This window comes from Lactuca serriola, chromosome 4, assembly GCF_051521515.1.
Source record: "Lactuca serriola cultivar US96UC23 chromosome 4, Lser_US96UC23_V15, whole genome shotgun sequence".
In the NCBI taxonomy this organism is placed as follows: domain Eukaryota; kingdom Viridiplantae; phylum Streptophyta; class Magnoliopsida; order Asterales; family Asteraceae; genus Lactuca; species Lactuca serriola.
In genome coordinates, this window is record NC_136411.1 from 366,554,476 (window position 1) to 366,626,564 (window position 72,089).

Genomic DNA, 72,089 nt, shown 5'->3' on the forward strand with positions numbered 1-72,089 from the left:
AGCTGTTAGACAAGGGTTTCATTAGACCAAGCAGTTCACCCTAGGGAGCCCCGATTATGTTTGTAAGGAAGAAGGACGGGTCGCATCGAATGTGTATAGATTATCGGGAACTGAACAAGGTAACGGTGAAGAACCGCTACCCATTCCATAGGATTGATGACCTCTTTGACCAGCTTCAGGGAGCATCTTGGTTCTCCAAGATTGATTTGCATTCAGGGTATCATCAGATGAGGGTCAGAGAGGAGGATATGCAGAAGACTGCGTTTCAGATGCGTTATGGTCATTATGAGTTTATGGTGATGCCTTTCAGGCTCACCAATGCTCCTGCCACATTCATGGCTCTCATGAACCGTGTGTGTAGAATGATGTTGGATCGGTCTGTGATAGTATTTATTGATGACATCTTGGTTTATTCCAAGACGCGAGAGCAGCATGAGGAGCATCTGCGGGAGGTTCTGGATAGTTTGAGGAGGGAGAACTTGTATGCTAAGTTCTATATGTGTGAGTTCTGGCTGCGCGAGGTGCAGTTTCTTGGGCACCTTGTCAACCAGAACGGGATTTCGGTAGATCCGGCCAAGGTAGAGGCCGTGATGAATTGGGAGGTTCCGAGGTCTCCATCTGAGATTCGGAGCTTCTTAGGTTTGGCAGGCTACTATCGGAGATTCATTCAGGACTTCTCCAAGATAGCAGTTCCGCTCACCTGTCTGACTAAGAAGTCGGTGGTGTATCGCTGGGGGCCTGAGCAGCAGGCCGCATTTGAGACGCTGAGACAGAGATTGTGCGAGGCGCCAATCTTAGTCCTGCCAGAGGGCATGGAGGATTTTGTTGTGTACTGTGATGTATCCATCGCATGTTTGGGAGCTGTATTGATGCAGAGAGGGCATGTCGTCACCTACGCATCGAGGCAGCTGAAGCCTCACGAGGCGAACTACCCGGCGCATGATTTGGAGCTGGGGGCTGTTGTGTTTGCCATCATGATTTGGCGTCATTACCTCTATGGGGTTCGTTGTACGATTTACACGGACCACAAGAGTTTGAGTTGTCTCATGGACCAGCCAAATCTAAATATGAGGCAGTGTCGGTGGCTTGATGTGGTGAAGGATTATGATTGTGAGATCCTCTACCATCTAGGGAAGGCCAATGTGGTAGTCGATGTGCTTAGCCGCAAGGCAGCGCCGATCAGGGATATTTGTCTAAGGATGATAGTGATGACTCCGCTTCTCGAGCGGATCTGAGAGGCTCAGCAGGAGGCCATGAAGGAGGAACATCGGAAGAGTGAGCGGATTGTGCGGCAGGTTTCCTCTTTCGATTATGATAGTTGGGGTTTATTGACTCTTCACCGTAGGGTGTAGGTCCCTTATCATGGAGGAGTGCGCTAGGTCCTGATGGAGGAGGCGCACAAATCCCGATTCTCCATTCATCCCGGGGCAACGAAGATGTATAGGGATTTTCGTCTGGAATATTGGTGGCCCTACATGAAGTGGGATGTGGCATGGTACGTGGAGCGGTGGTTGACCTGCAGGAAGGTCAATGCGGAGCATCAGAGACCACACAACAAGATGCAGCTGTTGGATATCCCGCTGTGGAAATGGGAGGATATTACGATGGATTTTATCATGAAACTTCCCAGGACCGCGCGGGGGATGGATTCGATATGGGTCATCGTGAATCGGTTGACCAAGAGCACCCACTTTATTCCAATTCAGGAAAGCATCTCGGCCGAGAAATTGGATAATATCTATATCAGGGAGGTGGTGGCGCGGCACGGAGTGCCAGTTTCGGTGATTTTAGACAGAGACGTGCGGTTTACTTCCAGGTTTTGGAAGAGGTTCGATGATGAGCTGGGTACTCGTCTGCATTTTAGCACCACTTTTCACCTGCAGACGGATCGCCAGAGCACGCGGACCATCCAGACTCTGGAGGATATGTTGTGGTCATGCGTTTTAGATTTCGTAGATAGTTGGGATACCTACCTCCCGTTGGCGGAGTTCTCATATAATAATAGCTATCATGCGAGTATCGACCGTCCTCCCTTCGAGATGTTTTATGGGAGGAGGTGCAGGACCCCAATATGTTGGGGCGAGGTTGGCCAGAGAGTCATAGGGAGCACCGAAGTAGTGCTCAAGACGACAAAGAAGATTCAACAGGTCCGGAGCAGGCTTTAGGCTGCTCAGAGTCGGCAGAAAAGTTACGCCGATAAGTGTCGATCATACCCGGAATTCCAAGTCAGGGATATGGTTCTCCTGAAGGTGTCGCCATGGAAGGGCGTCATCCGATTCAGGAAGCGAGGCAAGTTGGGCCCAAGGTATATCAGACCGTTCAGGGTTGTAGCTCGGGTGGGCAAGGTGGCGTACCGGCTGGATCTGCCAGCCGAACTCAGTCAGATCCACAACACTTTCCATGTCTCTCAGTTGCGGAAGTGCCTAGTAGACGATACGGCGGTGGTACCCTTGGAGGACATTCAGGTTGATGGCAGCCTGAATTACACCAAGCGGCATGTGGCGATCCATGACTGGAAGTCGAAGGATCTGAGGAACAAAAGAGTAGAACTCTTGAAGGTGCAATGGCAGCACCGGAAGGGGTTGGAGTGGACTTGGGAGCCGGTGAGTGAGAAGATGGAGCACTACCCTGAGTTGTTTCAGGATCGAGCGGCAGACTTCGAGGAAGAAGTCTAAAATAAGTGGGGGAGATTTGTAGCAACTGGTTCTTGGTATTTATTTTGTTATTAAATCTTCATTTATTTTTGGCGTTTTTGCCCTTGGACTCGGCGAGTCGAAGAACTGACTCGTCGAGTAGAGGCGGGATGAGGCGCGGGGTTTAAGTTGCGCACTCGGCGAGTCGAGTCCCGGACTCGGCGAGCAGCCGCTGTTTGGACAAAAACCCTAATCCAGGGGTTTGCACCCTATTTAAACAACTTATTGCAGCCTCTTTTCCCCTTTTATGCTCCCAAACACTCCTCATAGCAAACCCTAGCCGTTTTGAGAAGATCTAAGGGTTTTTGAGTGATTCTTGTGAGTTTTGGTCTCAAGGAAGAAGGAAGAGCATAGAAGGATCAAGAGGGGACTGAAGGATTCGAGTTTGGTTCATCATTTGCAGTCTTGGAAGGTATAAAGTCTGAACCTTGCTCATTCTTTTGTTAGATCCTTATTTGGGGTAATTTAGGGCTTTTATAAGCCATTTTTGGTGGCCAACAATGTTTGCAAACATGTTTGGGGGTTTGGGCTTCTGTATCATGTCATTTTATGAGCCACAATTCAGATCTAGGTTGCTTTTGCATCAAGGAAGACCCCCATGCAACAAAAGAACCATTTTAGAGCCTTTTAAGCTCTAATGTCCCATGCATGCACTCAAAGTTTGTAACTTTACGTGCTATATAGAGTTTGGGGGCCTGGATCTATCATTTGGTTAAGTGTTGTACATCAGAAATCGACGTTCTTAGTAAGGAATGTGATAGGTTCGGCGAGTCCATTCCTAGACTCGGCGAGTCCAAGGGTTTTGGTCCCATATCAGTGAGGGTCATAAGGACCAGTTGAGTGTGGAAGGGTTTTAGGAGTCCCGGGGAGTGACCCAACATTCTGGACTAAGCAAAGTGTTATGGTAATTCATGGTACTCGGCGAGTGCATGAACGAACTCGGCGAGTCCAACACAGTCTTCATGGAACTCAGCGAGTTGTTCATCAACTCGGCGAGTCGAGGACAGAACGTGTTCATAGGATGAAGAGTAACTCGACAAGTTGTTCATATAACTCGGCGAGTCAAGTCAGGACATGACTATCAGTTGATGATGAACTTGACGAGTTGTCCATACAACTCGGCGAGTCAGATGTGGATTCAGTCGGTGTTCATTTAGAAGGAAAACTCGTCGAGTAGAGACAGGTATGAGGTCTGATGGAAGGATGGGGACTCGGCCAGTTAACGAGTCAACTCGGTGAGTCAGGTCAACTGGAAGTTGACTTTGACTTGGTCAAGGGGTAAAATGGCCATTTTACTCTAAGGGTAGATGTCAGTTTCTGACTAAGCATTTTGTGGGAATTTTAGCTGTAGGATTTCCGGAGCAACAGTTTCAGCAGTCAGAGGATTCCCGCACAGTTCAGCAGATATGAGGTGAGTTACCTTCCAGTAGGGGTAGGTCTAAGGCCACAATGTCGGCCCACCATTGAGGAGTATTTAGAAGATTATTGTCTTTGTGATAATTTATCTTGGTCTGGTATGCGTTTGGTTATGAGTCATATCTGTATGATATGTCACATGAAAGAGATAGTTTCACTGATAGTTGTCCTTAGGACCAAGGGGTAGGCCAGTACCCGGATATGTGTGAATGTGTTCTTTTATCTTGCTATCATATGCTAGTGGTAGGGGTGGAATAGTCCACAGTTACCGGTTGAAAGACACCGATGACGGTTACCGGCTGAAAGATACCGATGACGATTACCGGTTGAAAGATACCGATGATGATTACCGGTTCAAAGATACCGATGGTATTGTATGGTATGTGGTATGATGGGGGAACTCACTAAGCTTTGTGCTTACGGTTTAAGTTTTTGGTTTCAGGTACCTCTTCATCCAAGGGGAAGGAGCAGGCGACGTAGCATGGCATCACACACACACACTCACATATGATTTTCCGCACAGTGTTTTCTGGGATTGTACTCTGATATGTCATTTGTTCATGGTTGTGGGTTTGAAACATGATACTTGGTTTTATGAATTAATTAATCAAAAATGAAATTTTTGGGCTTGAATTTTGGGATGTTACAGCATTATTTCTATATTTCACTTTTTCTCCATCTTTTAAAGTGCAAAAATCTCTTAATTCTGCTTTCCTTCCTGTCAGGTGATGAGAATAGCCGCTATCAAAGTACCATTCTGAATTGTACTGCTTGTCACGCATAACCTGCAAAATTTAAAAAGGTTTAGGAAGCAAAACCAACTTAGGTCCTTGTGAGAATTTTGTTTGAATAGTAAAAATATTTGTTTTATCTATTAATCCATAAGGATTTTATTATCAAAGTATTGTTCATCCCTTTTTCCATTTTAAAAACTTTAGTTTTCTTGTCACAAAGATTTATTAAAAAAAACAAATTGACTTTGAATACGCCCTTTGTATTTTGAAGCCATCTTTTTCGAAAACTCTTTTTCTTCCTTTTTCAATTGTGCTTTGTATTCTGTGAGAGTAATTTCTGGTTCCGAAACAACTTTGTTTTCAACATCAAAGTCTTTTGATTTAGCAATTGGTTTTGAAATTTGAGATTTTGGTGAATAAGGAGATTTTGGTTTTGGAATTTGAAATGAATCTTTATTCTGATTAGAGAGCCTTGATGAATTGATAGAACTTTGATTTGAATTCATTCCAATTTTCTTCTAAAATTGTTTTCTATTAATCAAATTCTTTTTGTATCTGGCATTCATTTGTCTTTTCTTTGCAATCAATTCCTTATCAGATTTTCGATTGCTTGCTTCAGGTTTTTCTTTTAAAATTGGTATTCCATGCTTTTGTACCACTTGGTCCGGCATCATAATGTCAAAAGTTCACACAATTCAATGGTTCTGAAATGTATTTTCCTTTGATTTCCAGGAGGTCATTTCTTAGAGACCTTTCATTTTATTAGCATTGTCAATTGGCTTTAACTAGAAAAATCCATCACAGCCTTTTGCATTGTCATTAAAAGTGTCATTTTTGTCTAGTCCTTTATTTACAAAAACTTGATTTGGTGTTTTCTAAATTCTAGGAAAAAATGTGTAACATCCCGAAATATCAAGAGTAGAGTTGAAGGGCTAAAAGAGTAAATTGGGAAAGAGTGACTCGGCGAGTCCATGGATGGACTCGGCGAGTAGAGTCGCGATTTGGCGCGTGTTAAGTAGCCGACTCGGCAAGTCAATGAGATGGACTCGACGAGTAGGCGCTGAGTGGAGAAAACCCTAATTCTCGGGGTTAAGCCCTATATAAAGAACATTATGTTTCCTTCCCAGCCTCTTTATCACCCCTTGAGTCCCAGAAACCCTAATTTCGTGGAGAAACCCCATTGTTGAGCAAATTGGAGCTTGGAGACGTGGTTGTTGAAGAGATCTTAGAGAAGAAGAGGCTTGGAGCAAGGGGCTTTTCTTGGAATTGAGTTTCATTGCAGTTGGGGCGTTCTTTTGAGGTAATATCTCGTTTTTGAGCTGCTATTTCCTAGATGCATCATTTTGGGGGTATTAGAGATCATATCTTAGGATGTATTGGAGTTTAGAGGTTAGATCTAAGGTTGCTACCTCAGATCTGGAATGGAGAAGAGTTGGAATGCATGAAAGTCCCTATGTTGAGTGTTGGATGAAGCTATCATGTCCCAAACCTTTGCCCTAATGTGCAAAATGCATAGATCTCTTTGGATTCAAGTAAAGTTTGCCACTTTACGTGATGGATGAGTTGTAGGAGGCTAGATCTATGTTTTGGATCAATTGCATGGCCTGGAATGCTTCTGTATGGATTTAGACCGGTGGTACTCGGCGAGTCCCATGGGTGTACTCGACGAGTTGCTTGAAGATGAGCTGGAACTCGACGAGTTGGAAGAACAACTCGGTGAGTTGGATGAAAATGGCCTGGAACTCGGCGAGTTGTACGAACAATTCGGCGAGTAGGTTGAAGATAGCCTTAGAATCGACGAGTCTGTTTTTGGACTCGGCGAGTCTTTTCGAAGAGTCCCAATATTTTCTGGTTGAGACGAGAATCGGCGAGTCAAGGGATGACTCGGTGAGTTATGGGTGAGTGGACTCAGAGTTTGTCACACCCCGAAAATCAAAGGCGGAAACATTTCCGGGGTTGACTACAAGTTGTGTATCAAATCCAATGTACATAGTAATCACAGTAAACAACCATCACATTACATATATATGAAAGTTTACATTTGGTTCAAAAGTAAATTGTACAAAAGTTATACATATATCATGTGAACAAAACGAGACGAGTCTTCCTCGCATTCCGTCTTCACCAAAAGAGATCACCGGGTACCTGTCTAACTCGGACTTGAGAATACAAGCAGTTTGAAAATCAGCATAAAGCTGGTGAGTTCATAAGCGGTTTTGTTTTATGAAAATGTATCGGTTTCCTTTAGTTTTCCGAAAAGGTTTGTTATCCAAGAAAATCCCATATTTTCTTATGTAAAGTTAGTTTGGTTATCTTTCGTTACAGTTCAGTTACACGTTACATGTTAACCCCAGGAAAATCCCATATTTTCCTAAATGCAAGATTGATTGAATAAAACAGAGTATAGTTTAATACACAAAACTATATATTGAAAATCATAGGATTACTATCCCGAATACGATATGAAATATCATTATATACACGAACGGTAGATTGAAAGTAGTTTGAAAATCTTGGTACTAACATCCCGAACTAGTTACAAGATAGTTTGATATACTGGAAAATATAGATTGAAAACCATGGGACTACTATCTCGAATCAGATATGAGATTATCTGATAAAACCATGGGATCACTATCCCGAATTTGATATAAGATAGTTAGATAAAATCATGGGATTACCATCCCGTACAAGATATAGATTCAAAACCATGGGATTACCATCCCGTACAAGATATAGATTTAAAACCATGGGATTACCATCCCGTACAAGATATAGATTTAAAACCATGGGATTTCCATCCCGAACGAGATATAGATACAAGACCATGGGATTATCATCCCAAACAAGATATAGATTCTAAACAAAATCCCAGCTGTGAATAAGTTTATATTAATACGTATTGTGAGTCGGGTAACCATGCTGATATGACAACAAGACCTCCTTGACGTTAGTCAGACGTCGGACGATATCCAAAATTTGTCACCCCAGGCGTGCCCGCCTAACTGTAGCTAGCAGTTAAGGTGTGGGATTGTCAGTCCCGAATAGATCTATTCACAAATTCCTCGCTCTCCTCCAGGACACTCTGGTTACACTTCCGGGGAGGATTTATTGATCATCCATAAACGGTAGTGACTACTCACAAGCTAGTACTGAACTATTCACAGGATTCTTATACGATATCAAACATACAACGATTATGAAACATGATACAGTGAAAATAGATACATACTATGAAATTATCTGGCAATACATTCAAATGATACGGAGATAAACTGAATCAGACATAGTTTATCTAATAACTTTATACATATATCAGTACATGATATAAAGAGAAATATAGAACCCCAAATTATTCCCATAATAATTTGATTAGTTTGGCTATTTTCTTAACTAAAATCCATTTAGTTGTAATTAGTAAATCATTCCTTATGCTCAGCATAATACGTAAGGAGTAAAATTGTTTATAAGTTTGCCAGATATTATTTTAAACACATCAATATTATGATTTGAAAACAGTTATAGTTTGCTTGTATTCCCCCCTGAAAACATTGAAAAACACAGAAAAGGGCGTAGGGGTATGAACTCACCGGACGAGAAATGTGACAATTTCGATGCTAAGAGTTGATCCGGCGCTTGTAAATACATGAGGTTCCTAAGTATAATGTAAAGATACACATTTGTATCTAATTAGGACTTAGATTGATTATTTGATAGGGACAATTGCTTCTAGTCGCGAAAACACCCCGATACAAGTGTTTGGAGGGACCCGGGTGGTGTTTAGGGACACATATAGTTAGGATAATGAATTGGGACTTCAAAGGGACACTCCATAGGGAGTTTACGGCCACATGACCCTCTACCCATAAGTTTACGGCCGTAAACTCATGGTGGGGTGAGTTATGGCACAAAATGGCTTGTAACACTTAAGGGCATTTTTCTAGGTTTGGATTTAAGGGCTTGGAATGGATTTAAAACATCAAAATGATTAATTTATGGGAGTTTACGGCCTAGCATAGGCTCCTGGCCGTAAACTCCTTAATACTCATGAAAATGGTGTTAAATGATGCTAAAACAAATCACATGTGATTGGTAAAATTGTTTCAAGGCTTTACATGCATTTTCTTGATGTTTTGAAGAGGTTTTTGGAGTTTACGGCCTATGAGACCCCCCCTCATGGCCGAAAACTCTCTTAGAGAGTATTTCCAAGTGTTTTAATGCAAAAACTTGTTTGTAAGAACTTCTAAAATTCATTCCAAGGCTTTAGGGGTGTTATAGGGGTTAAACAACACTTTAAAGTGAATTTTTACCATATTTTAAGGACTTTACGGCCCAAGCTCTTGCCTTGGCCGTAAACTCACAATAACCCTCAAAAATTATGTTTCAAGTGTCCAAAGGCTAAACCAAATGTTCTAGAATTCATATCTAAGCCTTATTAGTGATTTGGAAGGGTTTAAGGTCAAGAAAACCCCATAAATATGAGTTTACGGCCCAAGCTTGTGCCTTGGCCGTAAACTCCTTCAAATCCATCAAAATCCATGTTTTAAATGTTATAAGTTCAATTCATGAAGCCATTAAGCCATATCTAAAGTCCAAAATTGTCTAGGAAGGGGTTTAAGGGCTCAAAACCCTTCAAACTTAGTGTTTACGGCCTAGGCAGCTTCCTGGGCCGTAAACTCATATATTGTGTCCAATTTCATGTTTAAATCTCAAATTTGGAAGCCAAATATGCTATTCAATGAAGTTAGGAAGGTACCTTAGGGATTTAAGGCCTTAAAATTGAGTTTTGGACCCTTAAACTTGGATTTTTAGGAGAGAGGTTAGAGAGAGAGTAGAGAGAGGGAAAAAAGCTTCAAATGAAAGGTTTAACTTGTTTATATAGTTCCCAAAACTTGGACACGGTGGAATTCTACCCGATACCGGCCTTAAACGAGGCTTTAAGTCGTACCCGATTAAGTTTTCGTCACCCGACGGGGACGTTTCTAAACTTTTCGAAATAAGTGTTTTTGGGCTAGATTCATGAGTTCCTAAATGGTTTGCACACTCATTGGATTAAAATAAACATATAAATTTAACTAACTAAACCCAAAAACGACATCGGAACGTTTTGACATACGGCGAGTGATAGGGGTAGAATGGGTTTTCGGCGATGAACAACCTTGGGTTGTTACATTATCCCCCCGTTAGAGGGAATTTCGTCCCGAAATTCTAAGAATAAGACATAGATCATGAATTTGGAATGAAACACGAATGGTTTTGTTGCCTCGGATCTTCACTTTCTCAAGTGGAATCAGGTCTCTACTGGGCGTTCTAACGAATTCTCATTATCGGGACGTGTCTTTGTTTTGCACATTGATTCTCTCTCAATCTACGATATCAATCGGTTCTCTCACGGAAGTTCCAACCCTGGACGACTTCGGTTTCCTCAAAAAAAATCACTAGGGTTTCGATTGGGTAAATGCTTCTAAGGATTCGAGACATGATGTACTGGATAGATGTTACCAAGCTCTAAAGGCATCCGAAATCTGAAGGTTGCAAAATCGATTTCTACGAAGATCTCAAAGGGTCTGATGTGAGACTAAACTAGACGCTCAAAAGAAACTCCCGGAAATCCTTCGGGATAGACATTTAGAAGAAAGAGCTGCTAACTTCCCATTTCTCAATAATCACAGAAACGAGGGATGCGTGGTAATTCACATTGGGAAAACTTTTGAGTTCTAAGGCATGGAATGATACGAAGGTTTGATGCTGAAGATCATGAGAACCGGGTCGAGAAAAAGATCTAGACGAGCGACCCTTTCGAAACCAAGGATAACAACATGAATGAAACTCGGTCATTTCATGTTAAACATAGCATCAATGTATTTTTGTAGAAAGTTTCCCCCTTTTTAAATCGAATGGAACAGAATAGTCCTCCGGACTGAGGATTCAATCTATAGGTACGAAGTTAGTGTTATCTATCTCATTGGTTAGTCATCCCGACGGTACACATTTCGTTTACATACGAAGGATTGAGTTTAGAAAATGTTCGAATAGATAGATAACAGGTTTCCTTTTTGTACTAAAATCGAAAAGAGTTGTAGGTATAAGAATTATCAAAGAGAAGTATACCTGCGGCGACAGAGGGATCAGTGGTTGTAGCTGTCTTGGGGCAATTCCTTTTGAAGTGCCCAGCTTCCATACAATTGTAACAGGCCGGACTAATTCCCACTCCGGATGATTGGTTTGTTGATTTGGCTAGCTTTCTGCAGGTTCGAGCAAGGTGGCCCTTATTGCCACAGTTGTCGCAGATCCTTTCGCGACATGGACCAGGAATGCGGTGGTGGTAGTTGCACTTACTACACCAAGGAAGGGTACCAGTGTATCCACTGGCGGGAGTTTGGGCTGTGGAACCGACAGTCGAAACAGCAACAGGGGCAGTAGCAGCATGGATTGCTACCGTTTGTTGTTTCTTAGAAGACCCTTGCGTACTCTGGGCCTTCCGCTTGTTCCAGGATTTCTTTTTGCTTCCGCCTCCACTGGTGACTGGCTCGGGGTGGTAGCTTCCTCATCAGAGTTGTCTTCGTGATCAATCAAGATTTTTGCAAGACATTTGGCACTGTCATATGTGTCTGGCTTTGCAGCCAAGACATTCCCTTTGGTTGGCTGGGTTAACCCCCAGATGAACCTCTCTATCTTTTTACTCTTCGGGTAACCATTCCCGGACAAAGTAACGCCAGATCATCGAATCTTGAGCTATAAGCAGCTATGTCGGAACCCTTCATCTTAAGGTTCCAAAGTTCGTGTTCTAGCTTCTGGAGTTCGCCTCGAGGGCAATATTCTGCGAGAAGAAGCTCCTTCATAGCTTCCCAACCCATAGAGTTCAGTTGAGGTAGGAGAGCTGATATGGTGGCAGAAATGGTTACCTGAAGTGTTTCCAAATCGATTTGAATAGGAGGTGGTGGCGGAGGAGGATTGCTGTTGTTCTTTGAGTTGGGTCTCTTTCTGGGAGGCATCTTGATCTATAAAGATCAGGAAAGAGAGGATCATAAGTCCTCTGAATTGAATCAAGAGATATGGAACATGAGATATCTCATCAAGACAATTATAACATCATACTAAGCGATAAAGCAGAAAGGAGTTATCAAGATAGAACATTTTATCACTAGAGGATTGATCAAGGAATAACGCGTATACGAGGATTTCTACAAAGGATCGGATCGAGAAATACTCCCATAGTATTTCATGGTTCGCTGCAGCGACGATTTGTTGTTTGGGATATTAGGTAAGTTTTAGGTATGCCGCATACCACAGTCACTCCCAAGCACATGTTGGCCGTGTCTCGAATGAATATAGTTGGCCAGACTATATTGACCCTAGACACAACTACATAACTGCCCAGGTTTAACCGTAGCGTACAACACCCATTTACTTATGTTTTGTTCTACTTGTAGTTACGGATATCGACGGCTCGGCATACTTAAATACTTTTGAAAATACTTATATTCTGTAGGATACTTTTAGTTCAGAGAACTTAGGCCCCTTAATGTTTATAGTTTTATACCATGTAAGGTTTGGTATACTCTGTTCACTATAAACAAGGGCTCTGATACCAATCTGTCACACCCCAAAAATCAAAGGCGGAAACATTTCCGGGGTTGACTCCAAGTTGTGTATCAAATCCGATGTACATAGTAATCATAGTAAACAACCATTACATTACATATATATGAAAGTTTACATTTGGTTCAAAAGTAAATTGTACAAAAGTTATACATATATCATGTGAACAAAACGAGACGAGTCTTCCTCGCACTCCGTCTTCACAAAAAGAGATCACCGGGTACCTATCTAACTCGGACCTGAGAATACAAGCAGTTTGAAAATCAGCATAAAGCTGGTGAGTTCATAAGCGGTTTTGTTTTATGAAAATGTATCTGTTTCCTTTAGTTTTCCGAAAAGGTTTGTTATCCAATAAAATCCCATATTTTCTTATGTAAAGTTAGTTTGGTTATCTTTTGTTACAGTTCAGTTACACGTTACATGTTAACCCCAGGAAAATCCCATATTTTCCTAAATGCAAGATTGATTGAATAAAACAGAGTATAGTTTAATACACAAAACTATATATTGAAAATCATAGGATTGCTATCCCGAATACGATATGAAATATCATTATATACACGAACGGTAGATAGAAAGTAGTTTGAAAATCTTGGTACTAACATCCCGAACTAGTTACAAGATAGTTTGATATACTAGAAAATATAGATTGAAAACCATGGGACTACTATCCCGAATCAGATATGAGATTATTTGATAAAACTATGGGATTACTATCCCGAACTTGATATAAGATAGTTAGATAAAATCATGGGATTACCATCCCGTACAAGATATAGATTCAAAACCATGGGATTACCATCCTGTACAAGATATAGATTTCAAACCATGAGATTACCATCCCGTCCAAGATATAGATTTAAAACCATGGGATTTCCATCCCGAACGAGATATAGATACAAGACCGTGGGATTATCATCCCGAACAAGATATAGATTCTAAACAAAATCCCAGCTGTGAATAAGTTTATATTAATACATATAGTGAGTCGGGTAACCATGCTGATACGACAACAAGACCTCCTTGACGTTAGTCAGACGTCGGACGATATCCAGAATTTGTCACCCCAGGCATGCCCGCCTAACTGTAGCTAGCAGTTAAGGTGTGGGATTGTCAGTCCCGAATAGATCTATTCACAAATTCCTCGCTCTCCCTCCAGGAGACTCTGGTTACACTTCCGGGGAGGATTTATTGATCATCCATAAACGGTAGTGACTACTCACAAGCTAGTACTGAACTATTCACAGGATTCTTATACGATATCAAACATACAACGATTATGAAACATGATACAGTGAAAATAGATACATACTATGAAATTATCTGGCAATACATTCAAATGATACGGAGATAAACTGAATCAGACATAGTTTATCTAATAACTTTATACATATATCAGTACATGATATAAAGAGAAATATAGAACCCCAAATTATTCCCATAATAATTTGATTAGTTTGGTTATTTTCTTAACTAAAATCCATTTAGTTGTAATTAGTAAATCATTCCTTATGCTCAGCATAATACATAAGGAGTAAAATTGTTTATAAGTTTGCCAGATATTATTTTAAACATATCAATATTATGATTTGAAAACAGTTATAGTTTGCTTGTATTCCCCCCCTGAAAACATTGAAAAACACGGAAAAGGGCGTAGGGGTATGAACTCACCGGACGAGAAATGTGACGATTTCGATGCTAAGAGTTGATCCGGCGCTTGTAAATACATGAGGTTCCTAAGTATAATGTAAAGATACACATTTGTATCTAATTCGGACTTAGATTGATTATTTGATAGGGACAATTGCTTCTAGTCGCGAAAACACCCCGATACAAGTGTTTGGAGGGACCCGGGTGGTGTTTAGGGACACATATAGTTAGGATAATGAATTGGGACTTCAAAGGGACACTCCATAGGGAGTTTACGGCCACATGACCCTCTACCCATGAGTTTACGGCCGTAAACTCATGGTGGGGTGAGTTATGGCACAAAATGGCTTGTAACACTTAAGGGCATTTTTCTAGGTTTGGATTTAAGGGCTTGGAATGGATTTAAAACATCAAAATGATTAATTTATGGGATTTTACGGCCTAGCATAGGCTCCTGGCCGTAAACTCCTTAATACTCATGAAAATGGTGTTAAATGATGCTAAAACAAATCACATGTGATTGGTAAAATTGTTTCAAGGCTTTACATGCATTTTCTTGATGTTTTGAAGAGGTTTTTGGAGTTTACGGCCTATGAGACCCCCCCTCATGGCCGAAAACTCTCTTAGAGAGTATTTCCATGTGTTTTATTGCAAAAACTTGTTTGTAAGAACTTCTAAAATTCATTCCAAGGCTTTAGGGGTGTTATAGGGGTTAAACAACACTTTAAAGTGAATTTTTACCATATTTTAAGGACTTTACGGCCCAAGCTCTTGCCTTGGCCGTAAACTCACAATAACCCTCAAAAATTATGTTTCAAGTGTCCAAAGGCTAAACCAAATGTTCTAGAATTCATATCTAAGCCTTATTAGTGATTTGGAAGGGTTTAAGGTCAAGAAAACCCCATAAATATGAGTTTACGGCCCAAGCTTGTGCCTTGGCCGTAAACTCCTTCAAATCCATCAAAATCCATGTTTTAAATGCTATAAGTTCAATTCATGAAGCCATTAAGCCATATCTAAAGTCCAAAATTGTCTAGGAAGGGATTTAAGGGCTCAAAACCCATAAAACATAGTGTTTACGGCCTAGGAAGCTTCCTGGGCGGTAAACTCACATATTGTGTCCAATTTCATGTTTAAATCTCAAATTTGGAAGCCAAATATGCTATTCAATGAAGTTAGGAAGGTACCTTAGGGATTTGAGGCCTTAAAATTGAGTTTTGGAACCTTAAGCTTGGATTTTTAGGAGAGAGGTTAGAGAGAGAGTAGAGAGAGAGGGAAAAAAGCTTCAAATGAAAGGTTTAACTTTTTTATATAGTTCCCAAAACTTGGACATGGTGGAATTCTACCCGATACCGACTTTAAACGAGGCTTTAGGTTGCACCCGATTAAGTTTCCGTCACCCGGCGGGGACGTTTCTAAACTTTTCGAAATAAGTGTTTTTGGGCTAGATTCATGAGTTCCTAAATGGTTTGGACACTCATTGGATTAAAATAAACATATAAATTTAACTAACTAAACCGAAAAACGACATCGGAACGTTTTGACATACGGCGAGTGATACAGGTAGAATGGGTTTTCGGCGATGAACAACTTCGGGTTGTTACAGAGTTGTTGGACTCGGCGAGTCTCGGGGTGACTCGGCGAGTTAGGTCGCGGATTGAGGGAAGTTCTGAGCATGGGGACTCGGTGAGTAGAGTCAGTCAGGGGTTGACTTTGACCTTGCTCAAAGGTTGACCAGTTGTCTTTCAGGGGTATTTTGGTAATTAAGGGTATTTATAGAGTTATGTGTTTTGGTGTTCAGTGGAGGAGTTCGTGTCGAAGATTGGAGCAGCGGGATCTTATCCTTTCAGCCGACAGTTTCGAGGTGAGTTATCCTCACTATATCAACAGGGTCTAAGGCACCAAGGCCGGCCCTTATCGGATTGAGATCCGGGTAGTTGTTGTTATGTTGTTGCTGTGATATGTTTGCATCCTAAGAGCTAGGATGGTATATGTTAGAGGCCTGATTGAGATCGGTATCCTGAGAGATAGGGAGGTGCTATGCTAGTGACCTGTTAGGTCGGTATCCTGGTTAGGATGATGATATGTTATGTGATCTGTTTGATCTGTTTGTTGACTGTGAATTTCTATATGATTGTATGTATTTGTGCACATGGTTGTTTAGACTGGACTTGGGTTGAGGCGGGTCCTGCTGTGTGTTGTAGGCCAAGATACCCAGGGCGGACCGGTTGTTCCGAAGGCCCAGCGAGCGGTCCGGATAGGCTGTTGGCCCCAAAAGGGCGGACCAGACGTGCCGAGTCTCGGAGAGTGGACCAGGCCAACTGAAGGCCCGGTGCGGGCAGACCAGTCATATTGTAGACTCAGAGAGTGGACCAGGTGGATTGAAGGCTCGGGAGCAGACGGACCAATCACACTGCGGACTCGATGTATGTGGATAGACTCCGAGGGTGGACCAGGTGGACTGTAGGCCGGTGCGGCGGACCAGTCACATAGTAGACCCGAAGTGCATGGCTGTTCTGTAATCGGATATGTTGTGGCATGTTATGCGTGTATGGTATTTGTGGTTGGTATTTTGGGGATATCTCACTAAGCTTTCGGGCTTACAGTTGTGGTTTTATGTTTTTCAGGTTCTTCAGGAGATCGTGGCAAGGAGAAGGCATGATCGTACCGCTCCTCATGATTTTGTAGTAATGTGATTCTGGGAATACGTTAAGTGTTTTGTATTGAAAACCTTTTTGTAAAGATTTAATGAAATCGAGCTGTTTTTGAAAAATTTAAAATTGGTTGTATTTTTCAGTCGTTACAAGTTGGTATCAGAGCCTTGGTTTGAGTGAATTGGAGAAACATTCGTGTGACTCCAGTCTCAAATCGAGGAGAGTTTTCAAAAGAGTATTTAAAATGGTTTTCAAAATGAGTAAAGGAGGACGCGGAGGTATGATCAGCCGGAGCCAGTAAGTAACCCCAAAATACCATGCACGTTATTCGTTTTTGAGCTTTGATAGAACAGCATGCTAGTGATAGGCTAGGGATCTTCAGGATTTCATGATAATGTTGCCTGATTTGTGATGCCTGTAGCCTAGGGTTCCTTATAGGAGATTTTCAGAGTTCAACTAGTGATGAGGGTTGAGCGTTGTTATGCATGTTTCTCTAGGGTGTTGTGGTAGTACTTCATACAAATATGGGTAGGTGTGGAAGGTAGTATGGGCCCGTCCTACTGAAAGCACAGGACCCATACGCGTATCAGGGAAACCATGATCTCTAGGGTCGGGTTGAGAGAGTTGGATCCCAGGTTAGTGAGAAGAGTCTGAGATTTTGTGTGGTGTTTTTCAGTATGGAGATTTTGAGGCATGATGAGAGTGGATCCGGATCTGGATCGGGAGCTGGAGAGAGAGTTCCGGGCGGATCGGTGCCGCCCGAGGTCATCGGTCAGATGAGCACGTACGAGTTGGATGCGAGGATTCGTGAGATCCTGCGTGATGAGATTGCTGAGTTGTTCCGGGCTGAGTTGCCGGAGCTGTTTGGGTCGATCAAGACCGCCATGGTTGAGTATTTTGATGAGCGCTATGCAGCTCTCACAGAGACGGCTGCCGCGGAAGCTACAGCGGTTGTAGCGGCGGCAGGGGGAGGAGCTGGTCGGGGTTTTCATTATCGGGACTTCGCTAATACAAGGCCTCCCACCTTAGATGGAGTTCAGGACCCGATTGTTGCTATGAGATGGTTATCAGACGTGGAGGGGTGTTTCTTCACGTGTTCATGCCCTGCTGATCAGAGGGTGAGGTGTGCTCTGAACCTGTTGAGGCTCGGGGCGAATGATTGGTGGAGATTGACAACAGGGTCATATTCGGATACGCAGAGTGCTGCGGTTTCATGGGATTAGTTCAGAGAGATGTTCATCACTCGTTATGTTCCGCAAGTGGAGAGAGAGAGAGAGGGATTAGTTCAGAGAGATGTTCATCACTCGTTATGTTCATCACTCGTTATGTTCCGCAAGCAGGATTTGGAGTCGGTGACTGAGATCACCAGGATGTTCACTGAGAGGGCAATGTTTTGCCCTGAGTTTGCTTCGGAGCAGGCTCAGATGTCCCGATATCTGAGTATGCTCAAGAGGGACATCAGACAGTTTGTGTCTGCGCAGAGGTGCGGGACCTTGTTGGAGTTGCAAGAGGCCGCTAGGCGGCATGAGTTAGAGATTGAGTAGCAGTTGCGTGATCTGAGGCAGACTCCGGTGCAGTCGCAGCCGGCGCCGAAACGGTCCAAGACCGTTGATGTTAGAATGGGGGATCTAAGCAGCCACACTTGTGGAAAGTGTGGGAGGAGTCACACCGAAGTTTGTAGGTCCGGTGGTGCATGCCGCAAGTGCGGAAAGGAGGGGCACTATGCGAGGAATTGTCGGCAGTCAGTGCCGGTTCAAGAGTTGAGGATTTGTTATCATTGTCATCAGGTTGGACATTTGAGGGCCAACTGTCCACAGCTTGCTGCAGGACCAGTGCAGGCTTCAGCACCGGCCACTTTGAGGATTACAGGTGGAGGTCAGGGTGGAGCGGAGCCCCCAAGGGCTCAGGGTCGTGCTTTTCAGCTTGTAGCAGAGGAGGTCAGACCAGTGCCGGATGCAGCTGCGGGTATGTTTCTTTCTTGATGTCTTGTTATCTTGTGATTATTGTGGTGTATTGTTTTGTGCTGGTATCTTTGTGTGGTTTTCGATGCGGTATTCATCATTTTGCGGGTTGTGGTTTTGGTTATGGGTTATTGTTTTGGGAATTCCGTTGGTTATCATTCATGAGGGTTATTAGTGGAAACCGGACATTGGGTTGCAGGCCGGGTAGTATCTGCTTTCTGAGGAGTGGTTAAATGCAGATTGAGTTTCTTTCGAGCAGGTTGATCGGTGTTGATGTGAGATCTCATTGAGGTTGTTTATGCTTGTGGGAAGCAGTCTACGTGTAAGTGTTTTCTTTGTGCAGGAGTTGTTCTGGGAGGTCGGTGATGGCGACCGGTGGTTGATAGTTAGTGCCCAAGTGGGGGAGAATTAGAGAATTCTCCGGGAGATTGATGAGTATTTGAGAGTGCTTAGCTGTTAGGATTCAACAAGTGTTCTGTCAGCCCAGAGTATAGGCTGATAGGAGTAAGTGTCGGGCATGCGGGGCGGGATACAGACCTAGGGCATTTGATTGTGGAAGGCCTGGGAGCAGGCCGGGATCGAGCATGTGCGATTGAGACAGAGTTTGGAACCCTTAAAGGGCTAGAACATTACGCATAGGAGGATTTCCAGGAGTGGTAGCTCGGAATGATGAATGTTGGTTGAGCGGTCCGGATAGACTGAAGGCTGGTGGGCGTACCAGTCAGGCCGAAGGCTCGGAGAACGGTCCAGCCAAACTGAAGGCACTGAGAGTGGTCCAGATTGGCTGAAGGTTTTGAGAGTGGTCCAGATTGGCTGAAGGCCTGGTGAGGCGGTCCAATCATGCTAAAGACTCTGCAGGTATTGTTGGATCGGTTCGAGGATATGGATTGTGTATGTTGCAGTGTGATTGCATTAGAAGGTCTGGCCTCGGGTAGTGATTTTGATTAGTTGAGATAGTGCATGGGCTTGGGAGTTCCTGCGATGAGAGTCAGAGTATGTGTGTTGGATGGATAGCGAATACGCTATAAAAGGGTGGTGTAGCATTGGGCGAACACCGTGACACTTGTCGGAGTGACAATGTGGCCAAGTGGATTCCTTGGTAAAGGAAGAGAGAAAGGTGTGTAACTCCGAGAGGGAGTGCAAGTTCACGGAAGTGAAAGTTGCAGAGCAGAGTTATGATTAGAGTAATTCGAGTATGGTTTTTGAGCAACGTGTTTGCGGTAGTGGAATAGAAGCTCATCCGGTGTGGGATGTCTGCTGAGGTTGCGGAGGAATTCCGCAGATGTAGAGCCAAGAGACTCGGAAGGGATGCAGGGAGAGAGTCTTGGGCTCTCAGTGTGATTCTGATCAGGGTATTGGATATGTATTAGTGGTTCATCCTGGGGGGATGTTGGAGGATATCATTAGTGTATCGGGTTTTCCCAACCTGAGGGTGCTGGAGCAAGTTCAGCATGTGTATGTGATTGCAAAAGGAGAACTCGTGGGAGTTGCTCTGAGATTGAGAATAGGTCTTTCCGTCTTCACGGAATGGATAGAGTGGGATTCGGATCGGGGATCTGATGGTTCATGGCTTTCTAGCCCTTATGGGTCGAGTGATTGTTGAGATTTGGGGAAGTGATCCTTCATAGGTAATTCTCGGTTGTTGAGTGTGATCATCAGAGGGTACAGACGGAGCCCGGCTCGAGACGGTGGTCAGGACACCGTAAGGAAAGAGAAAGTGTGTTTGAGTTTCGATGGGTATGCCTTGAGGGACTTGGCCCGGTTAAGGCCGGGTGGCACGTTGTGGGAGTATCTTTGGGATTGAATTGCTGTAGGCTTCGAGGACGAAGCCTAATTTAAGCGGGGGAGAATTGTAACATCCCGAAATATCAAGAGTAGAGTTGAAGGGCTAAAAGAGTAAATTGGGAAAGAGTGACTCGGCGAGTCCATGGATGGACTCGGCGAGTAGAGTCGCGATTTGGTCGCGTGTTAAGTAGCCGACTCGGCGAGTCAATGAGATGGACTCGACGAGTAGGCACTGAGTGGCGAAAACCCTAATTCTCGGGGTTAAGCCCTATATAAAGAACATTATGTTTCCTTCCCAGCCTCTTTATCACCCCTTGAGTCCCAGAAACCCTAATTTCGTGGAGAAACCCCATTGTTGAGCAAATTGGAGCTTGGAGAGGTGGTTGTTGAAGAGATCTTAGAGAAGAAGAGGCTTGGAGCAAGGGGCTTTGCTTGGAATTGAGTTTCATTGCAGTTGGGGCGTTCTTTTGAGGTAATATCTCGTTTTTGAGCTGCTATTTCCTAGATGCATCATTTTGGGGGTATTAGAGATCATATCTTTGGATGTATTGGAGTTTAGAGGTTAGATCTGAGGTTGCTACCTCAAATCTGGAATGGAGAAGAGTTGGAATGCATGAAAGTCCCTGTGTTGAGTGTTGGATGATTCTATCATGTCCCAAACCTTAGCCCTAATGTGCAAAATGCATAGATCTCTTTGGATTCACGTAAAGTTTGCCACTTTACGTGATGGATGAGTTGTAGGAGGCTAGATCTATGTTTTGGATCAATTGCATGGCCTGGAATGCTTCTGTATGGATTTAGACCGGTGGTACTCGGCGAATCACATGGGTGTACTCGACGAGTTGCTTGAAGATGAGCTGGAACTCGACGAGTTGGAAGAACAACTCGGCGAGTTGGATGAAGATGGCCTGGAACTCCGCGAGTTGTATGAACAACTCGGCGAGTAGGTTCAAGATAGCCTTAGACTCGGCGAGTCTGGTCGAAGAGTCCCAATATTTTCTGGTTAAGTCGAGAATCGGCGAGTCAAGGGATGACTCAGTGGGTTATGGGTGAGTGGACTCAGAGTTGTTGGAGCCGACGAGTCTCGGGGTGACTCGGCGAGTTAGGTCGCGGATTTGAGGGATGTTCTGAGCATGGGGACTCGGCGAATCATCGGGTTGACTCGGCGAGTAGAGTCAGTTAGGGGTTGACTTTGACCTTGCTCAAAGGTTGACTAGTTGTCTTTCAGGGGTATTTTGGTAATTAAGGATATTTATAGAGTAGAGTGTTTTGGTGTTCAGTGGAGGAGTTCGTGTCAGAGATTGGAGCAGCGGGATCTTATCCTCTCATCCGGCAGTTTCGAGGTGAGTTATCCTCACTATATCAACAGGGTCTAAGGCACCAAGGCCGGCCCTTATCGGGCTGAGATCTGGGTAGTTGTTGTTATGTTGTTGTTGTGATATGTTTGCATCTTGAGATCTAGGATGGTATATGTTAGAGGCCTGATTGAGATCGGTATCCTGAAAGATAGGGAGGTGCTATGCTAGTGACCTGTTAGGTCGGTATCCTGGTTAGGATGATGATATGTTATGTGATCTGTTTGATCTGTTTGTTGACTGTGAATTTCTATATGATTGTATGTATTTGTGCACATGGTTGTTTGGACTGGACTTGGGTTGAGGCGGGTCCTGCTGTGTGTTGTAGGCCAAGATACCCAGGGCGGACCGGTTGTTCCGAAGGCCCAGCGAGCGGTCCGGATAGGCTGTTGGCCCCAAAAGGGCGGACCAGACGTGCCGAGTCTCGGAGAGTGGACCAGGCCGACTGAAGGCCCGGTGCGGGCAGACCAGTCATATTGTAGACTCAGAGAGTGGACCAGGTGGATTGAAGGCTCGGGAGCAGACGGACCAATCACACTGCGGACTCGATGTATGTGGATAGACTCAGAGGGTGGACCAGGTGGACTGTAGGCCAGTGCGGCGGACCAGTCACATAGTAGACCCGAAGTGCATGGCTGTTCTGTAATCGGATATGTTGTGGCATGTTATGCGTGTATGGTATTTGTGGTTGGTATTTTGGGGATATCTCACTAAGCTTTCGGGCTTACAGTTGTGGTTTTATGTTTTTCAGGTTCTTCAGGAGATCGTGTCAAGGCGAAGGCGTGATCGTACCGCTCCTCATGATTTTGTAGTAATGTGATTCTGGGAATACGTTAAGTGTTTTGTATTGAAAACCTTTTTGTAAAGATTTAATGAAATCGAGCTGTTTTTGAAAAATTTAAAATTGGTTGTATTTCTCGGTCGTTACAAGTAAAGTGGGTTAGATCTGATACCACATCGGCTGGGAAGGATACCTTCCCTGTCACAACACGTTTTAAAGTCGTGAGGGCAGCAGATCCCATAAGAACTCTGCAGTTAAGCGTGCTCGGGCGGGAGTAGTACCAGGATGGGTGACCCCAGGGAAGTCCTCGTGCCGAGTGGCCCAAAGCGGACAATATTGTGATACGTGCCAGAGGGGGATGTTACAAATGGTATCAGAGCTAGGGCACGGGTAATGGGGGGTGAAAGTGGGTTAGATCTCATCCCACATCGGGTGGGAAGGAGAACTAAGCATTCCATATAAGGGGTGTGGATACCTTCCCTATCACAACGTGTTTTAAAGCCGTGAGGGCAGCAAATCCCATAAGAACTCTGCAGTTAAGCGTGCTTGGGCGGGATGTTACAAAATGTTGCTTCTTCTATCAAAATTTCTGAACCTTTATTTTCAACAATTTTAACAAATTCAACTGAGTTTTTAGAAATTAAATTTTTCTTTGGTTCATCAAGATTTTTTAACTAATGTAGAACAATCAATTTCTTCTTCTACAGATATTTCACTCATTTCTCTTTTATCAAATTCAAAAATATTCTCAGAATTAAGAGTATTTTCGGAACTTAATTTTTTGCACAATAAGTCTTATTTCTGCATGGCACTCAATTTGATTTCTGGTTTATCTTCTTCGGTTAATACATATCTTTCAACATGTTTTTATGTTCTTTAGACTTAATATATTCTTCACTTTTTTCGAATCCAACTCTGTAAGAATCAGAAACATGATTTGAAGATACAATTGATTTACATTTATAACATTCATCATCAATTTCATCTTCTTTAAATTCAAGAAAAGGCAAAATCATCTTATGCAAACCTTTACCTATTTCGCAATCTAAATGAAGCTGAGTTATATTAAAATACAAACATTTAGCAATTAGGCAAAAAAGCATTTCATTCTTTCAAAAGTACTCTATAATCTCACTTAATCAAAATAATATCATCTCTAGATTTATTAAGCTCAACATCAAAGGCTTCTATTCTTATTCGTCTCTCCTCATTATTAAAAGTTATCATGCTAAGATTATCATTCAAATTAGAATTACTGATACGAGTCCTTTTCAAGCTATCACTAAAATCAAAAATCATATAACACAAATCATTCAATTTAGAATCATAACATGACGTAGGGATATTAAGAGATTTAAGAATATAATGTACCTTGTTTACAACCTTCTCGCATTCACTCACCTGCTCGTTGATTGTCTTCATAGCAAAAGAGCTATCCGAAGCTTTTCCACCATTAGTTTCATATCATTTCCTTTCCGAATTGTTACTCTGAACCATCAAACACTTTCCTGCATAACCTTCCTTCTCGGAATTGACCATGAAACCCCCACTATGAGCAGGTTTCCTTACTTCATCATCATCTGAGTCAGTGGACCACACTTCGACTTATCCATCATCACTTTCCTCTTATACCACCATGTAAATCCGGAATTTCAGGTATGTTATCGTATGATTGAATTCTTGAGTTTTATGGAGTGACTTAACAAGTTGGGAGTCCAAGTCGCTGAGTAGGGTCGAGTTGCCATGTGAGATTTAATGAATTGACTCGACGAGTTGGGTGGCAGACTCACCGAGTTGGTGCTGGGTAGAGAAACCCTATTTTCCTGGGGTTGGGGCCTATATAAGGGAACCTATGCCCCATTTCTGCCTCATCAGTTACCCTACACCCTTGAGAGCAAACCCTAATTGTTGTTTGAGCTAGAGAGTGAGAGCGAAGCTCATATTGTGGCTCTTGTGCATCATTTGAGAAAGATGATGAGGTTATCAAGCAAGGTGCTAGAGGTGAGGTTGTTGGTGATGGGTTTTAGCCATAAGAACTTTCCTATGTGCGCATGCAAAACCCTAATGCTTGGATCTAGGCTTTCTAATTAAACATGCTTTGAATCCAAGACTTCTAATGGCTAATTAGGTTAAATAACAACATTGAAACAGATCTAGAACCATACCTTTGAGTTCCTTGTTGATCTTGAGGTCTTGGAGCTTCTAGAGTCACAAATGTCACTCCTCTAATGGCTTACAAACACCAATAGCAAAAAAGATGATTTAGGAGAGAGGAGAGGGGAGGAAATCGGCCAGGGTTCTCTTGCTTTTAGAGAGGTGTCTATTTCCCTTAGCCATGGGGTCTACTTATACTTGTAGACTCCTTAAGGGTTACAACCTAAACCCTAATTGGATAATCTTCTCTTAAGGCTATCCAAATCGTTTCCATAGATAAGTCATTGGATGATTTTGAGGCTATCCTAGCTTCTATAATCCGTCCACTATATATCTATAAGGATTTATAGTCTAAAGCTTAACTATCAAACAATTGACAGTTTATACCCCTTTATTTAATTAATCTCTTTAAGTCACCAAATTAATTCTAATTAATTCTATGACTTATATTAATCAAATAACAATATATTATTCTTTATATTATTCTCATAATATATTAATAATATTTACTCTCTCTTAATAAATCATCCTATCAACTTGCTATGGTGAAGGCAACCCAAAAGGACCATGCACAACCGGGTCGAATACTTGCCTAATATAGTTGCACCCTTAGACACTATTCCAACAGTCTCCCACTTGGATAAGTCTAGTAACTATATGCACAAGTACAATTCGGTTAGCAATCGTAGCTCTCAAAGACGCTGTCAAACTCTGATCTAATCAATCTTGTCCATTAGATAAGTGAACGTACAGTCCTCTGTTAGATATCATGCTAACAATCCTATGGAATGGTTAGTCAAGCATTTAGGTTTCTCGATCTCTGATTCATTTGACATAGAACTTAATCGAACACATCAATTCAGTTTTGACCGGGCCCAACACATAAGTCAAATCAAATCATCGAGCGGCCGAGATATCGCTTTTACCTTCTTAGATAAAAGTTACAGATAAACTTCGACTTATATGCATTTACTTATTTATTAACCAACTATACACAACAATGTGTTTTATAACACCGAGTTACTGATGCTTTTTCGCATTATCAATGTACAATCAATTAACAAATAACAAACCATATATCTAGGTTTTAAGACTATATGATATTATCGTCTTGCGATCATCTTTTATATCGTATTCCATAAGGTGATTCCAGCAAGCGCGGGTTTGTTCCAATGGTCAAAACTAGTTCATAAGCACTCATGAACGTTGCAGCAACCCTTTGCTATGTCTAACACCATTTAGACATTCTACACACCAATTCATGACAATCTTCATTCATATCTACTTCCAACATATGAACGACTGTGGTCAATTTGAACAATTCGATTATTCCTAATAAACTCAATTATTCTGGAAGTCAAAACATGCAAAGTAAAACAATAGTTAAACAATTAACATAAGACAGTAACATTACTCATAAATAAAACTCCTTTATTTAATCATCAAATGTTAATTACATTTACCTATTACATGTTTCTAATACTATCTAATCTATGCTAATATCATCCTTCAGCCCAATACTCCTAGCATGCTGCATGTTTCTAATACTATCTAATCTATGCTAATATCATCCTTCAAATGTTAATTACATTTACCTATTGGGTTATCTTCTGATGATATCCTCTTCACTACGAGTTGTCCTTCTTCTACACGATGTCTGATGAAGTGATATTTTATGTCGATATGTCTTGATCTACCATGATCCCTCGGTTCCTTGGTCAAGGCAACCGCTCCTTCGTTATCACAGAAAATCTCCATGGGCTCCTTTATGGCACGTACAATTCCAAGATCACCGATGAAGTTCTTTAGCCATATTGCCTCCTTCGACGCTTTGCTCGCTGCAATGTACTCTGATTCGCACATTGAATCAGTTACGGTCTCCTGCTTGGAACTCTTCCATGTCACTACTCCTCCATTTAGGATAAAGACCCAGCCCGAATGCAAACGGTAGTTGTCCCTGTCGGTCTGAAAACTGGCGTCACTATACCCTCGCACCTTCAAGTCATCACTCCTTCCGAGGACTAAGAACCATTCCTTCGTCCTCCGAAGGTACTTAAGGATGTTCTTCACCGCAATCCAATGTGCTCTACCAGGATTCCCTTGATATCTGCTAACCATGCTCAAAGCGAAGGCTACATCAGGGCGAGTACAAGTCATAGCGTACATGATTGAGCCAACTGCGGAAGCGTATGGTACTCGGCTCATTTCTGCTATCTCAGCTTCGGTACTCGGACTTTGAGTCTTACTCAACTTGGCATTACTTTGTATCAATAATTCTCCCTTCTTCGAGCTTTCCATACTAAAACGTTTTAGTACCTTCTCTAAGTAAGTATTCTGACTAAGTCCAATTAGTCTCTTACTTCTTTCTCTTACTATCCTTATTCCCAAAATGTAAGAAGCCTCTCCGTGGTCCTTCATAGCGAAGCACTTCCAGAGCCAGGACCTAACCTCCTGCAGAGTCGGGATGTCGTTTCCTATGAGTAATATGTCATCGACATATAGAACGAGGAAGCTTACTATACTCCCACTGGCTTTGACATATACACAAGATTCGTCTTCGCTTCGTACAAATCCAAACTCTTTGACTTTCTCATTGAAGCAAAGATTCCATCTGCGAGACGCTTGCTATAACAACTCAAATTTTTCAAACAAATTTTTCATTTTTAAAACATAATTATTTCCATTAAAAACAAGGCATAAACAGTTCAATTATTCGGTCAATACAATTATTCAAACTCCCAAGATCATAAAACAATCTTCAGTGTGTATCGATCATGCCGGCGCCTTCCCACGGTCCTCACTAGTACCTGAAATACATGCACAACAACTGTAAGCATAAATGCTTAGTGAGTTCCCCAATATACAACTTACGCACATACGCCTTTCCAGGCCCGACCTTCCGGTCCATGTGTCTCAGGGGACTTCCGTCCCTGCTGGGTAAACCTTCCGGCCTTACCCACGCCGACCTTCCGGTCCATCACACATCATATCGCCTTCCGGCCCATAATATAATCGCCTTCCGGCCCATAACATACATAGCACATATAACATATAACATACCACATATAGCATACATATCACATATCATAACCGACCTTCCGGTCACACAGTCAAACCCTTCCGGGTACAGTATAGTGAGAAGACTCACCTCGTAAATGCTGAAAACTAGCAACTCCTGAAATCACTCGTGCACAAACCAACGAGCTACAACCCTCCTATAACATTACATAACTCATTAGCACTCATATCATCTAAGTGTGACTATCCCTAAGAAGTCAGACTTAGGTCAACTCTGGTCAACGGTCAACGGTCAACTCGGCTGGACTCGGCGAGTACCATGGCGACTCGGCGAGTCTAGTCATCCTCACAGATTCCTGAATATTCCCTTTCTACTCGTCGAGTATACCTCTCGACTCGACGAGGTCCTCGTGGAAGAATCGCGGGGCTACCCCGACTCCACTCGCCGAGTCTGATGAACAACTCGGCGAGTCCCAGCACATCTTCAAGCTACTCGCCGAGTCTGAAGAACAACTCGGCGAGTCCATGCCATGCAGACGAGTAACTGCTTCCTGAGATAGGTCTCGTCCTGAAATACACATGCATGGGACCTTCTGGACCTCTAAAGGTCCTAATACATGACTATAATCGTGGGGTAACAAGGCATTTCTTCATCAAATCACTAAATGGGTTCTATAAACCCTAATTTCATAAATACATCAAAATAACAGATTTGGTCCGAGTTATTACCTGGAATCGCACTCTCTGTGTCCCCCAAATCTCAGGACTCAATCCTCCTTGATATTCCTTAGCCAAATCCTTCTTCTTCTTGCCTAACCACTTCTTCCAAGTTCCAAGGCTTTCTCCCTTGCTCTAGGCGTCCACAGCGATTAGGGTTTCTCTCAATTGACCAAAAGACTGAAAATGACGGCCTAAGAGGCGTTAAATACGATCCAAACTGAACGGTTAGGGTTTCTGCTGAACAGCGTCGACTCGCCGAGTCCATATCTGGACTCGTCGAGTCCAGTCGCGGACCCGCGACCAAGTCCGCGATCCTACTCGGCGAGTCTAGGCTCCAACTCGCCGAGTCCCCTCTTAAATCACCCCAAAAACATAATTTTAATAATACCTGGGATTCCGGGCTGTTACAATTCTCCCCCACTTGGATTAGACTTCGCCCTCGAAGTCTCATTCTGCAAATAGTTCCGGATGCTGCTCCCGCATTTCGCGCTCCGGTTCCCAAGTCATTTCTGATCCCTTACGGTGTTGCCATTGAACCAACACCAGAGGTACCTCCTTGTTCCTCAGAACCTTGATCTTTCGATCCCTGATAGCCACTGGTCTCTCCGCGTAATTCAGGCCCGCATCCACCTGAATATCCTCTAATGGAACCACTGCCGACTCATCGGCTATACACTTTCTCAACTGCGACACATGAAAAGTGTCATGGATCTGGCCCAACTCCGCTGGCAACTCCAACCGATAGGCTACCCGACCTATCCTTGCAATCACACGAAATGGCCCAATATACCGGGGCCCCAACTTGCCTCTCTTCCTGAACCGAATCACTCCTTTCCAAGGAGAGACCTTCAGGAGAACGAAGTCGCCGACTTGAAATTCAAGCTCGGATCGGCGCCTGTCTGCATAGCTCTTCTGTCGGCTCTGGGCAGTCAATAATCTTTGTCTCACTTGTTGAATCTGCTCTGTCGTCTGGAGTATGATCTCCGTGCTGCCCATCACTCTCTGTCCCACCTCTCCCCAGCAGATGGGAGTCCGACACCTCCTACCATACAACAGCTCGAAAGGCGGCACACCAATGCTCGAATGATGGCTGTTGTTGTAGGAAAACTCTGCCAATGGTAAATACGCATCCCAACTACCCCCGAAGTCTAACACACACGCTCGGAGCATGTCCTCCAGTGTCTGAATTGTCCGCTCGCTCTGACCGTCTGTCTGGGGATGGTATGCGGTACTAAAATGCAATTTAGTACCCAGCTCCTCATGAAATTTCTTCCAGAATCTGGAAGTAAAGCGCACATCACGGTCTGACACAATCGAGATCGGCACCCCGTGCCGAGATACCACCTCTCTCACGTATATCTCCGCCAATTTCTCCGCCGAAGAACTCTCACTGATGGCAAGGAAGTGTGCACTCTTTGTCAACCTATCCACGATCACCCAAATTGCGTCAACTCCCCTAGCAGTCCTCGGCAATTTGGTGATAAAATCCATAGTAATCTGTTCCCACTTCCACTCGGGGATCTCCAATGGCTGTAACTTGCCATGCGGTCTCTGATGCTCAGCCTTAACCCTACGGCAGGTCAAGCACCTCTCAACGAACCATGCCACGTCCCTCTTCATACAGGGCCACCAATATTCCTTCTTTAAATCCAAATACATCTTTGTAGCACCAGGATGGATCGAGAATTTCGATCTATGAGCCTCTTCCATCAAAGTAGTACGCGTACCGCCCACGAACGGTACCCAAATCCGACCCTGAAACGTCATAAGGCCTCGACTATCCTTGACAAACTCTGAGATTAACCCCACAACCCGCTCTTTCTTCTGCATTTCTGGTCGCACAGCCTCTGCCTGGGCCCCACGAATAGCGTCCAATACTGGAGTCATCACAGTCAGTCTCAAGCATACGTCTCGCAATGGAGTGCTCTCCGCCCTGCGACTCAATGCATCGGCTACCACATTAGCCTTGCCTGGGTGGTACAGGATCTCACAATCATAATCCTTGACCACATCCAACCACCTCCTCTGACGCATATTTAGGTTGGGTTGATCCATCAAATACTTCAAGCTCTTATGGTCCGTGTATATCGTACATCGAACCCCATACAAGTAGTGACGCCAAATCTTGAGAGCGAACACTACTGCCCCCAACTCTAAATCATGCGTGGGATATCTCGCATCATGAGGCTTCAGCTGCCTCGACGCATAAGCTATCACATGACCCCTCTGCATTAACACTGCGCCCAATCCCGAAGTCGATGCGTCGCAATATACCACGAAATCTTCCATCCCTTCTGGAAGAGCTAATACCGGGGCTTCGCACAATCTTTGGCGAAGTGTCTCAAAGGAGGTCTGCTGTTCGGGCCCCCATGAGAACGTAACACCCTTCCGGGTCAATCTGGTGAGTGGCACTGCGATCTTGGAGAAATCCTTGATAAATCTCCGATAATACCCTGCCAACCCAAGGAAACTTCTGATCTCAGAGGGTGACTTCGGCACCTCCCAACTCATCACCGCCTCAACCTTGGCCGGATCGACCAATATCCCTTTTTGATTAACCACATGTCCTAGAAACTGGACTTCCCGCAACCAGAAGTCACATTTGGAGAACTTTGCATAAAGTTTCTCCGACCTCAATACCTCAAGGACCTCCCTCAAATGCTCATCATGCTGCTCTCTCGATCTCGAATACACCAGAATGTCGTCGATAAATACGATCACCGACCGATCCAACATCGGCCTGCATACCCTGTTCATGAGATCCATGAACACAGCCGGGGCATTGGTGAGTCCAAAAGGCATCACCACAAACTCATAATGTCCATATCGCGTCCTAAACGCTGTCTTCTGGACGTCTTCATCCCGTACTCTCACCTGATGGTATCCTGACCTCAGATCGATCTTGGAAAACCAAGATGCTCCCTGCAACTGATCGAATAAATCATCGATCCTCGGCAACGGGTAACGGTTCTTGACCGTTAGCTTGTTCAACTCCCGGTAATCAATGCACATCCGGTGTGAACCATCCTTCTTTTTGACGAACAGAATAGGTGCTCCCCATGGCGAGCTGCTCGGCCGAATGAATCCCTTTCCCAGCAACTCCTGGAGTTGCGAGGACAACTCTTGCATCTCTGGAGGTGCAAGACGATAGGGCACTTTGGCAATAGGCGCTGCCCCCGGAACCAGATCGATACTAAACTCTACTTGTCTCACAGGCGGTACTCCCGGCAACTCCTCGGGAAAGACATCTGAAAACTCGCGCACCACCGGAACTTCCTCAACTGACTTCGGTTTCTCAGAAACTTCCCGCGTATCCATCACATACGCCACGAAACCCTTATAGCCCTGCCGTAGACACTGCCTCGCCCTAGCGGCCGAACAAAAAGCTGACCCCGAACGGGTACCCTCGCCGTATACCGAAAGAACTCCCCCTCTAGGGTCTCGTATAGTCACCAACTGACGCTCACAGTCGATGACAGCGCCGAACCGGCTCAGCCAGTCCATGCCCACGATGACACAGACATCCCCCATCGCGATAGGAATCAGATCAATCGGGAATCCAACCCCGAAAATCTCTAGTACACATCCCCGAAGAACCTCCGTAGCACAAATCACCTTCTCGTTAGCTATAGAGACTCTCAAAGGTCGACTCAACGACTCACGACTAACGCCAATATGCTGACTAAAGGCCAAGGACACAAAGGACCTACTCGCACCCGAGTCAAATAACACTAAGGCAGGCACAGAGTTCACAAGGAAAGTACCTACGCGCATAATAACATAAGCATAACATATCGACATTAAAATAATTACATGAATTACAACATACCTGCCACAACATCGGGCGCAGCGCGGACCTCTTCCGCTGTCAGCTGAAAGGCTCTTCCCCGAGCCCTCGGGGCCTCGGCCTTCACCGGTCGAGTCGCAGGAACTCCGGCAGCAGGTGCAGATCCCTGAAGAAGCTGAGGGCACTCGGCCTTCCTATGGCCAGTCTGGTTCCAATGAAAGCAAACCGAAAATCCCTTGGGGCACTCCCTAGCAATGTGCCCCTCCTTGCCACACTTGTAGCAAGCACCAGATCGACATACTCCATCATGACTCTTGCCGCACTTCCCGCAAGTGCGACCCTTCGAACCTCCTGTCCTCGAATCAGCGGACTTGGTCCGCTTGGCTGCCGGCTGGAACTGAGCCGGTCGCCGATCCACCCGCTGAGACTCGGCCTCCTCCCTAGCCTGGGTCTCCAACTCGATCTCGCGCTTCCTGGCATTCGCCTGAAGCTCAGCAAAAGTATGGTAAGTGGAGTTTGACACAAACTCCCGAATCTCCCTCCTCAAGACACCCAAGTATCGGCTCATCCGAGCCTGCTCTGAGGACACCAGCTCAGGGCAAAACATCGCCCTCTCATGAAACTTCCGTGTAATCACCGCAACAGAATCGGTACCCTGCTTGAGGGTTAAGAACTCCTGCACCAATCGTTCCCTCTCCACTGGGGGAACGTACTCATCCCTGAACATGGCAGTAAACCCCTCCCATGTCACCGCTGTAGTCTCTGCCAAAGTGAAATTCGCTGTCACGAACTTCCACCAGTCCTTCGCTCCCAGACGGAGCTGGTTCAAAGCGAACCGTACCCTCAGGTGCTCCGGGCATGAACAAGTATAGAAGCACCCCTCTATATCTGCAATCCACCTCATCGCAGCAATCGGATCCTGCGTCCCATCGAACTCTGGTGGCTTCGTGTTGCTGAACTCTCGGAACAGCAATGAATCACCCCCCTGTGGCCTAGCAGCGGCCACAGCTGCGGTAGCTGCAGCGGTTGCAGCCTCAGTCAATGCGGCGTACCGCTCGTCGAACGTCTCCATCAGGGTGGTCTTGATAGACCCAAACATCTCCGGGATCTCAGCCCGGATCGCCGCCGCCACCTCCTCGTGGATCATCTGACGAATATCCTCGTCACTCACACCGCTCGTACTTGCCCCGTGCCGCGGTCTAACCATGATATCTCTGAAATACAACATAAAACTATCAGAGATTCTACCGAGTATAATCGTACTCGACACGCAACCCTACTCAGTCCCAGATATCCAGGGATTCTTACTTGGGCCTCCCACTGACCCGGTGTCCTCGGTAGTACGGGCCCAATACTACCGACCACACCGCATCAATGTTCATCCCAAGTCCTCCTCCCCAAACTCCAGATAGTGAGTACTCTACTTCTGATACGCTCTATCTACCCGCATACTAGCAAAGCATCTCATATAAGCAACTTCCCTAGACTAAGGCATCACAAATCAGGCCACTCTAGTCCTATCATGAATACCTAGTCTTCTAGCATGCATAACAATTCATATCATATAATATTGTAAGGTATTTTGGGGATCTTTACCGTTCGGGCGCTGACTGATCGTACACACTGCTTCTTTCTTGCTTACCACAAAACCATTTACAAAAGTTTATGCCTTTATTTGAAAAGTTTCCTCAAATCCTCGGTTTGAGTTCAGTTACCCCCGAAGGTGCACCCGAATCCCTCAAACCAAGGCTCTGATACCAATTATAACAACTCAAATTTTTCAAACAAATTTTTCATTTTTAAAACATAATTATTTCCATTAAAAACAAGGCATAAACAGTTCAATTATTCGGTCAATACAATTATTCAAACTCCCAAGATCATAAAACAATCTTCAGTGTGTATCGATCATGCCGGCGCCTTCCCACGGTCCTCACTAGTACCTGAAATACATGCACAACAACTGTAAGCATAAATGCTTAGTGAGTTCCCCAATATACAACTTACGCACATACGCCTTTCCAGGCCCGACCTTCCGGTCCATGTGTCTCAGGGGACTTCCGTCCCTGCTGGGTAAACCTTCCGGCCTTACCCACGCCGACCTTCCGGTCCATCACACATCATATCGCCTTCCGGCCCATAATATAATCGCCTTCCGGCCCATAACATACATAGCACATATAACATATAACATACCACATATAGCATACATATCACATATCATAACCGACCTTCCGGTCACACAGTCAAACCCTTCCGGGTACAGTATAGTGAGAAGACTCACCTCGTAAATGCTGAAAACTAGCAACTCCTGAAATCACTCGTGCACAAAACCAACGAGCTACAACCCTCCTATAACATTACATAACTCATTAGCACTCATATCATCTAAGTGTGACTATCCCTAAGAAGTCAGACTTAGGTCAACTCTGGTCAACGGTCAACGGTCAACTCGGCTGGACTCGGCGAGTACCATGGCGACTCGGCGAGTCTAGTCGTCCTCACAGATTCCTGAATATTCCCTTTCTACTCGTCGAGTATACCTCTCGACTCGACGAGGTCCTCGTGGAAGAATCGCGGGGCTACCCCGACTCCACTCGCCGAGTCTGATGAACAACTCGGCGAGTCCCAGCACATCTTCAAGCTACTCGCCGAGTCTGAAGAACAACTCGGCGAGTCCATGCCATGCAGACGAGTAACTGCTTCCTGAGATAGGTCTCGTCCTGAAATACACATGCATGGGACCTTCTGGACCTCTAAAGGTCCTAATACATGACTATAATCGTGGGGTAACAAGGCATTTCTTCATCAAATCACTAAATGGGTTCTATAAACCCTAATTTCATAAATACATCAAAATAACAGATTTGGTCCGAGTTATTACCTGGAATCGCACTCTCTGTGTCCCCCAAATCTCAGGACTCAATCCTCCTTGATATTCCTTTAGCCAAATCCTTCTTCTTCTTGCCTAACCACTTCTTCCAAGTTCCAAGGCTTTCTCCCTTGCTCTAGGCGTCCACAGCGATTAGGGTTTCTCTCAATTGACCAAAAGACTGAAAATGACGGCCTAAGAGGCGTTAAATACGATCCAAACTGAACGGTTAGGGTTTCTGCTGAACAGCGTCGACTCACCGAGTCCATATCTGGACTCGTCGAGTCTAGTCGCGGACCCGCGACCAAGTCCGCGATCCTACTCGGCGAGTCTAGGCTCCAACTCGCCGAGTCCCCTCTTAAATCACCCCAAAAACATAATTTTAATAATACCTGGGATTCCGGGCTGTTACACTTGCACACTCTATTTGGATGCTTCGGATCCACAAACCCCTCTGGCTGAGCCATGTAAATATCCTCAGCCAACATCCCGTTAACGAAATCGGTCTTGACATCCATTTGCCAAATCTCATAATCATGAAATGCGGCAATTTCTAGCATCACTCTAATAGATTTAATCTTCGCAACTGGTGAGAAGGTCTCATCATAGTCAACTCCGGGAGTTTGAGTAAAGCCCTTCGCAACCAATCGCGCTTTATATGTGTGCACATTTCCATCCACGTCGGTCTTCTTCTTGAAGATCCATTTGCACCCAACGGTCTTACGTCCGGGCACATAGTCAACCAAATTCCAAACTTGGTTAGCATACATGGATTGGATCTCGCTATCCATTGCCTCTTTCCATTTCGAAGACTCCGGGCCTGCCATGGCTTCCCTATAGCTATTAGGTTCATCAATATTTACTAGTGTACCATCACTAATATACGTGTCCCCTTCGGTAGTAATATGAAAGCCATAAAACTGGGGATAAACTCTAACTCTATCGGAACGTCTAAGAGGTAAAGACTCGTCAATTGGTTCAACTGGAGTTTCCTCCTCGGGTTGAGTGCCAGCGGTAGAGGTTCCTTCATCTATCGATTCTTGAATCTCTTCAAGTACGATTTGCCTCCCACTGTCTCCTTGGCTTATGAGTTCTCACTCTCGGAAAACTCCTCTCCTCGCAGCGAAGACAAAATTGTCCTTCGGTCTAAAGAAGAGATATGTAAAGGATGTCTGCGGGTAGCCGATGAAAATACATCGCTCACTTCGAGGTTCGAGCTTGTCGTGAGTATCTCGTCTTACGAAAGCCTCGCAACCCCAAACCTTGATATGTGCCAACGAGGGAGCTTTCCCTGTCCACATCTCAAGAGGTGTTTTGGCAACCTTCTTAGTAGGAACTCGGTTAAGGATATGGGCGGCAGTCTCTAAGGAATACCCCCAAAAAGAGATAGGTAGTGAAGCACGACTCATCATAGAGCGAACCATATCCAATAAGGTTCGATTACGCCTTTCTGCCACACCATTCAACTGTGGTGTCCTAGGAGGCGTCAATTGTGAAACTATTCCACACTCCTTGAGATAATCCTGGAATTCAAGACTTAGGTACTCTCCTCCTCGATCGGATCGAAGCATCTTGATTTTCCTGCCCAATTGATTCTCCACTTCATTCTTGAACTCTTTGAACTTTTCAAAGGTTTCTGACTTTTGCTTGATTAAATAGATATACCCATATCTACTATAATCATCGGTAAAAGTCACGTAGAAGCGATTCCCATCCTTCGTGGTTGATCTAAACGGTCCACATACATCGGTATGTATTAGGTCCAATAAACCCTCACCCCTTTCGCATGTACTCGTGAAGGTTGATTTAGTCATCTTTCCAAGTAAACAAGACTCGCATGTGTCATCTTCCCTAAGGTCGAATGACTCCAACACTCCATCCTTTTGGAGTTGGGCTATACATTTCTTGTTGACATGTCCAAGACGACAATGCCACAAGGATTCTTTATCCATACTAGTGGAAAAATCAATATTCAAAACATCATTTCCTAAGTTATCAACAATCATAACAGTTTCATATATTCCATTACATGGTATAGCTTCAAAGTAAAAGACACCATTTAGATAAGCTAAAATAGAACCATTCTCATTATTAAAAGAAAATCTAAATCCTTTTCTACATAAACCATGAAATGAAATGATGTTTCTAGCCATTTCTGGCGAATAGCAACAATTGTTCAAATCTAAAACCAAATTATTCCTAAGCACTAAAGAATACACTCCAATCTTGGTCATAGGCGACGATCTTCTGTTCCCCATGATTAGATTGATCCTTCCTTGCTCCACATCCCTACTTCTTCTTAGTCCCTGCACATTAGAACAAATGTGATAACCACAACCGGTATCAAGAACCCAAGAAATAGCATGATTAGAATCGTTAGATTTAATTGTGTATATACCTGCAAAAGATGGCTTGATCTTTCCTTCTTTGATTGCTTGCAGGTACTCTGGGCAGCTTCTCTTCCAATGTCCTATCTTGTGGCAGTGGTGGCACTCTGCCTCCTTCAGGTTAGGACAGGGCTTAGCGGGATCAACTTTGGTCCCACTAGAAGAGGCACCATCTCGTGCTTTGACCTTGCGATAGTTCTTCGATGAAGCTTTCCTCTTCTTTCCCTTTCCTAGACCAATAGCCAAGACAGGAGTTGTAGTCGGATTGGGAGTAGGTGCAATAGACTTGTCCTTGAAGTTGCTCTCAGCGACCCTCAAGAGACCTTGGAGTTTGCTTAGGGTGACCTCTTCTTTGTTCATGTGGTAGGTCATCCTAAATTGGTTGTACATCGGAGGCAAAGAGTGAAGCACCATGTCGATCGCCAAGTCTTCATCGAAGTCAACATTTGGCTTGCGAAGGCGGTCGACATACATTTGCATCTTTTGCAGGTGCACGGTAAGAGACTCTCCATGACCCATCTTAGCGGAAATCATGTTAGTGAAAATATCATAACGCTCTTGTCTCACGTTTTGGTGGTATCTCTCCAATAAGTCTTGGTGCATCTCGTACGGGTACATGTCCTCGTAGGACTTTTGGAATTCGGAGTTCATGGTGGCAATCATGATGTAATGTACCTTCGTTGCATCTCACTCATGAGTCTCAAAAGCGGTGATTTTGGCCGGAGTAGCGATTTCGGGGTTGATTTTCTCAAGCTTCTCATCGAGGACATACTCCGTATCCTCATAGCGAGCAATGGTGCGAATGTATCTTATCCATTTGCTAAAGTTCGTTCCGTCGAAGGTGACCTTTTGGCAAAGGCTCATCAACGTGAAAGAACTAGCAGCAGCGTTGTTTGCGTTCGACATCTACAAAAGAAAAGGACAAAGATAGATTAGAATAAGAATCCCTAATTATCACCCAATAAGAAAAATTAGGGCTAGGATCCAACAATAACATTTACATACTAGAAAAGGGATGCCGTAATCTAACATGCAAATAAATTGAAGGTAAGTGAATGATGATTCACTAATTCTCCATCACAAAAACTTAAACTATTAGTCCTAAGTGTATTGAGAATTCCTAGGTTCGGATGAGATTCATTGAAACTATTCAATGGCATGTTTAAATCTCGATATGCCCCACTTGTTTGTGACTGGGATACCGAGGATCACAAAGTGGGTGTGAATTACCATGCAAATTCACATGGTGCCTTCATTGTAACGATCACCTATTCAATGTGCCGGTAAACCACACACGCTCCCTCGAACTATGATAAACAATGAATCACCCTTTGCCACCTTTGCTTAGAACCAATTAGTGTGCCGGTAAACCACACACGCTCCACTAACTTCTTAGCAAGGATGCAAAGTCTAATTTCATGGGATTGCATCAATTCACTTTTCCCAAAGTAACTAAGATTGGGAAATTTTAAAATATGTGTAGTTACTTTGTATTACTTATTATACTTTTATAGGCCGCAACCTTATACCCACCTTATAGATCGGCTTCGTGAATGAGGCCTACTAACGGTAAGACTAGCATTAGTTATACATATATATATATATATATATATATATATATATATATATATATATATATATATATATATATATATATATATATATATATATATATATTATTCTAGTAATATCATATTAGTATAGGGGTGTATTTTAAAACTTTTAAAATCTAGGGTTTAAAATTTAAGTTGTCTAAATTAAAACTTTTAATCACAAATATAAATTTCAAAACTTGTGGGTAAGTTTTAAACATTTTTAAAACATGGAGGATCAAATAACAAATAATTCCAATTAACAATTAATATCCTAATTATCTATATTTGATTTTATTCAAGATTTCTTTGAAAGATAATTACCAAAATAATTAAAATAATTAATTAATTATCATATAAGGAAATTAAATATTTTATTAGTTGATAAATACCTTTAACTAGATATAGATAATAGTCATATATATCAAAAAATCGGATTTAGATTGATCTATTATGATTAAGGTAAGTTCCCATAAGATAATTATGAAAAAATCCCGAATCTGGCCATTCCTAATGCCTGGACTCGCCGAGTGCACAAAGGGACTCGCCGAGTTGACTTTGGAACTCGCCGAGTCCATGACTCAGAAACCAAAAAATCGAATTTTGCAGGTTTGTTTCAGTTAATCAAGCAACAATTTAAAGAAAACCAAGCTAGGCTCTGATACCACTGATGGGTTTTAGCCATAAGAACTTTCCTATGTGCGCATGCAAAACCCTAATGCTTGGATCTAGGCTTTCTAATTAAACATGCTTTGAATCCAAGACTTCTAATGGCTAATTAGGTTAAATAACAACATTGAAACAGATCTAGAACCATACCTTTGAGTTCCTTGTTGATCTTGAGGTCTTGGAGCTTCTAGAGTCACAAATGTCACTCCTCTAATGGCTTACAAACACCAATAACAAAGAAGATGATTTAGGAGAGAGGAGAGGGGAGGAAATCGGCCAGGGTTCTCTTGCTTTTAGAGAGGTGTCGATTTCCCTTAGCCATGGGGTCTATTTATACTTGTAGACTCCTTAAGGGTTACAACCTAAACCCTAATTGGATAATCTTCTCTTAAGGCTATCCAAATCCTTTCCATAGATAAGTCATCGGACGATTTTGAAGCTATCCTAGCTTCTAGAATCCGTCCACTATATATCTATAAGGATTTATAGTCTAAAGCTTAACTATCAAACAATTGACAGTTTATACCCCTTTATTTAATTAATCTCTTTAAGTCACCAAATTAATTCTAATTAATTCTATGACTTATATTAATCAAATAACAATATATTATTCTTTATATTATTCTCATAATATATTAATAATACTTACTCTCTCTTAATAAATCATCCTATCAAGTTGCTATGGTGAAGGCAACCCAAAAGGACCATGCACAACCGGGTCAAATACTTGCCTAATATAGTTGCAGCCTTAGACACTATTCCAACAGTTGGATCCAGTGATTTCGTTTCCAGAGCTCTTGAGGAAGGTATGAAGTCTTCACCTTTCTTCTTATTTTGAATAGATCTAATATCTATAGAGTTTTAGGGTTTTTTGCCATCTTTTGTTTGGGTTTTTGAGTAGCATGAGTTATTAAGGAGTCTAGACCTCAGATCTAGACTTTGTGAGGTCCATAGAGTCTAGGTGTCCCAACTTTATTCATCTATATGAGGGTTTTTGGGCTTAATCATTCATGAAGGGCTTGTATTAGCATTTTGGAGCAATAACAGCATGCATGAACGTAAAGATTGAAGCTTTACGAGCTTATTGAGCCTTGAGATGACAAATCTAGTGTTTGGAGTGATAGATCTATTTGAAATCGTCTGAATGAGGAATCAGATCGAAGGGACTCGCCGAGTCCATGGCCTGACTCGACGAGTCAGTCAGGGTTTATCCCGATGGGTTTGATTGTGCGATAACTCGGTGAGTTGGGGGTCAACTCGACAAGTTGACTTGGACCTTCTTGAGACTTCCGAGAAAACGAGTGGACTCGACGAGTCGCAAGAGTGAACTCGACGAGTTGGGTCAAACATGGACTATTGGCTCGAGTTTGACTTCTGTTGACTTTAGGGTTTGGTCAACATTAGTAATGGAGACCAAGGAAGGGTAAAATGGTCTTTTACCCAGTTCAAGAGTTAAAGAGAGAAGAATAACTTTTGGTAACTTATAGTCGAGAATCGAGTATTTATTTAGATAACTACCCTATGTGTAGGCGGTGGCTAGTTCGAGATTCTAGGACGGGAATGTGTGCTTGATGTCACAACCCGATATTTCAACTCTATGTAATGACCTAAAAAGTCAAGTATTGTGACCACTTTTGTGATAATGAAATTAACTTCGAAAATAAAATGTCCAAAAAGTTTCTATTTAATTACCTACTATGTTAGATGTCATTAAACCGTGATCGTACGTAAAAAGAACGCCCAAATCCGACTCCGTATATTGAAGTTATGATTTTTCCAAGTTCGGCTCAGCGACAGACAGCTAAAACTCGAATCGGAGATCGAAAGACTTTTGACCGGAATGACCTAAACGAGAATCAAAGGTCTCGACAATGGTATTTCAGCGGTAAAAAGTCTGACAAAATCAGACGTCAGATGAAGAAGTTATGAATTTCTAACGAAATTTCCTTAACGCGACCTTTTAAAAATAAATAATAAAAATAATTTCATAATTTCCCGACGGAATCTAAACGAAAGTTGTAGAGCATAGTCTCACCTATGCGTGGATATAAAGAACGTCGAAAACGGAGTTCGTATGAAGAAGATATGAATTTTAGAAGTTTATTAAATAAATAAAATATAAATTTTATTATTAAACCTTCGTATTATCCGAAGGAAGAGTCAGCAAGTCTATCCGAGTTATGCCCAGCGTACAGGCGTACGCCCAGCGTACTCAAGGGCTAGGCTTCGGATCGTCCACGTCTCGCCCTATGCAGAGCTAGCATCCCGTCCCATCCGAACTCCGAGGCAGTCGAGGATCCAGTCATGCGTGACGCACACGTACGCCCAGCGTACCCGCGTACGCCTAGCGTACCGAGGCGGTTCCCACCCCCTATAAAAGGGATGCGAGGGTTCCGAAGAAAAGGGCCATTCTCTCTCATTTCTATTGCGTTGTTGCCTCGTTTTACGTGCCCATGCTAACCCGAAGCCCCGGTCACTTTGCTCAAGTCCCGAAGGTCGTTTGTGCTCCCGATATTCCCGATAGCCCTGAGAAAATCCGTTTTTCCGAGTAGAAATTCTGCCCGGTTTTCATCTCGCCTTTCTTCGATCTTTCAAGTGAGTTCATACCCCTTAATTAACCCTTTTAAATATTCTAAATGCTTTTATATGCTTTCAAGGGGGGGAATACAAGTAAAACACACTAGTATTATCGTGTGTTATATAAAGAATTATTATACACTTTTATTTAATCGAATCATATGTGATTTATAAACTTTATAGGGAACTCTCGTATATAAAATATATTACGATAACATTCTATCTTTTGAAATGTGAAATTTTGTCATATATGTATAAACTAAACATTTTGGTTAGATTACATGTATACGTGTCTATCTTAGACACTATAAAAATCTATACTTTCATAACAAGTGATTCATTTTCTAGGTATTTCTAAACAAATGAGACACACTTTTAGAAAGCTATAATAGGTATAGTTTTACGAGAATATTGCTAACTTTTACATACTAGAAACACAATTTTCAAGAAGTCACCTTCATATACAAGAACAAACGAACATTTTAACACGTAAATCTGTTTTTATACTAAGATTTGTGAGAGATTAACTTCACGTACGTTCGAGTACACATTTCAAGTCCTGTATTATATACCAGAATCCCTTGGAGGGGGAGCATGGTGTTTGTGTATAGATCTATACGGTCTTGACAACCCGCGCCCTGACTGTTAGCTACAGTCCACCATTTGGGGTGACAAACGTCATAACATTTCAACGCCTGAAGAACGTTGTGTATAGGCAATCCGAGTCAATAATATGGTTATAAAAATCACATGGGGTATTAAAAATACATTGATTTACGAGGTTTTTCAAACATATTGGATATTTTACACGTACATACATTATCTAGAAACAAACATTTTTCTTGATAGAAGGCTACATTTATGCTAGTAGAAAATATGGGATTTTCTAGAAACAAACAAAAACAAAACATTCAATTTTATACAAACATTGTCATTTAATACTTATGAAACTCCCCAGCTTAAATGCTGATCTACTCTTTCAAAACTACTTATATGTCCCAGGGATTCAGTAATTACAGGCATCAAAATAGCTTCTGAAGAAGGGACGCTGCGTCGTCATTTTATATTCATATTTTGGCATCATATTGTAATTGGTTTTGAACATGTACTTTTTAAACAATGTAAACTTTCAATTACATATATGATGGTTGTATTGCTTTCTTTACTATGTATTAATTTGTTATGCTACCACATGAAGTCATCCGCCCCCGAACGTTTCCGCCGTTCCGGTTTGGGGGTGTGACAGATTGGTATCAGAGTAATGTTTATAGTGAACTAAGTATATCGAACCACATAGGATATACAAACTATAAATGCTTAAGGGACTAATACTCTCTGATAAAACATTTTTTTGTTTTACGCCTAAGCCGCGTTTCGTTTAACTTTTAATGTTAGTTCATTCAAGTACAAATACATGCATACAACAAATTGGACAAGAAGTATTTAGACAAGTTGGACACTACGATTAAGACTCGATATATGTAATCGGATTTGGGAAAAATATAGCATGATCAACTATATTTTTCCGAGATCGGACCAATATATATTGAGGATTGCTCGTAGTAGGCAACAAGTCAAAACTTACCAAAACATCACGGGAATCAAACACACGAATTTAAATACTATAGGAGTATTTATTACTTAGGATAGCTTAACATACCGGTTTAGTCTTACATGTTCCAAACATTATTCGATTCTTATAACCCCATTCTCGTACAGTCAAATGGCTGGATTTCACCACCCCGGCGACCCTTAATATCCCAACCAAGGCAACGACAAATGGATCAAAGAGGATCCTGAAGAGGACGAAGAACCCATAGAATTGGATGATGACTCTGGTACCGACTCAGAGCCGGAAGTGATCAATCCACCACCCGCACAACCTCCCGTCTTCGAAAGGAACTTTCAAGGACCGACTCCCGTCTGGGGAAGTCACCTCCACCATTGGAGCCAACAACAAAACATACGCCCTCCCTACGCCATGTGCCGAGACTTCTACGATGTCCGCGGTGGAGGTTCAGCTGATCAGGCACTACCAGTAATGGTGGGAAAGCTAGCCAATCAGTCCTACCAATCCGGAGTTCAAGCTAGCCAGATTTGGGATGTCAATGTAGAAGTACAGGTTCACACTTTTGACATCCGTAGGCTGGACAGAATTCAGGACAATGCCCAACTCCAAACCGAGGCATTCCAAGCACAAATGATTGAAGCCCTAGCCGAATTAAAGGAACAACAAGCCGCTTTTGATAGGCGTCTAATGGAATCGAAGCAATCGGATGCGGAGTCAAGCTCCAAGCGCAACCTACGTCGCAAGTAGTGCTTGCCAAAATCTCAAATTTTGTTATAAGTTAGGACCTCGGCTAAAAGGTTTTAAATTTCTTAAACTTTGTAACCGGAGACCCTTATAGGGGTCAAATTTTCTTGATCATTGTATCAACTATTATATTAATATAAGTGGCACTATTATTACTACGTGGAGTATTTCATTCAATCCTTAAAAAGTTATGGAAAAACCAAATGCTTATTTTATATTTTCAGTCTTACAAATAACTTTCATTCTTCTATTTTGGGACTTGTACTATCATCTATCGTTGGGCTATAGAAATCTAGTTCATAAGACACATACAGTTTCTATACTAAGGAATTCTTATCTTTATCTTTTAAACCTATAGTTGAAGGATTCCTCCACGTAGGAACCCAAGGCGAAACAACGGTGGCGAAGCACCCATACCACCACCACCTCCTCAATTTAATGCTATCATGTTCCAAGAAACAGTCACCGCAGCTATAGCAGCTACCATGTTACAGATCAATAACTCGAGTACTACTGGCTCGGGAACTGGCACACACCCATCCAACTATGGCAAGAGTCATGGGCAATCCCGAGAATGCACCTATAAGGACTTTACTAATGCCAAACCCCGGATGTCTAATGGAACTGGTGGTGTGATGGCTCTGAGGTAGTGGATCGAAAGGACAGAATCAGTCTTTGAAATTTGCTCCTGTCCTGAGCACAGCAAAGTCAAGTTTGCAACCTTCACACTTACTGATAGGGCTTTAACTTGGTGGAATGGCCACATTAAGGTACTTACCCTGATAGTGGCAAACTCCATAAGCTGGGAGAGCTTAAAAATCATGCTGATGAGAGAATACTGTCCACAAGGAGAGATTCAAAAACTCGAGCACGAACTCTAGTCTCTTGGAATGATTGGTACAGACATAGCAACTTATACCAACAGATTCTGCGATCTGGAAATCCTTTGCCCAGATATGATTGCTCCTGAGAGCAAGAAAATAAAGAGATACATTTGGGGACTGTCGCCCCAAATTCGATCAAGCATGTTAGCTTCAAAACCTGACACTTTTGAAAGTGCCAAGGAACTGGCACAATCTCTTGTTGATTACGGAGGTCATCAGAACTCAACGGTTGCTACACCAGAACCACAAAAGGGAAACAACAACAATAATAACAGGAATAAAGTATGGAATAAAGGGAAGGGTGGGTCTTCCCAAGAATCTGCGAAGAAACAACAACTGGTTTCAGTGAATGTTGCTACTGTACCTACTACCATTCCTACAAATCCCTACCTAATAAAGCCTTATGGGGGTAACCTTCCAAAGTGCACCAAATGCACTTATCACCATCATTGACCTTGTCGGGAAATGCAGTGTTCCAACTGCAACAGAAAGGGACACACATTCCGTTTCTGCAAGGATCCTGCAAAGCCGATCATTCAAGTTCCCAACGTGGGTGTAGGCCAAACTTGCTACAGTTGTGGCGAGGTGGGCCACTACAAGAGAAACTGCCCAAAGGCAGCAAATACTGGCGGGGTGGGACGAGTTTTGGCTATAGGCCACGATGAAGTCGTAGCTGATCCGACTATAGTTGCTAGTACGTTCCTTCTCGATAATTCATATGCATGCATATTATTCGATAGTGGAGCGGAGAGAAGCTTCGTGAGTCAAAACTTTATTCAATTACTTAAACATAAACCTAGCAAGTTAGAAAAATCATTCACTGTAGAGATGGCAAATGGAAAAACGGAAAACACTAACTGCATATACATGGACTGTACGTTAACTTTAGACAGTCATTCTTTCCCAATCAACCTCATGCCGGTCCATATTAAAAGTTTCGACGTCATAGTCGGCATGGATTGGTTATGTCTTTTTCATGCCAACATCCTATGCTTTGAGAAAGCAGTTCGTCTTAGTCTTCCTAACGACGAAACATTAGTGATTTACGGCGACAAATCAAGTACAAATCATCGCATCATTTCGTGCATCCATGCTCGAAAGTGTTTGCGAAAGAATTATCATGCATTTCTTGCGCACATCGTTGATACGAGTCAGGAATTAAGAGACATCAAGAGCATTCCTGAAGTACGTGACATTCCTGATATCTTTCCAGAAGAACTACCGCGATTACCACCACAACGCCAAGTCGAGTTTAGAATCGACTTAGTTCCAGGGGCTACCCCAGTAGTGAAATCGCCTTATCGCCTAGCACCAACAGAGATGCAAGAACTTTCCAGTCAGCTTAACGAACTCCATCAAAAAGGATTCATTAGACCAAGTTTCTCACCTTGGGGAGCATCGGTCCTGTTTGTAAAGAAGAAAGACGAATCGTTCTGCATGTGCATCGACTACAGAGAACTGAACAAACTTACTGTCAAAAATTGCTATCCTCTACCCCGTATTGACGACCTATTTGATCAACTTTAAGGAGCAAAGTACTTCTCGAAGATAGATCTATGATCCGGATATCACCAATTACGAGTACTAGAGGGGGATAATCCCAAGACAGCCTTCCGAACTCGTTATGGACACTACAAATTTGTAGTGATGCCGTTCGGATTAACCAAATCACCAGCAGTATTTATGGACCTAATGAATAGGGTGTGCCGTCCTTACATAGATCAGTTTGTCATCGTCTTTATCGATGATATACTTATCTACTCCCGAAGTAAGGAAGAACATAGTCAGCACCTACGAAAAGTCTTAGAAACATTGCGATCGGAGAAGCTCTATGCGAAGTTCTCTAAATGCGAATTTTGGATTCGAAGAGTCGCATTTTTGGGCCACGTTGTTAGCAAGAAAGGGATACACGTGGACCCCTCCAAAATTAAGGCCATTGAGAACTGGTCGGCACCAAAGACACCTACAGAGATTCGTCAATTTCTAGGTCTCGCTGGCTACTATCGCAGATTCATAAAGAACATCTCTAGCATAGCGAAACGTCTTACTACCTTAACCCAGAAAGGCGGGGCCTTTAACTGGGAAGTGAAACAAGAGAAGGCGTTCCAAACACTGAAACAGGCCTTGTGCACCGCAACCGATACTATCCCTTCCCGAAGGAATAGAAGATTTTGTAGTGTATTGTGATGCATCAAACCAAGGACTTGGTTGTGTTCTTATGCAGAGAGGGAAGGTTATTGCTTATGCCTCCCGACAGCTTAAGACACACGAAGTGAACTATACGACACACAATCTTGAGTTAGGAGCAGTGGTATTTGCTTTGAAGATCTGGAGACACTACTTGTACGGAACAAAGAGTACTATTTTCACCGATCACAAGAGCCTTCAACACATTTTTTACCAGAAGGAGCTCAACATGCGACAACGACGATGGGTCGAGTTACTCAATGACTAGGAATGTGAAATGTGTGATCATCCTGGCAAGGCCAACGTGGTAGCTGACGCCCTCAGCCGAAAAGAATACACTGGGCGGAGAGTCAAATCTCAGTCTATGTCTATCCATTCCCACTTATCCACACAAATTAAGGAGGCTCAACTGGAAGCGTTACAACTTGAAAATGTGGCGGGTGAATCCTTGAGAGGAATCGAAAAGAATCTAGAAATCAAGGGTGGCAGAGCGTATTATCTCATGGATCGAATCTGGACACCGAAACATGGTCGTTTCAGAGACGTAGTCATGATCGAAGCACACAACACGAGATATTCCGTTCACCCAGGTTCAGATAAAATGTATCTGGATCTTAAGAAACTGTACTGGTGGCCTAACATGAAAGCAGATATTGCTACCTTCGTAAGTAAATGCCTTACTTGCGCTAAGGTTAAGGTCGAGTATCAGAAACCGTCAGGATTACTGCAACAGCCGGAGATACCGGAATGGAAATGGGAACGAATTACTATGGACTTCGTAACCAAGTTGCCCAAGACGGCGGGTGGACTCGATACCATATGGGTCATCATCGACAGATTGACCAAATCCGCGCATTTCCTACCAATAAAGGAGACTGAAAATATGGAAAAGCTTACAAGAACTTATTTAAGGGAAATAGTGCAACTGCATGGTGTTCTGATATCCATTATCTCCGATAGAGATAGTAGATTCACTTCAAGATTTTGGCAGTCACTACAAAGTTCCCTGGGGACTAGGCTAGACATGAGTATAGCCTACCACCCACAAACAGACGGGCAAAGTGAGAGAACAATACAAACTTTGGAGGATATGCTGAGAGCCTCTGTAATTGACTTTGGAAAGGCATAGGACATCCATTTACCCCTTGTCGAGTTTTCATACGACAATAGTTATCATACAAGCATAAAGGCTGCTCCGTTTGAAGCCCTCTATGGTCGAAAGTGCAGATCCCCTCTATACTGGACTGCAGTTGGCGACACCCAGTTAGCTCGAGGACGCGTTCCTGAAAGCACTTTCACCGGTCTGGAAATCATACGGGAAACGACAGAGAAGATCGTTGAAATTCGTGAACGGTTGAAAGCCTCTAGAGACCGACAGAAAAGCTACGCTGACCAAAGGAGGAAACCTTTGGAATTCCAGGTAGGAGACCATGTTTTATTGAAGGTCTTACCGTGGAAGGGCTTAATACGCTTTGGAAAGCGTGGGAAACTAAATCCAAGATACGTAGGGCCTTTCGAGATTCTTGCTAGAATCGACCCTGTGGCTTACAAGCTTAATCTACCGCGTGAACTTAGTAACATACATCCAACCTTCCATGTCTCGAACTTGAAGAAGTGTCTGTCGACGAGATTGAGATCAATGAGAGCCTCAACTTTGTGGAAGAACCGGTGGAAATCATGGACCGAGAGGTCAAACTAACAAAACAAAGTCGCATACCCATCGTGAAGGTTCGCTGGAACGCCAAGCGGGGACCTGAATTCACATGGGAACGCAAAGATAAGTGAAACAAAAGTACCCTCATCTTTTTCATATTCACTAGTATCTTTACTACTTTAAATTTCGGGACGAAATTCCCTCTAACGGGGGGATGATGTGACAACCCGATATTTCAACTCTATGTAATGACCTAAAAAGTCAAGTATTGTAACCACTTTTGTGATAATGAAATTAACTTTGAAAATAAAATGTCCAAAAAGTTTCTATTTAATTACCTACTATGTTAGATCTCATTAAACCGTGATCGTACGTAAAAAGAACGCCCAAATCCGACTCCGTATATTGAAGTTATGATTTTTCCAAGTTCGGCTTAGCGACAGACAGCTAAAAACTCGAATCGGAGATCGAACGATTTTGACCGGAATGACCTAAATGAGAATCGAAGGTCTCGACAATGGTATTTCAGCGGTAAAAAGTCTGAAAAAAACAGAGGTCAGATGAAGATGTTATGAATTTCTAACGAAATTTCCTTAACAAGACCTTTTAAAAATAAATAATAAAATTAATTTCATAATTGCCGACGGAATCTAAATGAAAGTTGTAGAGCATAGTCTCACCTACGCGTGGATATAAAGAACGTCGAAAACGGAGTTTGCATGAAGAATATTTTAATTTTAGAAGTTTATTAAATAAATAAAATATAAATTTTAATATTAAACCTTGGTATTATCCGAAGGAAGAGTCAGCAAGTCTATCCGAGTTACGCCCAACGTACAAGCGTATGCCTAGCATACTGAAGGGCTAGGCTTCGGATCGTCCACGTCTTGCCCTATGCGAAGAAAAGGGCCATTCTCTCTCATTTCTCTTGCGTTGTTGCCTCGTTTTTCGTGCCCGTGCTAACCCGGAGCCCCGGTCACTTTGCTCAAGTCCCGAAGGTCGTTTGTGCTCCCGAGATTCCCGAGAATCCTGAGAAAATTCGTTTTCCTGAGAAGAAATTCTGCCCGGTTTTCATCTCGCCTTTCTTCGATATTTCAAGTGAGTTCATACCCCTTAATTAACCCTTTTAAATATTCTAAATGCTTTTATATGCTTTCAAGGGGGGGAATACAAGTAAAACACACGAGTATTATCGTGTGTTATATAAAGAATTATTATACGCTTTTATTTAACCGAATCATATGTGATTTATAAACTTTATAAGGAACTCTCGTATATAAAATATATTACGATAACATTCTATCTTTTGAAATGTGAAATGTTGTCATATATGTATAAACTAAACATTTTGCTTAGACTACATGTATACGTGTCTATCTTAGACACTATAAAAATCTATACTTTCATAACAAGTGATTCATTTTCTAGGTATCTCTAAACAAACAAGACACACTTTTAGAAAGCTATAATAGGTATAGTTTTACGAGAATATTGCTAACTTTTACATACTAGAAACACAATTTTCAAGAAGTCACTTTCATATACAAGAACAAACGAACATTTTAACACGTAAATCTGTTTTTATACTAAGATTTGTGAGACCTTAACTTCACGTATGTTCGAGTACACATTTCAAGTCCTGTATTATATACCAGAATCCCTTGGAGGGGGAGCATGGTGTTTGTGTATAGATCTATACGGGCTTGACAACCCGCGTCCTGACTGTTAGCTACAGTCCACCATTTGGGGTGACAAACGTCATAACATTCCAACGCCTGAAGAACGTTGTGTATAGGCAATCCGAGTCAATAGTATGGTTATAAAACTCACATGGGGTATTAAAAATACATTGATTTACGAGGTTTTTCAAACATATTGGATATTTTACACGTACATACATTTTCTAGAAACAAACATTTGTCTTGATAGAAGGCTACATTTATGCTAGTAGAAAATATGAGATTTTCTAGAAACAAACAAACAAAAACAAAACATTTCATTTTATACAAACATTGTCATTTAATACTTATGAAACTCACCAGCTTAAATGCTGATCTACTATTTCAAAACTACTTGTATGTCCCAGGGATTCAATAATTACAGGTATCAAAACAGCTTCTGAAGAAGGGACGCTGCGTCGTCAGTTTAAATTCGTATTTTGGCATCATATTGTAATTGGTTTTGAACATGTACTTTTTAAACAATGTAAACTTTCAATTACATATATGATGGTTGTAATGCTTTCTTTACTATGTATTCATTTGCTATGCTACCACATGAAGTCATCCGCCCCCGAACGTTTCCGTCGTTCCGGTTTGGGGGTGTGACACTTGAGTTGTGCATTATTTAGGTGATATGTATATTTGTGCTATATTATGTGATGCTAAGATTGGACCAGAGGGTCCAACGAGCTATGAGACCGGAGGGTTCTCACTTAGACCGGACCAGAGGGTCCAACGAGCCATGGGACTGGAGGGTCCTAACCAGACCAAACCGGAGGGTCCAACGAGCCATAGGATTGGAGGGTCCCACTGAGACACACGGAAGGGAGGTTCTTACAGTGTTATAGCCTTGAGTGGCTAATGTGATATATGTGGTATTTTAGAGAACTGACTAAGCTTCGTGCTTACCGTGTTATGTGTTATGTGTTATGTGTTTCAGGTTTTCTCAGCATCGCGGGAAGGCACCGGCTTGATTGTACACACACTAGTGAAAGAGTTATGTTTTGAAGATCCTGGATTTTAATCAAAAAATTATGGAGTTGTGATTTGTAAATTAAATAAATGAGATAGATGTGAAATATGTTATGAGAAATATGCAATTTTAAATGAAAATTTTATTTGGAAATTTACAGTCTGGGGCCAGAGGGCCATGTTGAATGAGTTTCTGTGGAGCATGCCTTAAGAGGGAAGTCGAGTTAGCTTCCAGGAAATTTTGGTGAGATGTGAGTTGGAGTCGCAAGATTCAGGAATGAGTAGTGATGGTGCTTTATGAGGGATTCCGGTCTGAGTTGAGTAATCGACCGGTAGTTAAGATGTCACTTTCTGTGACCAAGAGTTGTGATATTTCCATTTCCTGTAAGGAGTATAAGAGGTATTGAGCTTCCAATTTCTGATCTTGGAGATAAACCATGTGGGGTAGCATGGGTTGCGATCTTTCACCAGAGTATCTGGGTAGCATGTCTGTTGCAACATAATATTATAGTATGAGAGGGTCATCAGTGATGACTGAGATGGTCAAGGACAAGGATATACCCTATTTGAGGATAGTAGGGCATATGTTAGCAAAAGTGTCGGGTGGTCAAGATGAGTATTTTGGGACGGTGGCTCTCATTTTCTATGATATATATCGAGTGTGGAGGGAGGTCTCAGATTTCATGATAATTCTCATGATGGGACATTGGTCGGGGAGTCGAACATGAGGAGTGTGATAGTTCATCATTTTCAGACTATGAGTCATGGCTACTACGGGACAATTCAGATATCCGGTAGTGTATCAGTGTGAGATTTTGGATGACACGTTGGGAAGTTTTTCGAGGATTTTATGTAAGATTCAGGATGTTAGGAGTTGCTTTGCCTCTATCGGGAAGATTATCAAGTGTTATGTGGTACTTTCTGAAAGTAAGCATGATGTACCTAGTGGAACAGTCTGTGGAATAGATTGATGGTGTGCCAAATGGTGATGGTATGAGCCCTGAGGTGGGGAGAATTGGGTATTTTGTTGAGAGTATCAGAGATTTGTTTAATGATCGGTTAGAGGACTATAGTGACCTACGGTGCGGATACATGAGACCAGGATTATTGGTGCTCGAGGCGAGGTGCAGAGCGAGATAATGTATGTTGTACGTGTTCAGGAAAGGGTGAGTGCCTCCATGGCAGGTGACTGATTGGTCGGAGACCTTGTGGTGGTTAGGAAATCTTTGAGGTCGTAATGGTTAATTCGAGGTGGGTGGCTCGTAAGGATAGTCCGGTGGTTGAGGATTTCTGGTTGAAGGTAGGGGTTGTTATGTACACTTTGGGAATGAGTAGAAGTTGATTGGGCAACCAACTTTAGGTTCGATATGTGTATTCTTGCATGGGTTTTGAGCAATAGAAGAGGGATTTTTAGATGCTCGTCAACATGTTCTGATCCATTAACGATTCCTATGTGTTTCCATTGAGAGTTGGAGTATTCCGAAGTTACAAGTTGTGTGAGAGGAATATCAGTTATGAGATTCTGAAAGGGTCCATTGTTGTATCTGTGTATAATGTCGTAAGTAGGGGATCAGTGGCTGAGACAGGACATCGTGATGTTTTGTGACGGTGTGTCGAGGTATCCGAGTATAATGCCCTGAATTTCGAATTATTTTTGAGTCTTGAGCTTGAGACTGCAAGTGGTGTATCAAGTATCTACGGTTCCAGTGGGATCCCTTCAGTTATTGACATCAAGTGGGATTATTTAAGAATGTGGATTGCAGCGGAGAGAGGGTGTTGTGGTGCTATGGTGAGCCAAAGTACTCAGTAGTTAAAGAGAGGGTGTTGTGATGTTACGGGGAGACATAGTACTTACTTGTCATAGTGAGGGTGTTGTGATGCTACGGGGAGGCATAGTACACACTAGTCAGCGAGAGGGTGTTGTGATGCTACGTGGAGCCTTAGTACTCACTAGTCAGAGAAAGAGTATTGTGATGCTACGGGGAGCCATAGTACTCACTAGTCAGCAAGAGGGTGTTGTGATGCTACGGTGAGCCGTAGTATTCACTAGGCAGCGAGAGAGTGTTGTGATACTGCGGGGAACTATAATATTCACTAGTCAGCGAAAGAGTGTTGTGATACTACTGGGAGCCGTAGTACTCACTAGTGTCACACCCCGAAAACCGAAGGCGGAAAAATTTCCGGGGTTGACTCCACGTTGAGTATCAAATCCAATGCACATAGTAAGTAAAGTAAAACAACCATTACATTACATTATAAAGTTTTACAATTGTTTCGAAAGTAAAGTTTGTACAGTTGTGATACATAGTATATATAGACAAAAGAAACGGAATCTTCATGTACTCCATCTTCTGATCAAAAGAAATCTCCGGGTACCTGTTCTAACGTTGACCTGAGAACACAAGCGGTTTGAAAATCAGCATAAAGCTGGTGAGTTCATAAGTAGTTTTGTTTTGTGAAAATGTTTATGTTTCCTTTCTGTTTTCTGAAAATGTATCAGTATATTCCCAGGAAAGTACCATACTTTCCTGAATAGTTAGTTATTGTAGAAGATGTAATGATATACAATTGGTTACACTTTTCTAGTTATGTGAATGTTACCCAGGAATGCCCCATGCTTTCCTGTATGTTGGTTCTTAATGTAAAAGATGTTTTCTGTCAACCTGGTTATGTACAAAGTTTTCCCCAGGAAGATCCCATACCTTCCTGAATGTTGGTTATCATATGTAAAAGATGTAAAAGATGTAAAAGATGTAAAAGATGTAAACTGAATCCTGGTTATCCGTAAAAATGTAGTATATGGTTCATTATTACTGTAAGTAAATCTCTGTTATCCTAATTGCGAGTTCCATAACCATACTAAGGACTGAACCTGTGGCAATAAGTAGTCCACAATTCTCATGACTTTCGTCACCCTTGAACCATTTCAGTTCGGCTGTAGCTAGCAGCCAGGTGTGGGGTAGTCAACCCCGTATAGATCTATACACTCAAGTCACGCTCTCTAAATTCCAGAGATTCTGGTTATGGGTGTAGTCCTCCGCTCGCGTATCTCTGTGGAGTGTTCGCCGAGGACGTGTCTCCAATCATACGGAATAACAAATTTACTAGTAATAATAGAATAATCCTCCATTCGCGTATTTCTGTGGAATGTTACCAAGGACAAGACAGTGTACGTATTATATTGTTCATGTGTTATAATGTCATGCTTTTAACTGATAAAATGTGGAAACCATTTGTGAAATATATATAAAGCATAACCATTTATAAAAATCCATTTCACAAATAAATGTTTAAGTGAACTGTATGATCTACTGGTTATCAGTTGCGTATATCATTATTAAAAGCATAAGAAATGTGAAACACACACACAAAAATAAGTTTTGAGTACAAGAAAAACCCTTGTACTTTTCTTGTGTTCCCCCCTGAAAACAGTGAAAAACGGTGAAAAAGGTAGGGGTATGAACTCACCGGACTCGGAAACGTGTTGGTTTTGAATGCTAGACGTTGGTTCGGGGTTTAATTACTCGCGATGACCCTATGTAAAATGAAATAATGTCCATATATATACAATTAGGGATACATTCACTAATCATATGGAACATTACACTCCAATGAGGTTAAACACCTTAAAATGAGCGTTTGGAGTGACCCGGGTGGCGTTTAAGGACTTGTAAAGGCACTAGGGACTAGGGACTTGAGTTTACTCTCCATAAGTAAACATTTAAATAAGTTTACAATCACAAAGCACACACATACATGAGTTTACGGCCGTAAACTCATGTGGGTGTGGTTTTGGGTGTTTAAATTGCTTAAATGGCTTACTTGGACATGGGAAATGATTCTAGGCTTTGATCTAAATGCATGGAATGAATTAAAATTATCAACATGATTAATTTAAGGGAGTTTACGGCCTAGCATAGGCTCCTGGCCGTAAACTCCTTATTCCTTAAGAAAATGATGCCAAATGTTGTTAAAACAAATCACATGTGATTAATAGGATTATTACAAGGCCTAGTATGAGTTTTATGGGACATATGAGGGGAGTTATGGAGTTTACGGCCCATGAGACCCTCTTCATGGCCGTAAACTCTAATATAGAGTGATATAATGTGTTTCAAGGTCTATAACATGCATAGAAGGGCTTCTAAAATTCATCTAAAGGCTTTAGGGGTGTTTAGTTTGCATTCTAACACCAAAAATTTTGGTGTTTACGGCCCAAGAACAATGCCTTGGCCGTAAACTCTTAGAAAACCCACAAATGTTGTGTTTAAGTCCCTTAAACTATTTTTGGTTGGTCCCTTCATTTATTCCAAGGCTTTTGGTGGTGTTGGATGGCTTTCTAACACCTTAGGAATGAAATTATGTCATGATTTAGGGAGTTTACGGCCCAAGCACTACCTTTGGCCGTAAACTCACATAAGTCCCTCAAAAGTTATGTTTCAAGTGTCCAAATGGTATATCCAAGGTCCTATAATTCATACCTAAGCCATAGAAGGGATTTGGAAGGGTTTAAAGGCATAAAAACCCTAGATTATTGAGTTTACGGCCCAAGAATGCTCCTTGGCCGTAAACTCCTTCAAACTTCACAAAGTTCATGATTTAATTGTTTAAAGCCCATATCTTAAAGTCCCTTAGCCAAATCTAATGTCCAATTGAGTTTAGGAAGGAGTTTAAGAGCTTAAAACCCCATAAAATGGAGTTTACGGCCCAAGCTTGCTCCTTGGCCATAAACTCTTGTTCTTGACCCTAAAACTCACTTAATTCATCAATTTGAAGGCTAAAGATGATGAATAACATGTTATAGAGGTTACCTTAAAGATTTGAAGACTTAAACTTGTGATTTGGATCTTAATTCTAGCTTGGAGGAGAGAGGTTGTAAGAGTTTAGTGTGAATTTGGCCAAAGGCTTCAAATGGAGTCTGAATCATGTTTATATAATGTTTGGGAATTGGACACGATAGAATTTTACCCGATACCGACGTTAATTGAGGTTTTTGGTCGTACCCGATTGAGTTACCGTAACCCGACATAGTAATTTCTAGAAATATTCCATTCACTAAAGTTGGGTGTTTAAAATGATTTCTAATGTATTAAGACACCCATTAAATCATTTTAGGTCAATATAAACTAATGATTTTAATAAATTGGTGAAATTAGAAACGAAATTGAAAATGACATTTGGTTAATCGGATCGGATTACAAGTTGTGATACAAGAAGTGATATGAAATTTCGGGTTGTTACATTATCCCCCGTTAGAGGGAATTTCGTCCCGAAATTCAAAGTTTAAAACACAAGACAAAATACAAATCATGGATTAGAAAAGAGTTGTGGATATTTTTGTTTCATCGAGTCTTCTCGCTCCCAAGTGAACTCCGGTCCTCGCTTGGCATTCCAGCGAACCTTCACCAACGGGATGCGACTCTGTTTCGTACGTTTGACTTCTCAATCCATGATTTCGATTGGCTCTTCCACAAAGTTGAGGTTTTCATCGACCTCAATCTCGTCTAACGAAATCACTAGGGTTTCATCGGATAAGCACTTCTTGAGGTTTGAAACATGAAAGACGGGGTGGATGTTACTAAGTTCATGAGGTAAATGAAGTTTATAGGCTACCGGACCAACTCTGGCGATGATTTCAAATGGTCCAATGTATCTCGGATTAAGTTTTCCACGTTTACCAAAGCGTACAGTACCTTTCCAGGGTGAGACCTTCAACAGAACACGGTCCCCAACCTGGAATTCTAGTGGTTTCCGACGATTATCAGCGTAACTCTTCTGACGATCACGTGAGGCCTTTAGTTGTTCACGGATTTGGAAAATTTTCTCAGTGGTTTCACGGATGATTTCAGGACCGGTAAGTGCGCTGTCGGGGACTCGACTCTTTGCTAACTGTGTATCTCCTACCTCGGCCCAGCACAGAGGGTATCTGCACTTGCGACCGTATAGGGCTTCGAACGGGGCAGCCCTAATGCTGGTGTGGTAACTGTTGTTGTATGAGAATTCGATCAATGGTAGATGTGCATCCCACGACTTTCCAAAATCAATGACACATTCCCTAAGCATGTCCTCCAGAGTTTGGATTGTTCTCTCGCTTTGACCGTCAGTCTGAGGATGGTATGCCGTGCTCATGTCTAGTTGGGTTCCAAGGGCTTTCTGAAGGGATTGCCAGAATCTGGAAGTAAACCTGCTATCTCGATCAGAGATAATGGATACAGGTACACCGTGTAGACGTACTACCTCCTGGATGTAGATTCGCGCAAGTCTTTCTATCTTGTATGATTCTTTAATTGGAACGAAGTGAGCGGATTTTGTCAAACGATCGACAATTACCCAAATGGTATCGTACCCACTAAAACACTTGGGTAGTTTGGTGATGAAGTCCATGGTAATCATCTCCCATTTCCACTTTGGGATCTCGGGTTGTTGAAGCAGACCTGAAGGTTTCTGATGTTCGACCTTGACTTTGGCGCAAGTCAAGCACTTGCCCACAAATGTAGCTATCTCAGCTTTCATGTTTGGCCACCAATATTGTTTCTTGAGATCTAAGTACATCTTGTCAGAGCCCGGGTGAACAGAGTATTTGGTTCTATGTGCTTCCTCCATGACTAACTCTCTTAATCCTCCAGACTTGGGAATCCAGATTCGATTCATATAACAATGGACTCCGTCACTTCTGATCTCAAGTTTCTTTTCCATTCCTCTCAAAGTTTCAGTTGTCATGTTCTCCGGTTTCAGGGCTTCAAGTTGAGCTTCTCGGATTTGCCTGGGTAGATTGGAATGGATGGTTATCGACTGACTCTTCACTTTGTTGCTGGTATTCTCCTTTCGGTTAAGGGCATCTGCTACCACATTGGCCTTGCCGGGATGGTAGCGGATTTCACACTCATAATCACTGAGTAGCTCTACCCATCGCCTTTGTCTCATGTTCAGGTCTTTTTGGTCAAAGATATGTTGCAGGCTCTTATGATCAGTAAATATCATGTACTTGGTTCCGTAAAGGTAATGCCTCCAAATCTTCAATGCAAAAACTACGGCTCCAAGCTCCAAGTCATGTGTGGTATAGTTGACCTCGTGTATTTTCAACTGCCTAGAGGCATAAGCAATCACTTTTCCTCTCTGCATAAGCACACAACCTAAACCTTGAGTAGACACATCGCAGTAGACAACAAAGTCCTCTGTTCCTTCGGGTAAGGATAGGACAGGCACGCTGCACAGAGCTTTCTTCAACGTCTGAAATGCGGTCTCTTGCTTATCACCCCAACAAAAGGGTACACCTTTCTGTGTTAGAGTGGTTAGAGGTTTGGCGATTCGGGAAAAGTTTTGGATGAACCTTCGATAATAGCCAGCGAGACCCAAGAATTGTCGGATTTCTGTGGGTGTCTTCGATGCTGACCAATTCTCTATTGCCTTAATCTTGGAAGGATCAACATGAATACCCTCCTCACTTATCACATGACCAAGGAAAGTTACCTTCCGTATCCAAAACTCACATTTTGAAAACTTTGCGTATAGCTTTTCGGATTTAAGGGTTTCCAATACTAGCCTCAAGTGTTGTTTGTGGTCTTCTTCGCTTCAGGAGTAAACGAGGATGTCATCAATGAACACGATGACGAATTTGTCTAAGAAGGGACGGCACACCCGGTTCATAAGGTCCATGAACACTGCCGGTGCGTTGGTTAAACCGAAGGGCATCACTACGAACTCGTAGTGTCCATATCGAGTCCTGAAGGCTGTTTTGGGCACATCACTTTCATGAACTCGCAACTGATGGTACCCTGACCTAAGGTCTATCTTAGAGAAGTAACTGGCTCCCTGAAGTTGATCGAAGAGGTCATCTATACGTGGAAGAGGATATCGGTTCTTAACAGTCAACTTGTTTAATTCACGATAATCTATACACATTCGAAAGGATCCATCCTTCTTCTAGACAAACAAAACTGGGGCTCCCCAGGGGAGGAACTCGGTCTGATGAATCCCTTGCTAAGCAACTCGTTAAGTTGACTGGATAGCTCCTGCATCTCTGCTGGAGCTAAGCGGTACGGAGACTTCGCTACAGGAGTAGCCCCAGGAATCAGGTCAATACGAAACTCGACCTGACGCTCAGGAGGGATTCCTGGAAGCTCTTCGGGAAACACATCAGGAAAATTGCAGACCTCGGGAATGCTCGCGAGGTTTTTAACTTCTTGATTTTTGTTGATTACGTGAGCCAAGAATGCAACACACTCCTTACGCAGGAGTTTCTGAGCTTTGATGCAGGAGATGATACGAAGGTTGGTACCGAGTTTGTCGCCATAGATCACTAGAGTTTGACCAGAAGGAAGGTTAAGACGGATGGCTTTTTCGAAGCAAAGGATATCTGCATGATTGGGGCTCAACCAATCCATGCCAATAATGACATCAAAGCTCTTTATGGATACTGGCATAAGATCGACAGGGAACGAATGGTCGTTTAAGGTAAGAATGCAATCTACGAATACCTCACTCGCACTTTCTTTCTCTCCGTTTGCCATTTCAACGGTAAACATTTCAGTTAGTGGTTGGGAAGTATGTTTTAGGTTATGTTTGAATGCATGACTAATAAAACTTCTTTCAGTGCCCGAATCGAAAAGAATATTAGCATATGAGTTGTCGAGAAGAAACGTACCCAAGACAACATTGGGATCAGTAACTGCTTCTTCTCGTCCCATAGTAAGAACTCTTCCTGTGTTGCCAGCAGTAGTCTTCTTGGGGCAGTTCCTTTTAAAGTGCCCGGCTTCACCACAATTATAATAGGCTTGACCAACGCCTGTTCCAGAGGATTGATTTGCTGAATGAGTCGGAGCTTTGCAGTATCGAACAGTGTGCCCCTTTTTACCACAATTGGTACAAGATAGTTCTCGACAGGGACCAGGGTTGTGGTGATACTTGCATTTTTCACAGAGAGAAAGGTTACCAACATATCGGCTGGTAGGAGTTGAGGCTGTGGATCCCATGACAGAAACTGCAGTAACAGGAGTAACAGTAGCAGCATGGACTGCTACCGTCTGTTGTTTCTTGGAAGATCCTTGAGAAGATTGACCCTTCTTTTTCTTCCAGAATTTCCTCTTTTCACCACTCCTTTGAGTCGGCTCAGAAGTGGTAGTGATTTCCTTAATGTCGTCGCTGTGATCAATCAGAATTTGAGCTAAAGTCTTGGCACTATCGTAAGTATTCGGACGAGCAGCCAAAACATGACTCTTTGTCGGTTGAGATAATCCCCAAACGAACCTTTCGATCTTTTTGTTTTCAGGAGTGACTAATCCCGGGCAGAGAAGTGCGAGATCATCGAATCGGGAAGTATACGCAGCAATGTCAGAACCTTTCATTTTCAAATTCCAAAGCTCGTGCTCTAATTTTTGCATTTCGCCACGGGGGCAGTACTCAGCAAGGAGAAGTTCTTTCATGGCCTCCCAGCCCATGGCATTTGCTATAGGTAAGGTCAGAGATTTGACTCGGCCATTCCACCAAGTCAAGGCTTTATCTTCGAAGGTACAAGCCGCAAACTTAACTTTATCAGACTCTGCACAAGCACAGATTTCGAAGATGGATTCGATTTTCTCGAACCATCGGGATAAGGAAATGACACCTCCAGTGCCATTAAAGGATGTTGGTTTCGCGTTCATGAAATCCTTATAAGAATTTCCTCTTTGGTGCCCCTGACTACCATCTGGGTTTTGGGTTTCACCTCCCGAACCCCTAGAGTTCAGTTGAGGTAAGAGAGCTGATATGGTAGCGGAAATGGTTGCCTGAAGTGTTTCCAAATCGATCTGAATAGGAGGTGGTGGCGGAGGAGGATTGCTGTTGTTCGTTGAGCTGGGTCTCTTTCTTGGAGGCATCTTGATCTAAAAAGATCAGGAAAGAGAGGATCATAAGTCCTCTGAATTGAATCAAGAGATATGGGACATGAGATATCTCATCAAGGTAAATATAGCATCATACAAAGCGATAAAGAAGAAAGGAGTTATCAAGATAGAACATTTTATCGCTAGAGGAATGATCAAGGAATAACACGTATACGAGGATTTCCACAAAGGATCGGCTCGAGAAATACTCCCATAGTATTTCATGGTTCGCTGCAGCGACGATTTGTGGTTTGGGATATTGGATAAGTTTTAGGCATGCCACGTACCACAATCACTCCCAGGCACATGTTGGCCGTGTCTCGAATGAATATAGTTGGCCAGGCTATATTGACCCTAGACACAACTACATAACTGCCCAAGTTTAACTGCAATACACAACACCCATTTACTTATGTTTTGTTCTACTTATAGATACGAATCTCGACGGTTCGGTATACTTGTATATTTTTGAAAATACTTATAGTTTGAAGATACTTTTATTTCAGAGCACTTAGGCCCTTTAGTGTTTATAGTTTTTATACCATGTAAGGTTTGGTATACTTTATTCACTATAAACAAGGGCTCTAATACCAATCTGTCACACCCCGAAAACCGAAGGCGGAAACATTTCCGGGGTTGACTCCACGTTGAGTATCAAATCCAATGCACATAGTAAGTAAAGTAAAACAACCATTACATTACATTATAAAGTTTTACAATTGTTTCGAAAGTAAAGTTTGTACAGTTGTGATACATAGTATATATAGACAAAAGAAACGAAATCTTCATGTACTCCATCTTCTGATCAAAAGAAATCTCCGGGTACCTGTTCTAACGTTGACCTGAGAACACAAGCGGTTTGAAAATCAGCATAAAGCTGGTGAGTTCATAAGTAGTTTTGTTTTGTGAAAATGTTTATGTTTCCTTTCTGTTTTCTGAAAATGTATCAGTATATTCCCAGGAAAGTCCCATACTTTCCTGAATAGTTAGTTATTGTAGAAGATGTAATGATATACAATTGGTTACACTTTTCTAGTTATGTGAATGTTACCCAGGAATGCCCCATGCTTTCCTGTATGTTGGTTCTTAATGTAAAAGATGTTTTCTGTCAACCTGGTTATGTACAAAGTTTTCCCCAGGAAGATCCCATACCTTCCTGAATGTTGGTTATCATATGTAAAAGATGTAAAAGATGTAAAAGATGTAAAAGATGTAAAAGATGTAAACTGAATCCTGGTTATCCGTAAAAATGTAGTATATGGTTCATTATTACTGTAAGTAAATCTCTGTTATCCTAATTGCGAGTTCCATAACCATACTAAGGACTGAACCTGTGGCAATAAGTAGTCCACAATTCTCATGACTTTCGTCACCCTTGAACCATTTCAGTTCGGCTGTAGCTAGCAGCCAGGTGTGGGGTAGTCAACCCCGTATAGATCTATACACTCAAGTCACGCTCTCTAAATTCCAAAGATTCTGGTTACGGGTGTAGTCCTCCACTCGCGTATCTCTGTGGAGTGTTCGCCGAGGACGTGTCTCCAATCATACGGAATAACAAATTTACTAGTAATAATAGAATAATCCTCCATTCACGTATTTCTGTGGAATGTTACCGAGGACAAGACAGTGTACGTATTATATTGTTCATGTGTTATAATGTCATGCTTTTAACTGATAAAATGTGGAAACCATTTGTGAAATATATATAAAGCATAACCATTTATAAAAATCCATTTCATAAATAAATGTTTAAGTGAACTGTATGATCTACTGGTTATCAGTTGCGTATATCAGTATTAAAAGCATAAGAAATGTGAAACACACACACAAAAATAAGTTTTGAGTACAAGAAAAACCCTTGTACTTTGCTTGTGTTCCCCCCCTGAAAACAGTGAAAAACAGTGAAAAAGGTAGGGGTATGAACTCACCGGACTCGGAAACGTGTTGGTTTTGAATGCTAGACGTTGGTTCGGGGTTTGATTACTCGCGATGACCCTATGTAAAATGAAATAATGTCCATATATATACAATTAGGCATACATTCACTAATCATAAGGAACATTACACTCCAATGAGGTTAAACACCTTAAAATGAGCGTTTGGAGTGACCCGGGTGGCGTTTAAGGACTTGTAAAGGCACTAGGGACTAGGGACTTGAGTTTACTCTCCATAAGTAAACATTTAAATAAGTTTACAATCACAAAACACACACATACATGAGTTTACGGCCGTAAACTCATGTGGGTGTGGTTTTGGGTGTTTAAATTGCTTAAATGGCTTACTTGGACATGGGAAATGATTCTAGGCTTTGATCTAAATGCATGGAATGAATTAAAATTATCAACATGATTAATTTAAGGGAGTTTACGGCCTAGCATAGGCTCCTGGCCGTAAACTCCTTATTCCTTAAGAAAATGATGCCAAATGTTGTTAAAACAAATCACATGTGATTAATAGGATTATTACAAGGCCTAGTATGAGTTTTATGGGACATATGAGGGGAGTTATGGAGTTTACGGCCCATGAGACCCTCTTCATGGCCGTAAACTCTAATATAGAGTGATATAATGTGTTTCAAGGTCTATAACTTGCATAGAAGGGCTTCTAAAATTCATCTAAAGGCTTTAGGGGTGTTTAGTTTGCATTCTAACACCAAAAATTTTGGAGTTTACGGCCCAAGAACAATGCCATGGCCGTAAACTCTTAGAAAACCCACAAATGTTGTGTTTAAGTCCCTTAAACTATTTTTGGTTGGTCCCTTCATTTATTCCAAGGCTTTTGGTGGTGTTGGATGGCTTTCTAACACCTTAGGAATGAAATTATGTCATGATTTAGGGAGTTTACGGCCCAAGCACTACCTTTGGCCGTAAACTCACATAAGTCCCTCAAAAGTTATGTTTCAAGTGTCCAAATGGTATATCCAAGGTCCTATAATTCACACCTAAGCCATAGAAGGTATTTGGAAGGGTTTAAAGGCATAAAAACCCTAGATTATTGAGTTTACGGCCCAAGAATGCTCCTTGGCCGTAAACTCCTTCAAACTTCACAAAGTTCATGATTTAATTGTTTAAAGCCCATATCTTAAAGTCCCTTAGCCAAATCTAATATCCAATTGAGTTTAGGAAGGAGTTTAAGAGCTTAAAACCCCATAAAATGGAGTTTACGGCCCAAGCTTGCTCCTTGGCCGTAAACTCTTGTTCTTGACCCTAAAACTCACTTAATTCATCAATTTGAAGGCTAAAGATGATGAATAACATGTTATAGAGGTTACCTTAAAGATTTGAAGCCTTAAACTTGTGATTTGGATCTTAATTCTAGCTTGGAGGAGAGAGGTTGTAAGAGTTTAGTGTGAATTTGGCCAAAGGCTTCAAATGGAGTCTTAAACATGTTTATATAATGTTTGGGAATTGGACACGATAGAATTTTACCCGATACCGACGTTAATTGAGGTTTTTGGTCGTACCCGATTGAGTTACCGTAACCCGACATAGTAATTTCTAGAAATATTCCAATCACTAAAGTTGGGTGTTTAAAATGATTTCTAATGTATTAAGACACCCATTAAATCATTTTAGGTCAATATAAACTAATGATTTTAATAAATTGGTGAAATTAGAAACGAAATTGAAAATGACGTTTGGTTAATCGGATCGGATTACAAGTTGTGATACAAGAAGTGATATGAAATTTCGGGTTGTTACACTAGTCAGTGAGATGGAATGTTATGATACCATGGGGAGCCGTATTTTACACTAGTCAGAGCATGATGCAAAAGAGTTTTAGGCTTGAGTAGCCCTAATATTGAATTTTTGGAAGCTTGGTGATCGGACCAGGGGCGAGACTAGGGTCTCCACCATGATCGGGAATCGTTATATTCTGAGTAAGGTGTGAGTATTACAAGTTAGAAAGAATTGGATAAGTGATGTGCGCATGGGTTGCGGGTCATAGGTCATGAGTTGAGTGGTTCATTGGGACGAGTGGTTCCAATTCTACGGCGGACTAGACTCCCGGGTTTGAGTTTGGCTCTGGTGGTGCGTTGGGTAAGTGAGATGAGATTCCAGATTCAGATATGTGTTCCATGTTGAGGGGTATGGGTTGTCATTTGATGTCTTAGACCTGAGTAGGTCAGTATCTTTTTATCTATCATGGAATTATTTCTTTTATATCTTTTCACATAATTAGCTTGTCATAGGCTTTCGATAATTATATACAAATATGTGTTAGCTTTACATCAATGTTCTTTATCATTTATACATATGCAGGCATATTTCCACGAATGAAGTAGTCAACTACATAGTAGGATGGTTTAACTTCAACTCAAACTGTTTAAGCTTCTAACACATTATTTAGTAAACTATATTAGTATATGTTCCACAATCACTTATCCAGTTTTTATGCTTAATCTTCTCATAATATTCCATAAAGTAAGTTAGGTATTTATATATTAATTCTCTTAACATTGATTTATTTTTCATCTAATCAAACATAATCACACCTAGTGACTTATTTACATATATTTACATAAAAGTATTATTTATTTGATAGGCATTCAAAAAATCCACATATGCCCACCCCACTAGCTAGTGAAGACTTACTACTATCATGGCTTCACCGTCGCACTGCTTCCCAACTTATCATCTCGCCAAAACCTATCCAAGTAACATATCAAGTTCCTTAGAACTAGAACAAATTATAATCACATTTACCATAGCGGTCCATTAGCTGAAATTGATATCCATTTGTTACTAACCTTATCAAGTCACAAAATACATTTCCTAGACGGCTTAATCCCACAAACCGTTATCTCAATCACTCGGTGCTAATCATTATGTGATTTATGGTTTATAAATCTCGGTAACCGAGTTAGGAATTCCACCTGAGAATTCATTTGACCTACACACCGTGTAGCACCGCAATTTTCGTTTGCCACTTTACTTTGACTTTCATTGACCTTTCCCCAAATACAAATGTACTTCCAAACTTCTATTCGGACGGTCATAACTAGCTCATACGAACTTAGATTTTAATGTACTTTATATCTACAAAATCGTCTCGGAGTGAACCATGATTTTTTTATAATACTCTCTCTCTCTCTCTCTCTAATAATAGATACATTTTTTGTAATATAACAATATGCATAAGGATATACAAGTTACATTACCATCTCGCTACTTGTCTTCATCCTTGCGTGAACTTAAAATAATTACATCTTAAAGTCTATATAGCAATATGAATAAGGATATACAAGTTACATTACAATTTGGAATATACGTATATACACATGCACATTGCTAGTCATAAATGTAACGACCCAAAAAATCATAAAGTCTATATTGCAAGATGTAATTACTTTAAGTTCACACAAGGGTGAAGACAAGTAGCGAGATGGTAATGTAACTTCTATATCCTTATGCATATTGCTATACAAAAAAATGTATATATTATTAGAGAGATAGTTTTAAATGAAAATCATGGATCACTCTCGTCTGATATAAAATACGTTAAAATTTGAGTTCGTATGAGGAAGTTATGACCGTCCGAGATGATTCTGTAGATATAAACATATGGTGTCAATCCATATTTAACGAAAAGATGATAGGGCTAGAAATAATTTTTATTTCTATATGTGCAAAGTTGTCAAGATCAGGATCCTACGTAGGATCATTTTTTGGTTTGCAAGATCGAAATCGTAAGAAAGGGATCGGGATCCTAAGATCCTACATAATAAAATATAATTTGAACTTTTAATTTTTAATCATGAAAAATATTTTAAACATTCAATTTTTCGTTCAAAAGTTATAAAAACTTCAAAATATTAGTCATAAGTCACAACACAAAATTATAAATGGTAAATTGGTAAATGGTAAAAAAAACATAAAGTGCTAATAAAAAAATTCCTTTGCAAAAAAATAAAAATCAAGGTAAGATAGGATCTGAACGGATCTCGATCCTACGATCCTATCTGCGATCCTACCACACATATGATTTGTTTACGGTCCGAATTGTTTTTCACACCTAGGATCGTAGGATCGTACGATGCTACGATCATGATCGTGATTTTGACAACCATGCATGTGTGTCTTTCTAAAAGCGGAAAATATAATTTATATCCCTTTTTGAAGTCACGTTTTTTATTATGAAAAATATAAAGTTTAACTTAGCTAAAAAAAACTACTAAGTTAACTATTTATAAGATTTGTTGAATCTTAAATGGTCCCACAACAATTATGTAAGTTTGATTGACATGGGGCGTTGAGAACAACTGCACCTAACCCATATATATATATATATATATATATATATATATATATATATATATATATATATATATATATATATATATATATATAAACTTAAAATAACAATCAAGGTTTTTTTATTCATTATAAGCCTTTAAATATATTTAATTCCACAAGACCGGTCATATTTATTGAAATTAGAAATGATTTTCGAAAAACCTTAATCAAAATAAAAAAATGAAATGTATAAATATATATTCAAAAAGTGTTTCAATATTTTATATTTCAACTTTACTTAGTCTAAATTAATTGTTAGGTCCAGAAGGTGTTGCGTCTTGGGCTTGCTATTTAGTCCATTTAGTCTCCAGTATGGGCCTGTCCATCCGTGAGTTATTTTATAGGGTTTTGTATTTATAGGTGCTTGCATGCATCCTAGGACGCAGGATTTGGAAATTATTTTGTCAGGTATTTTGATCTTTATCTTTTGTAATCCTAATATCCTCTACAGCGAAAGTTCTTGATCGAGCTCTGCTGAGGATTGAATCAATTGAATCATTCGACATATTCAGATTTATTCTTGTGTTTTATATTGTTGTTGTTTTTTTTTTTTTGCTTTCGTGATTTACCTATTATAAGATCTAAACGATCAAAGAGTTTCTTGAATTCATCAATTGTTATCAGAGCAGGAGGCTGTGTAATTCATACACATCTCTTCTGTGAAAGCAGTGATTAGGGTTAATTCCACATTTACTGATATTTATTGAGCCGTCACTCAATAATTGACGTATCTCAGTAATTATTCATCTTGCCCTAATATTAAGTATTACAAGTCTGATCTTACAACAAGTTAAACGATCAAGCATGGATGATTCTCAATCCAATCCTATCAACATCTCAAACAGTATAGGATCTACAACCAAGATTCCAATTCTCTACACTCAAGATTATGAGGTTTAGACGCATCACTTTGAAGACTACGTCATTGGATCTGAAGATAATGGGTATTTGATATGGGAAGCTATTGTGTCTGGACCATTTGCTCATTCAGGAACATCCATAATTATTAAAACTCAAAAGGAGTATAATGATTTGTTAAAATATGTGAAAGATGTTGCTCAGGACGAAAAGGAGAAGTTTCAGTGCAACATCAAGGCATTGAGACTGATTCGATTCACTCTTCAATCCGACACGTTTAGATTGGTTAGTTCCTGTAGTACTGCTAAAGAAATCTGGGATCGGCTGTGAGAGCTGTACTCTACAGATGAAGATCCGGAGCACTCAATTCAGCCTTACTTCTGTATGAATTTGGAGAGTTCAAGAAAAACTTGTGACAACCCAAAATTTCCATTTGTACGAACATTATCTATTCAATAGAAGCTAGTTCAGTTTCAGTGATTTTCATACTTTTCCAAACAAGTTTGTGTACATTAGGGTTTATATTTAAGGAGATATCAGGAGAGTGGATGCTCCTGGTTTTGTGAAATTTTAGCATTTCAAGTTTCATAATGCTGCAATCCAATATCCGGAATAAAAATATTTTTTGCCAAAATATTTCAGGACTATAAATAGATTTCTGAATTTAATTAATTCATTATTCACAATTCCAATTAGAGAAAAGCCATTTTCTCTCTAACGGATCTTCGGGTTTTCATCCCAGATTGTGAGTCTACTTTCCTAGATGTGTTTCATTACTTGTTAGATGCTTTATAACATCATTTACATGTCTAAACTGCAAGATCCGGGAGTTTACCGCCCAAGAACGTTCTTGGGGAGTAAACTCCAAAATGGAGCTTTAAGGCTACCTAGTCCCATTTTCTTGTTAAGCAACTTGTTAAGGACTTAGTGTATGATCTTTAGAGACTAGAAAACAATCAAGAACCACAAGATATAGGAGTTTACGGCCAAGGATATTTCTTGGGCCGTAAACCCCTTTTTAAGGGCTAAATGTGCCCTAAACCACCCCTAAAGCCTAAGGACATTAACCCTCTAATGCTTGTAACCATTTTAGACATCAAAACACTTCAAAATCATGGAGTTATAGGAGTTTACGGCCAAGAATATCTCTTGGGCCGGAAACCCCTTTTTCTAGGGTAAAATGCACCACAAACACCCCTAAGGCCTTAAGACAATTACCCTTGAACACCTAGGACTTGAATGGGGAGTAAAAGACATCAAAACCATCCCTTAAAGGGAGTTTACGGCCAAGGAACATTATTTGGGCCGTAAACTCCAAGTGAAGGCACAAATGTGTTCCTCTTGTCCCCTTTAGCCTTAGATAAAAACATGGAAGCTATCCTACATGTGCAAGGGCCTCAAATGAATTAAAAACCATCACCCCATAGGAGTTTACGGCTGTAAACTCTAGGGGACATGGACATTAGGCCGTAAACTCCCCTATGGAGCATTCTAGGGCCTTAAACTACTTCAAGGTTTATTCCAACAAAGCTAGGCTAATTCTAGGATCAAGATAACACCTTAAAACACCCAAAACCACCAAGTGAGGAGTTCACAACCATAAACCCATGAGTTTACGGTCGTAAACTCCAAAGGTGGGGTTTGTTGGGTGGTGAACTCTTATACAAGGCCATTTGATGCTTCAAACCCTTTTGCCTTGTCCCGTAGCAACTTAGATGCAACCATTAGGACTTTTAACACTTATAAAAAGTGTTTACATGTTCCTAAGTGTCTTAACTTATATGTTAAGTTATTATTTGGCTAATTAGTTATATATATGCTTATTATATGATAACTAGGCTCGTGCGTGTAAACAAGTCTTCGTTTGCCACCTAGCACGGTATCCGACACTGCAATTCATACAGCTCACCACAAGTGAGTTCATACCCCTTTAATCAACCTTTGAAATGATTATAAATGTTTTAAATACTTTATGGGGGGAATACAAGTCAAATACTTATAGTTATTGCTTCAATCACATGTGATTGTATTTAATCACATGTGATTAATAACTAGGAAACCAATGATTTTTACCACTGTTCAAACTGTTTATCAAACTGCTTTACTTTGAAATGTTTTACAAACTCTTTTACTATCCAAACTTATTTACAAACTGTGATTCAAACATATGTTTCTTATACTTAAACTGTTTTATCAACTTATGCCTTCAAATTGTTTTATAGATTAACATCAAGTCGATCTTCTCTTGAAATTATATTTATGTTTCAAATGTCTTATGAAAACTTATTTATGCCTTTATATATTCAATTGCATGCCCATATATGTATAGATGTATAAATAATGTTAAAAGGGCTTAGGAATGCCATCCGCCCTATTTCCTTTTCCTCGATTTGGATGTGGTCTGGTGGGATTTCGGGTGACCATCCGAAGGTCGTTTCAATATTAGTTATACATCATATATACATGTATAGACATAAAAGTACTTCCATATTCATACTTATCAGTACATCTGTAACAGCCCGGAATTCCAAGTATTGTAATAATTATGTTTTTGGGGTGTTTTAAGAGGGGACTCGGCGAGTTGGAGCCTAGACTCGCCGAGTAGGATCGCAGACCTAGTCGCGGGTTCGCGACTGGACTCGACGAGTCCAGATATGGACTCGGCGAGTCTGCGCTGTTTAGCGAAAACCCTAACCGTTCAGGTTTGGGACGTATAAGAGGCACTTATTGGCCGTCATTGTTCATTTTAGCCTTCTGAGAAGAACCCTAAATCGTTTGTGTGCATCTGGAGCAAGGATTATAGACCATTGTTGGTTATAGAAGAGTGGTTGTGCAAGGAAGAGAAGGGATTGGCTAAAGGAGCAGCAAGGGAGTCACCTTCTGAGGATTGGGGACACAGAGAATACATCATCCAGGTAAGAATTTGAGTATACTCT